This window comes from Helianthus annuus, chromosome 17, assembly GCF_002127325.2.
Source record: "Helianthus annuus cultivar XRQ/B chromosome 17, HanXRQr2.0-SUNRISE, whole genome shotgun sequence".
Taxonomy (NCBI): domain Eukaryota; kingdom Viridiplantae; phylum Streptophyta; class Magnoliopsida; order Asterales; family Asteraceae; genus Helianthus; species Helianthus annuus.
This window is the reverse complement of record NC_035449.2, coordinates 173401498-173473586: the sequence shown is the minus strand read 5'-3', so window position 1 is coordinate 173473586 and position 72089 is coordinate 173401498. Positions and strand designations below refer to the sequence as shown.

Here is a 72089-nt window from a genome sequence, read left to right as displayed (position 1 = left end):
ATTTCACCACCAAGTTCATATATTTACCAAGTCTTTCACAATTAACAAACAACCATGCACAATCACACAATACGATTCGTTGCATCAAAACGTATATAATTCCATAGCAATTAATTGTGCAAATAATCAACTAACAACACAAGAACGTGCAATAAATGCGAAATAGAAATCTTGGAAATTCGAGTTGTCACACAACCCTTAAGGCTTTTCAGTATAATGAAATTCGACACTTTATTCGGTTAATTGCTTGAACTAGATAACCACTTTATCTTGGATTGTGCAGGTGTTAAAACTACCAAAATGTATCTTTTAGGAGGTATGAGGGAATGCTAGAAGATGCTTGAGTTGTGAACGAAAATTAGAGTATTCTTGGAGACTTGGGAGTGAAGAACACTTATCTAATCATTGGTTTTATGTGCTTTGATCCTTATGAACAATAGAACTTTTGTTATGATGTTGCTTCGAGCCATGAGTGGATGAACAATAGAACTTTTGTTATGATGTTGCTTCGAGCCATGAGTGGCTAAACACTTGATGATTGTCCTAGATTGAAGGTTTAGTTGAGACATTCATGTTTGATTTCTCTAATTTCTAGAATAACAATCTTTATCGTTATGATTTGTTGTTATGGTGTGTGATTGTTTGTTAGTAACTTGTTAATCCTTATGTTGAACTAATTAGAAACCATACGTTCTTGGTGCCGTTGGCAATCGAGATATCATGGGTATAGTTAGGTTTGGGTAAGGGTTGATTGATCATCGGGTAACAACCTCACGTTCTAGGAATCTGAGTACTTAGTTCCCTTTCATCACTGCAAATAATCACACATGAGCTATGTCTATGTAGTTCTTTCTAGTGAAATGATAATATGAATATCGAAACAAACCGGAAATCTAGGATGGTCATGTGTCTCTAATTTGCTTACAACCAAACTTTTCTCTTGCAATTTATTTAGTTTAATTTAGTCTAAAACCAATTCACTCACATAAACTCGTTAATTTTATTTTTCTTGCAATTAGATTAATTTAGTTAAATTAGATAAACTTTCAAATAACGCATATTCCACAAACTCCCTGTGTTCGATACCCACTTGCCACTATCTATTTAGTAGTAATTGGATTATATTTGATTGTGACCACGACATCACGTCAATAAGCTAACCCAAACACCTTTTAACTTTTCAAAAAGTAAATAAGTCACTATAATAAGCTTAGCCAAACAGCCCCTAAAACATGTTTGTGGAAAAGAAATAACGGGTCCAAACATGTCATTTAATAATCAATTGTTTATGACCTAAGCTTGAAGACCATTGGGGTTATAGGTTACGAAATTGTTGGTTCAGTTCTGTTTGTGCATGAAGGAAAACGATAAACATACCTGTTATGGCAGACAGTGCGTTGGAGAATCCAGTGAGGGAAGACGACATGGAGTTCGACATCTTTGTCAAGGTGATCTGGTTCCTCCTTAGGGTGCTAACTGATGATGGGGACTTAGAAACCGAAAAGGGTATCGGTTAGGAGAGGAGGTAATTCGTGATGATGTTATGGCTAATGGGGTGTGTGTGATTGTGTAACTGAGTAACCCCTTAACCTCCACATAATTCTCCTTATATAAGCACCCAGGAGGAAACCTAATTAGTTAATAAGGGTAATATGGTCCATCAACAATTACCAACTAATTATTTAATAGGTTCTAATATATTTTGGTCTCTATAATGTAAATGATTATGATGGCTATAGATTAAATATTAATACGTAATATATTTAATCTTACATTCTCCCACTTAGCCGAGTAATCATTTTCTATGAGTATTAGATAAGCCTGATCAGGAGTTAACACTCATTTTAGCCTTAAACAAGTACTATAGCAGAAAAATACAGCCGTTGAATCATTATGTGACTCAGGACCCCCATTAATCATACTATAGCCTTAATTTAAAACCTAATCGTCATGATCAAAATACACGTAAGCCCTTTGTTTGACTTGTAACTTTATTTGTCTATATGCCATTATACCGGTTGAACATATTCTAACAGACATACAAAATCAAACTTGAGGAAATTTCATTAATCATAAAACATAAGCTAGTACAATATGCTCAAATAAGGTCTTTACTAAATCCCATATTCCGAACACGTTCTTCATAAACCTTAGGAGGGGGAGACCTTTAGTCATCGGATCCGCAAGCATATCCTTAGTACTAATATACTCGATACAAAGGTTATTTTCCTCAACTCGTTCACGTACAAATAGATATTTTGTATCGAGATATAAACCAGCTCCAGTCGAACTGTTACTGTTCGAGAAACTAACAGCAGCTGAATTATCATAGTAAAGCTTCAATGGTCTAGAAATGGAATTAACAATTTTGAGTCCAGTGACCAGGTTTCTAAGCAACATTCCATGACAGGTTGCGTTATAAACAGCAATGTACTCTGCCATCATTGTGGAAGTTGTGGTCAACTGTTGTTTATGACTCTTCCAAGAGATAGGGCCGCCTGCTAACATAAAGATATAGCCCGAAGTGGATTTCTTGTCATCTTTGCACTTGGAAAAGTCAGAATCAGAATAGCCCACCACTTCTAAATGATCACTTCTTCTATAAGTCAGTTTATAGTCTTTCGTCCCTTGCATATATCGAAGTACCTTCTTAGCTGCTTTCCAGTGATCTAAGCCAGGATTAGTCTGATAACGGCCTAGCATTCCAGCAATATAAGCGATATCTGGACGAGTACAGACTTGAGCATACATCAAGCTCCCAACTACTGACGCGTAAGGTATCTGGCTCATTTGCTCCTTCTCAACCGCTGTTGTCGGACACTGAAATGAACCGAAAACATCTCCCTTAACTACTGGAGCGACGGAGGGTTTGCACTGTTGCATGTTATATCGTGTAAGGACACGATATATGTAAGCCCTTTGGGACAATCCTAAGATCCCTTTGTGTCTATCTCGGTGAATTTCGATGCCAATGACGTAAGAAGCATCTCCGAGATCCTTCATGTCGAAGTTATGCGAGAGTAAACGCTTCGACTCATGCAACATGTCCAAACTATTACTTGCCAATAGAATATCATCTACGTAAAGGACAAGTATAGTAAAGTTACTCCCACTCATCTTGAGGTAGGTGCATTGATCCACTTGATTCTTCATAAAACCTTGCCTCTTCATGACTTCATCAAACTTGAGGTACCACTGACGTGATGCTTGTTTTAACCCGTAAATGGATTTCTTCAACTTACAGACTAGATGCTCCTGACCCTCAGGTTTAAAGCCTTCAGGTTACTTCATGTAAACATCTTCGTCCAAATCTCCTTTAAGGAAAGCGGTTTTAACGTCCATCTGATGCAGCTCTAAATCGAAATGAGCTACTAGGGCCATGACGATCCTTAATGAATCTTTACGAGAGACGGGTGAAAACATCTCTTGATATTCAATTCCCTCTTTCTGAGTGTAGCCCTTTGCAACCAATCTCGCTTTATAGCGTTCAACGTTCCCATTCGGATCTAGTTTTGTTTTGAACACCCATTTGCATCCTACGGGTTTGACTCCGTTGGGTAATTCTACCAAATCCCAAACGTCATTTTTCTTCATGGATTCAAGCTCATCAATCATTGCTTTATTCCATTCAGAAGACTGATCACTGCTAATGGCTTCATTGTAAGAGATAGGATCATTGAGCTTTCCGGGATCCATTTCAGTCAGGTAGGTAATATAATCATCCCAATTAGGAGGCCTTCTTTGCCTGGATGACCTCCTGAGTGGATTATCGGGTTCAACGTTGTCTTGGTTTTGAGCGTTTGATGTGCCTTCGTCATGAGGTATAATGGGTTCTAATTATGGAGGTGAATTTGGAGTTGGTGCAGTAGCTTCAGGTGCAATAATTGCATTAGGTACAAGAGGAGTAATCGGACTAATGGTAAGCGACGAGTCTCTCCCCCCCCCCCCCCGCGTCTTGTACTTCTTGCAGTTCTTCGTAAGGGTTGGTACTGCTCCCACTGACCTTGAAATCCTCCAGGAACGCGGCACGCTTGGTTTCAACAATACGGGTGACATGGGAAGGACAATATAAATGATAACCCTTAGAGTTCTCAGGGTACCCGATAAAGAAACAGGTAACTGTCTTAGGGTCAAGTTTCCTTAGGAAAGGATTGTAAAGTTTTGCTTCAGCAATGCAGCCCCATACTTTCATATATTTAAGACTCGGTTTCCTTCCTGTCCAAAGTTCACAAGGAGTTTTAGGGACAGACTTAGAAGGAACTCTATTGAGTATATGAACAGCTGCTCTTAACGCTTCAGTCCAGAGGAATAATGGTAAATTAGTGTTGGCTAACATATTGCGCACCATGTTCATAAGGGTACGGTTTCTTCTTTCAGCGACACCGTTCTACTGAGGTGTACCAGGCATGGTGTATTGGTTGACAATCCCCTGGCCCTTACAAAACTCATAAAATGGACCAGGAGCTTGACCCACATCAGTATGTCTTCCATAATATTCACCGCCTCTATCTGATCTCACAACTTTAATCTGACGATCTAATTGCTTTTCAACTTCAGCCTTATAATCTTTAAAAGTTGTTAGAGATTCAGATTTCTCCTTAATAAGATGCAAGTACATGTAACGAGAATAATCGTCAATAAAAGTGATAAATGAAGTATGTCCTGTTATGCCAGCGATTTGGTAGGGACCACTGATGTCAGTATGAATGAGTTCTAATAAATTAGAGCTCCTAGTGGCACCTTTCTTATTCGCTAATGTCATTTTACCTTTAAGACATTTGACACATGCTCCAAAATCAGAGAAATCGAGAGGAGGTAAGACTTCATCCTTTACGAGACGATTTAATCGTTCTCTTGAAATGTGGCCTAAACGTTGATGCCACAACATGATGAAGTCTCTAAGTCCCGTTTCTCTTCCATCTTTGTGAGTGATTCATTAATGTTATATGACAACAAAGATTTGGAAAAGTTATCTTCTAGTTCTAATCTATAGAGACCACCATCCAGAATACCAGTACCATAAAGAACAGAATCATAATGGAGTTTGCGATGACCATGGGAAACAATAAAACCGTCCATGTCTAACTTTGGTCCTGATACAAGGTTCCGAGTTACCTCAGGAACATATAAGGTATCATAAAGTTTAATACATAAACCAGTTTTCATAACTAATTGTAATGTTCCAATGGCCTTCACTTCTAATTCTCGATCATCCCTAACCTTCAGCGTTCTTTGGTTTCTTTCCAGCTTCCGGATTGAAAGGAATCCCTGAGTAGAATTGGTAACATGAACCATAAAACCAGAATCAAACCACCAAGAATTAGCAGGAACACTTAAATTATAGGACTCAAGTATCATAAAATAATCGTTACCTTTCTTAGCCAGCCACTCCTTAAAGTCAGGGCATTCCTTCCGCATGTGTCCTGTCTTTTTACAGAACTTGCAGCGGATACTGCCTAAGGAGTTCTTAGAGCTGGAAGGTGCACTTGTATTAGGATTAGGATTAGGCCTTTGGACTTTTGAAGCATCCTTCCTGTGATAATTGTTCTTCATTTTCTTAGAATTGGAGGCTGTGAAGTTTGCAACATCAGTATGGCGATCCATCCTCATACGCTCTTCCTCCTGTACACACATGGCGACCAGCTCACTCATCGTCCATTTTTCCTTCTGAGTGTTGTAGTTGATCTTGAATGCTTCAAAGGACGAAAGAAGCGAAGTGATGATAAAATGAACAAGGAATCCATCACTGATTTCCATTTCCAGCCCCTTCAGCTTATTGGCCATGTCATTCATCATCATGATGTGTTCGCGAATGCCGCTCCTCCCATCATACTTAGTTGTCACCAGCTTGAGAATAAGGGTACTAGCGTGTGCTTTAGACGTTCCCTTGAACTGCGCCTCCACAGAAGCCAAGTAGGTTTTAGCATCTTCAGAATCAGGAATAGCTCCCCTGATAGCATTACTTATGGACTGCTTCATAAACATGAGACACATGCGGTTACACCTAATCCACTTTTCATGAAGTATCTGCTCAGCAGCAGTACTCTGAGTGGTAAGGTCCGCTGGATTATTCTCCCTTAAAGCATAATCAAAATCCAGCAGCCCAAGCGTAAGCATGAGAGCATCCTTCTATGCAGCAAAGTTATCACTAGTCAAAGATGGAATCCCTTGATTGGGCGCTGATAGTGGAAATAAGATGAGCAAGTTATGATACTAAGGAAGAAGTCCTAATGTGATCTATGGGCACGTTAAACTAAGGCAGGCAAAATAATGACCATTTTACATTATGAAGCTGTGATATTGTCTATTACTAACATTAAAATAATAGACTTAGTTAAAAAATTCTACTTAAATAAAGACAAAACAGCTTTGGCCAGAAGTGTAATCATTTAAGCATATGTGCAAAGTGGTTGTAACAAATCAGCTTTGGCCAGAAATTGAAACAATCACTTTAGTTATGCACTTGCTAAGTATGTCATCTATGAAAGAATTAAATCAGCTTTGGCCAGATATTAAAACTTTCATGCTTATGATGCACACTTAACATAGCTTTCGTAATACTTGGATGATAAGTAGATGTATCAAGTCAGCTTTGGCCAGAAATGATATAACAAAAGCTCATTCAAGTTAAGCTATTCTGGTTTTGCAAAACATTATCTGATTCTGATTAATTAACTAAGTAAATTACAAAACCATTTATTTAATAGCAAACCACCCATTTATTTTTCGTCTTGTGCGATCAGTAAAGCCCAAGCAAACTTGTGCGATCAATAAGACCTTGTGCGATCCGTAAGGCCCAAGTAAACTTGTGCGATCCGCTATGCCTTGTGCGATCCATTATGCCTTGTGCGATCCATAAGGCCCAAATAAACTTGTGCGATCAGTAAGGCCCAAGTAAACTTGTGCGGTCAGTAAGGCCCAAGTAAACTTGTGCGATTATCTTATGCGATCAGATCATCTCTTATGTGATCTGATCTTGTGCGATTATCTTATGCGATCAGATCATCTCTTATGTGATCTTGTGCGATCCAGTTGTTGTTTATGGTTATAACAACTGAAAATCCGAAATTTATGAATTGTGATAGAGTTTCCTATTATAATATTGATCTATTTTTATCATAAAATTTCGAAAATCATAACTGTTTATCTTATTAACATATTTCGAAAATCCTTATTAGAAAAATAGATCAAAATCAGGAAAACATATAACAATTCAAATCATAATCCAAAACTTATAGGATATTTCGAATTTTAACTAAGAACATGATGAACCCTAAAAACATAAAACATAAATTCTGGAACCCGAAACCTGAATTTTAATAGTTTTTTCTATACAGATTTCGGTTAAAACATAACCCAGTTAAAATCGATTGAACATATGATTAATCTTTTTCCGAAAACCAAAGATTTCGAGTCCATCTTCATGACCCGAAAAACGGTTGTGATAGTTTTAAAGGTACAAAAAATCCGTTTTCCAAGTTTCAATCCCAGAATTATGGATACGAAAACAGAACTGACTAATCAACATATGCTCTGATACCACATGTTGGTTCAGTTCTGTTTGTGCACGAAGGAAAACGATAAACATACCTGTTATGGCAGACAGTGCGTTGGAGAATCCAGTGAGGGAAGACGACATGGAGTTCGACATCTTTGTCAAGGTGATCTGGTTCCTCCTTAGGGTGCTAACTGATGATGGGGACTTAGGAACCGAAAAGGGTATCGGTTAGGAGAGGAGGTAATTCGTGATGATGTTATGGCTAATGGGGTGTGTGTGATTGTGTAACTGAGTAACCCCTTAACCTCCACATAATTCTTCTTATATAAACACTCAGGAGGAAACCTAATTAGTTAATAAGGGTAATATGGTCCAGCAACAATTATCAACTAATTATTTAATAGGTTCTAATATATTTTGATCTCTATAATGTAAATGATTATGATGGCTATAGATTAACTATTAATACGTAATATATTTAATCTTACAGAAATAATATATACAAGGAATGTTTGGATTGATCATGCAAAGTACTTCACTTCTTTCTATATATGCTTTTGACACGAAGAATTTATTGGGTCTGCACACGTACATTAATGGTACAGAAAAGGATAAACAGGGGGTTCATGTGTTATTTTTATCCTTGATGTGGTGTCTATGTATTGCTTGAAATGAAAAGGTTTTTAATCAACAGCGGGTTTCGCTAAAGAAAACAATGGGAGATATCAAGACTTTGACTCTTTGGTGGCTGAATTGCAAGTCTAAGGAGAGGGATATGGAGTAGGTTTAGTTGTGAAATATTGATTGTTCTTTTTTGTTATGGTGTACTATGTCCATTTCTGTTGTTGGTGTAATGGTGTTGGGTTAGCTACCTACTACTTCCATTGTTGGTGACATGCTCATAGTTTTGTTTTAGTTCCGTATAGGTACTCGCCGCATCGCTGGTTAGCTACAGTGCTCATTCCCAGTGGCGGCTTTGATGGTGTGGGGGAGGATCTCTGCACAAGGTCCGTGAGGGTCACGCGATTTAAAAACATCCCATATTAATTTAGCCCACTTGGTATTAGGTTTATTGAGCACAATACTAATGTGATTATTATTTTTTAAATAATAATAAAACATTACGAAAGGGCATATTTTTTCAAGCTCGAACAGGGTACGTGAATTCGCGGAGACGCCTCTGCTCATTCCTCCCCTCTCCTGTGAGAAATTAATCTTTGACCTTAATTTCGCAAAAAAGCACGTACCAAACACACACATTAAACAGGGCTATGTTTCTTCATTCGAAAAACAACTTTACTTGTATACACCTACAGAGATTCACCGGAGAATTGGATTTTCTCCTACAGTTTGAGCTCCGATTTTGACAATAGAAGTCAACTTTCACAAAAGTTAAATTAACATACCACACATAATGGATAATGGATGAGAAAGTATCATTATTTTAATAAATAAAATATTCTCCAAGTTAAAAATCTATAATTAGGATGTTACTATCGGATCAACTGATATAGCTGATATAATCGGACCATAACTTCCTCTGACCGGAATTCCAGTAGTGCCTTTTCCAGCCCAGTAAAGTTGAATTTTGAGTGTGTTGTTCTTCACAATAACATGATAATTCTTTATAACTGCCCTACCAGTACCTCCAGCCTCTTTCACTATATCAAAATTCTTTAGTTTTAACTCCCCCTACAACAAAAGTTATCAGAAGATGTTAGTATTCCTTTTACAGTTGCATCAATTATTTTCGGATTAAAGGTACAAAAAGATAACCAACATTGGCTCAATTTCTATTTAGGTAACCACCTCATTTTTAGCAGAATAAACATTCAATGTTTTAAATTTGCTTCCTTAAGGTAACTAACTTCCAAGATTTCAATCTAATGTAATCGGTTAAGTTTCCATGACGACTTTTGTTTTGCAATATATGTCTTAACGTAATTAGATTAAGGGTGCTACATCCTTCTAACAAGATCATCACACTTGGCAAAATCAAACTTTAAGTAGTTTTTTACTGGCCTAAAATAACTCGTTTACCCTAAACAAATCCTGGCCAAAGTTAGTTGCATTCTCATGTTAACGGATCACAATATTCAAAAGTTGCATTACCTGCACATAAACATTGAATACACGCTTCCCGAGGCTGTTAAATGACTTGTCCTGGGTAAAAAGAATTTCTGCAAAGTGGAGCCTGACAGTGTAGTGCCCGTTCTTAAGACACAATCCATAATAAGTAAGAGAAATAGCAGACTTGCGTGCTGTTGTATATAATTCAGAACTAGATGTGGATATATCGTAGAGACTAGATGTGTTGGAAAGTATATAGATGTCAGAATCATGGTCATCATCTAAGAAGTTTCCTGTGCTGCTAAACGCCCAATTTCCAGCATTGTAATATGGCGACACGCCTTTTTTCTCTGTATCAGATTCGTATATAGTGTTGTTTATATTTACTTCTCTTCCCCCACAGTTGATGTGCAAAGAATTGATTTCTGATGCAAATGATGACATTTTTACTAATATATAAGATTTGGTTAATGTGTAATTGTATGTAATGATGTATAAACTTTACTAACTCTGTGCATCTGATTTAGTACACGGGAAATCTTTCCATAGACATGGATGAATATTCCTTCTACACAAGAAACACAATATTTATTTCTCTGTCATTGTGTTGTTTTAATTAATGCTTACACAACGCTCAATGGATGAATACTATTTCCATAGCCTGGTCCTAGGCCCATTTAAGCCCAAAAGTTCTATATCGGTCCTGATTTGTATATAACTAGTTAATGTTCCGCCCGCGATGCAGAGCGCTATGTCAAGTATTTATTCACCAATTAAAACAAAACACTATCATAGTTTTGTTAGAAAAAAAAATTAAAACGATGACAAAACTATAATTTTAAACTGGGGGGCAAAACAGTAATTTGTCATGACCAGTGAGTGAGCGCTAGCGAATAAAAATTACAGACACAACCAATTAAAACAAAGGTTTGCAAAAAAAAAAAAAAAAAAAAAAAACGATGGCAAGGCTGGAACTTTGAACCGAGAGAAATCGTAAGTTTGACAGGGGTAAAATCGTAATTTATCAAAAGCTACAACGATGGCAACATTCTAATTTTGAACTGGGGGCAAAATCGAAATTTTTACTGTGGGGGGGGGGGGGGGTAAAATCTTAATTTGTCAAAATCTACAACGTTGGCAAAAGTGTAATTTTGAACTGGGGTAAAAGTGTAATGTTGAACTGTGAGCAAAATCGTAATTCAAAAGTGGGGTAAAATTGTAATTTGTTCAGGACAATCGGAAAGTGCCAGACAGCTGTCTGGCATTATTCCCCTCCATTGGTTTTGTATATATATAATATAAAATGCTTAATATAACTAATTTGATTTTGAGGTGTTACAAAATATATATATGTTTATTTTTCATGTTAAAAGCTTTGTTTTTGGATTTAAAATACCTATTTTTAAAAATAAAAATGTATATCAATTATATTATATTTTTATAATTAGACAAATTATATATGCAAAATTAGTGACATGGGGAACCCGGCCCAAATCACTAAGTTTTTTCAAGTAATGATTTTGCAACACTTTAGAAGGGGGCCTAGGCCCCTTTAAGGCCCAAACTTAAATGCATCCCAACCCCCAATGTAAATGTTGTGACCTTAGAGTTAGGGTCATGTGTCTTACTGATTAGTTGATGATGAAGAATAGCTCTCTACCACATTTCTGAGTCACGTAGTGAAAAAATTGTTTACATTAAGCATATAAATGACAAATACAAAAAACCATACCCACATCTACAACTCCACAAGCCTACATAAAAAAACAACTTACATTTTCTCATGTTCACACGTTTTTGGACCAGAACTAGAATCCCAGGTAAAATGATTATAAGAAACATCCCTGTAAAGGCATATATATACTTATAAACACAACCCACCACTAAAGGTTTATTATACTATTATTATCAAGGTTTTATTGGTCAAGTATTTAGTTTATCTGTTTCCTAGTATAATTGTAGGCAGCTAACACTAAGTTATATGTCATATGAGGGTAAGATCAAAAGTGTAAGAAAGGTAAGAAAGAATCTCAGCCATTAGATCTAAATTAATTGAAAAAGGTAAACAAGTAATTTTATCATTAATTCAATTAATTAAAAACTTCCCATAACCGCCACCTTAATTATAGAAAGTATATAACATCATTCAGCAAGTATATAACACCATTCAGCAAGTATATAACACCATTCAGTAAGTATATAACACCATTCAGCAAGTATATAATACCATTCAGCAAGTATATAACACCATTCAACATTCAGCACGTATATAACATCATTCAGTAAGTATATAACACCATTCAGCAAGTATATAACACCATTTAGCAAGTATATAACACTATTCAGTAAGTATATAAACCATTTAGCAAGTATATAACACCATTCAGCATTCAGCAAGTGTATAACACCATTCAGTAAGTATATAACATCATTCAACAAGTATATAACACCATTCAGCATTCAGTAAGTATATAACACCATTTAACAAGTATATAACACCATTAAGCAAGTATATAACATCATTCAGTAAGTATATAAACCATTCAGCAAGTATATAACACCTTTCATTGACTAAACATCTGATCGAAACATATTTTTTTTCTCTATATAAGTATAGCAATATGGTACTCATATTAAGGATAAAAAAACGCTCGTTATTATGGTGTAATTTTTTTTAAAAAAAAGTTACGTATAAAAAGTTATTGACGTTTAAAAAAGACGGGGGAAAATTACATGTGCATTACCTAATTTCTAGTGGGTTTAAAAGACTATATTGCCCCTAGATATTTCAAATCAGTCCAATTAATGAAAATATTTTACAATTTGGTCCCCATTGATCTCAACCATTAAATTAAAAGATCTAATGTCCGAGATTCTTTCTTACCTTTCTCACACTTTAGGTCTTTTTTACAGGATTCTCTACTTGTCATATATGAATATGGTTATTATTTATTCTTTGAAATGCTAACTAGCAAACTTTTTAATCCTACTCCTGAACCTACACCTATGTCCACCATGGAACTTTAACCCTCAACCACATAGAGAGGAACACCTTAGAAACACGCCAATACCTCTAGGCTACAAGCCCTTTGGTGAACAAGGTTATATTGATCCCTTTTTCATTCCGCGTATATAATCACTTCAAATTTATGAAATCCGTTTTATATGACTTGATCATGTAAATCATGTAATGTAATGAACTGATAAGTAAAGGGAAATATATCCTACACGTTCTTGGTGCTTGAGAAGACCCATCCAGGCAAAGGTCCAGTAAGATTATTTTTTGTCAAATAACTATCAAATGTTGGTCATCCATAGAGAATTGATCACAGATATAAATTAGAAGACAAGGAAATATTGTGGAAGATGATTTACATACACGTAGTCTACATTTTCTAGTTGGGAAAAGGAAGATGGTATCTCGCCAGTCAAATTGTTGAAACTGAGGTCTCTACAAAACAAATAAAAGAAATATGTACCAAGAATAGGGGTGTTCAGAATTCGTTTCGAACTCGAAAAATTTGAAATTCGTTTAAATTTGATTCGATTATCAAGAATTCGTTTTGATTATAAGAATTCGAATTCGAATTCGATTCAATTCGAGTCAAGTAAATCGAATACGAATTTACAATTTCAAATTCGATTCGATTCGAAATTCGAATAAAAATTACACATTTTTATTTATTATTTTTATATATAATACATTTATAACTTCTATTAGGCTATACTACAAATAATTTTCAAAATTTATTCCAAGTATTAAAATTACCCATTACCAAACCAACTACATGGCCCATAACTAAAACCTAAGTAACAAATCTATCAATAGATTTCTAACCCTGAAAATATTAACTTGTAATGTGGAGTGGTTATTCCCGGCTTCTCGTTTTGAATTTTAGATTTATAATACTTTATTTGGAATTGTTTTAATATGATATCGTGCTTTATGCTTGCTTTAAAATTTATGTTTCATTTTGATAGTTTTTTACATGTTTTTAAAGAATCTAAATCAAATTGAATTTATTCGAATTCGAATTTTTAATCGAATACGAATTGAACACGAATTGGGTTTTTTATTCGAATACGAATTCGAATCGAATTTGGTAGATTTTAATCGAATCGAATACGAATTCAAGGAAACATAAAAATTATTCGGATAATTCGATTCAAATAATTCGAAAAATCGATATTCGATTCGACGAACACCCCTATCCAAGACGATGTAAACTTTAAAATTTACCAACTACCAAATATATCAAATGTGTCACAAGTGGAATAATTAGAATACAATATATTTGATAAACAATTGTGCTGCTAGTTTATAGTTTCTTTTTTTGACGGCCAGAGCGACTGGTTTCGAAGACACCAGTCTACACACACAACCCCCATGCCAGGCAGGAGCCCCACAACATGGGGAAAACTTCCCACCTCTGACGAGTTGGACTGGCTATCATTGGCGCAGTACAACTACTTTATAGTATATATGTTTTTAGTGTAAGTCGTCTTTAGGGGATGTTGGGCTGTGGACTTCTGGTTTCAAAATTTATAAAGTGATCATGAACAATCAGAATCATAGTAATAAAACGGGTTGTAGAAAATAATGTGTGGATGTTTTTTGTTGTATGACGTGGTAATTGATAATCAAATATCTGATTGTTATTGTTTCCATATTTAACTATTAAAATGATCAAAAAGGATTGTAAAAATAAGTAGAAATGATGTGTGCCAATTAGGTAGTGGTGGAGTGGTTGGGGAAATACTTGGTGTTCCTTGTGACCCAGGTTCAACTCCCACTCTCTCGATCTATTATTTTATGCAGCATCCAGGTGAAGGGCGAATACGTCTGGCGTCGGTTCGTATTGTATGTATTGTATGGGAGGCGTGGTTTTACTGATTATTCTACTGTCATGCCTTCGGGTGAGTGGAGGTCGGGTTTCCGTGCATCTGGGAGAGCCAAGGGCCTAGCGGCGGTCGAGTAGTCCACCTTGTCTACAGCGCCCGATGTCACGATGATTGACACGTCGTTACATGCCTTTAAAAAAAAGTAGAAATGATATGTAACTGGAAATCAAAGTTTTAAACTAGTTTTTAGTGATAAATAAGTAGTTGTTTTCCTTTTAGATAATCAAATTTATTGCATAATCTGTTGCCCAAACAATTAAAAAATTATTATTGCATATTTAAGTTGTAATAATTAAATAATTAGATTCAAATCTGGATTTTGGAAGCATGCCAGATCAATGGAGGAGCAGTGTCATAGTTCCCTTATATACGAACAAAGAGAACTCAGGTTTTGGTAAACCAGTTTAGTTTCAATCCGGGGCGGTTAACTACGGAAGCAAAACACATTCTAAGGAGATTAATGGAAAAATATAGGGAAAGGAAGTGAGAACTTCATATAGTTTTCATTGACCTTGAAAAGACATATGACAGTGTACCACACAGACTGATTAATGGAAAAATATAGGGAAAGGAAGTGAGAACTTCATATAGTTTTTATTGACCTTGAAAAGACATATGACAGTGTACCACACAGACTGATTTGGGATAGTTTGGAATGTAGAGAGGTACATGGGATTCTCGGAAATATATACACATAATTAAGGATATATATGTTAGGACTGAAACTAGTGTGCATGCACCTATAAGGAATACTAATTTCTTCTATGTGGAGGTAGGACTCCATCAAGGGTCTGCGTTGAGTCTGTTTCTTTTTGTGGTTGTCCTAGATGAGTTGTCAAAGTTGATTCAGCAGACAATTCCGTGGTGCTTGCTTTTTACGGGTGATACTGTTTTAGTGACAGAGAGTAAACAAAGCTTGAATGCAAGGTTAGAGGAGTGGTGTGCAACAATTTAGAGGGTAAGGGAAATGATGGGGAGATAGATAGTGGCGTAGCCTACCGCATTCAGGCTGGATGGTGTAGGTGGAGGGAGAGCAACTTCTGGGGTATTGTGCAACAATAGATTCCCAGCATAATAATTAATGGGGGGGATTTATAGGGTTGCAGTTAAACCTGCTATGTTATATGGTACAGATTATTGGGCCAATTAAGAAGATACAAGCGCGTAAGCTAAAGGTAGCAAAGATGAGGATGCGAAGGTGGATTGTGGGCACACTAGGTTGGATAGGATAAGAAATGAGGCTTTTAGGGAAAGTTTGAGATTGACTAGTTTTTCAGATAAGATAAGGGAAGAGATGTTGAGATGGTTTGGGCATGTAAGGAAGAGACAAGTGGCAACTACGGTTAGATCAGTAGAAACTCTCAATGTTGAGGGAAGGAGGAGTAGAGGCAGGTTGAAACCAACTTAGGAAGAGCGAGTTAGAAAAGATTTATTAGACTTACACCTCTCTGTGGACATGGGTGAGGATAGGAGTTTATGGAGACGTAGGATTAAGGATTTGTAGGGGGCTTTCTTATCTTAGAGGCTTTAGTTTTTGTAGTTCTTTTTTTTTTGGGTGTGATACTGTGATTTTAAGAATGTTTTTCTACTTTTTTTGCATAGATGTGTGCATATGTATACTGTTATGACTCTTATATCTTAATTCTCATAGGAAGCGGCCTCTCTAATTCTATCCCCTAGGATGGAGGTAAGACCCTCTCAAGACCCTACTAATAGTTTTATAGCTATAGGTGAGAATACCTGGGTAAGGTTATTGTTGTTAGTTTAGTTTTAAAACGCAGATCGAAACACCCCCTTGTAAATACCATAATAAAATTGTTGTATCATGCTTGCTAGTTGCATTCAACTTTTATGTTCTAGTTTCCGAAAGTAGAAAATTCTCAAAACCAATTTATTATTTACAAAAAGTAACTTAATGATAATCCATATGAGATGCAAGGAACATTTTGTGGTTCACTTACATAGTACTCAGATTTACCATATCCCTAAAGTAGTTGGGAATCGTCCCACGGATCAAACAATTCCGAAGTACCCTGCATAACTCAAGATGGTGGTAATAACTTGAGTACTGATTACTAAGAAGAGGGAATTGCCATACAAAGCCATAAGAAACTCACAGTATACTCAGGTGTGGCATTTTCTCTAGTGACGGGAAAGTAGAAGCTCCACCTTTCAAGTCACTGATTCTCCTATATCACAAAGATATATATAGTGAAAAATGAACTTTAATCACATTGTACATTCGGCCACCTTATTAGACCGCCTCATTAGATCAAATACCAAAAAAGACAAAAATAAATTAAGTGGAAAAAAGCTTACAGATCCTTTAGTTGAGTTAAGGCAGAGATGCTCAAAGGAAGGGGACCCTCAAAAGAACAACCTTGTATATGCCTGCATCATAAATATTAAACCAAACATTGCAATATATATGAGATAAATACGCCCTTAGCGAGTGACGGAAATTTCCAACTACATAAATAAAAAGGATGAGACAAGGTAATGTACTACACGCAGATTTCGATTTCAAGTAACCCTATAAAAATCCCTAAATTATAGAAACAACTAAATTTTAGGTAATATGGTGAGTTATATGGTTTTCACATGCCACAACAGCGATCAACATTTGGTACCGGGTACTGGTACCGTACCATGTATATTCGGTATCGATACTCATTTTTCCCGTTTTTTACGGGTATCGGTATTTACGGGTAAAACACTGGTAAATACCGGTACCATACCGGTATATTCGAATGTATATTCGGTACCGATACTCTTTTCCCCGTTTTTACCGGTATCAGTATTTACAGGTAAGATACCGGTACCATACCGGTATATTCGGTACCGCTACTGGTACCAATTTTCCCTACCGAACACGTACCATGCTCATTCCTACCACAACGTCACATAAAAAAAGTCAACATGGACAAAGTTACTGACGACATATCAGCTGTCAAGCAGATCGGATTACCAGTTACTTTAACATAAACTATGGAATTTTGGTTTTCTTGAGAAAAAAACTCTTGGAAGCTCAATAGTTAGAACAGAAATCCGCCAAAAATACATTACCTTTGTGTGTAATTTCCCTGATAAGTGACATGGTTCTTACTAGTACTATTACTCTATTACTATTACTCTTATCGCTATCTCTATTATTATCAGGGCCGGTCCTAGAATTTTTGGAGGCCCAAGCGAATTAAAAATTCGACTCCCTTTTTAATTTTTTTAGCTCATAATTTTGGTTTCTATCTGACATGAAATATATTAGGAAGAAACTTAAAAATCACTTAACCATTATATAAATTAGATAATTTCCTTAATCAAATAATGCTGGGATCTAATAAATAAATCAAATTAAGTTGGTCAAAATGTTTTAACCTAGCAAATAACAACTTACATCATATGTAAAAGAAATTAAAACATGCTACTTATTTTAAGTATACTATTGTTATTAGTTAGAAACGATTTTTTTAAATAAAGTTTTATATGGACGTATCATGTTAAAAATTTTGTGGACAAAATATTTTAGATTATTAAATTAAGTAAGGTGATTAAACAGATGCATTTATAAACCTTTATTAAAAAAGTGAGTGATGTGATTAATACTTTAAAAAATGGCTATCAGGTGAGATTCAAACCCAACCCTCTACAAAAATCAAATCTTGTTCTTACCACTAGACTAAAATTGTATTATAAACGTAAATATAATATTCTTTTTTTTATAAATATAGATTTATTTTTTTTTTTTTGGAGGCCCTGTTTTTTCGGAGGCTCTAAGCCGTCGCCTAGCCCAATTACACTAACAGGCCGACCCTAATTATTATTATTAGGGTTTATTAGTATACCCTAATAATAATATATTGCAGTACTTACAATCTCAAAATTTTTGTCCACTGGCTAATGAAGTTCGGTATCTTTCCAGTGAAATTGTTGTCACATATCCTCCTAAAATATAACAGAAGTTAGAAAAATGGTTAAAACTTTATAGATATGAGGTGATATACTGATGAGCATTCATAACCAAAGAACTAAATTTTGAGTGTGAGATTTTTAAAATATAAAGAGTATAAAAAATGGTTGTGAGTGGAGGAGAGATAAAATGTTACTGTTCATCTGTATATTTGGGGGACACTGTTCACCCACTATAATTTTTTAATATATATTGAAAGTGGTTGTGAGCGAAGGAGAGAGAAAAATGTAATGATAAAGGTATAAAAATATTATTTAATTGAAAAGGAGAGAGAAAAAGTATTTGTTTTTAGTACAAATATATTGATATAGGAGTTGTTTTTTTAGTGGAATGTATGTATAATTTTAGAGGGGCTGGATGTGAATGCTCTTACACTATCCTCATTCACAACCCAACTCAACCCAACCTTTAATAAAAAACTAATTTCTCTTTCTTGAATTTACACAACTCAACCTTTCATTCCCATTAACAACCCAACCCAAACCTACTTTTATTAAATATATATTTATTTTATATTAAAAATGTGTTTTTTAAACAAAATCTATTTTTAATAAAACTTATATCGGGATGTTTAGAAAATTATTTTAAGAAATACTATATATTTAGTTTTTCTTATAAGTTTAATCATAAAAAGTTATTTGAATAATTCAATTGATGAGGGAAATAGTAATTAATAAAAAATGATGCACCAATCAAGTTTGGACAAGTGGATGAAGTTGAGCATGGTTTTGGGTCATGACCTAGGTTGCTCCAACAACCTGGTTGTGGGTTTCAATTTCTTTTTTCTTTTTCAAATTTAATACAACGAATATTATTTTGGCAAGTGGCAACCAACCTAAACAAAGGTCACCAATAGAGATAGTGTTATACCACTCAAAAATATTATCTTTGAGTGGTTTTAAACCGCTCTGCCAGCTAAAAGGTTAAAGTAATGTATGGGGCAAAATAGTGAAAATGCACAATAGAAAATAAGCTCTACATATCACCTCTCTTTATGGATTATCATCCAAATTTACAACATTTACACTCACAAATTAGTCAAGTTGGTAAGTTTTGCAAGTGCAGCAGGCAGATGTCCAGTGAAATCATTTGAAGATAGATCACTGGGAATACAAAGTTTTACGTGAATATGTATTTATGAAAATTCGCAATGTTGATCTATTAATTTCTCTTGTCGGATTGTTATTTGTTAAGGTATATAAATAATTTCGTACAGCATGTCCAAATTCTTCAAGTTTGCAATCTCTTTGGGTATGGGTCCTGAAAAACGATTTGCTTCTATGTCCCTACAAAAAAAAAAAAAAAAAAAAAAGTTGAAGCATTTCACCATCAAATTTCAGTTCCATCATCTTAATAATTCTAATTTTTAGTGTTTTTTTGTAATATATAACTAAAAAATGGAGATGTGGCTCACAATTCTAGAAGTGTGGTCATTCTAGTGAGAGTTGTTGGAAACCGCCCAGACAATCGGTTTCCCATGAGTGAGCTACATATATACATAATGAGGAGTTAAGATGCATGTTATTAGAAACAAAAAAGAATTATGATTAATTATCCAATAAAATAGTTATTTTGCAGGCATAAAACGCCAAAGTTGATTGTTGAGATATAAGTGTTCCTACAGGTTGCTCAAACGCATAGTAGCCCATTCAGATGGTATAGTTCCCCTAAGATAATTAAATCTAAGATCCCTGCATTAGCAAAAAACTAAATATAAATATCGAAAAAATGCATTTATTAATGTTAGATCAAAAGCACAAAGATTTTTCTTACAATATCTGAAGGTGCTGTAGCTTGGTAAACTCCGTTGGAAGGGAAGTCGAGATATTCTGGGATGATATAGATCTGAATTGTAAATGAAAAAAAAAAACCTTCAAACTTTGATGGTTTAAAAATTCAAATTCTCTCTCCGTGGGATGATATAAGTCTGAACTGTAAAAGAAAAAAAGTTCAAATTTTGATTCTCTCTCCATGGGATCAGTGGCGGATCTAGAAAATCCGCCAAGCCGTAACGTTTTATAAATAAGCGGTAACGAAATCGAAAATACGTCAAATTTTTCCAAAATTTATACTAATTTTACACTACCGCCGGAGCGCCAAGCCGTAGCGGAGGTTGCCCCTACTTACACTGTATGTCCGCCACTGCATGGGATGATATAACTCATCATCATCATACTCAGTAAATTCCACAAATGGCAAACCTCTGGTAGGGATAGAGAGGCTGACCCACGTCTCGATAGTAGTTTTGCATCAAGCTTGAGACATAAGGCAAATAACACTCAGCAATTGAGACAAAAGTCGATTATATTAGAAGGATTATTATTATTATTATAAGCTAGATATTTTATGATATTAGATTAAGATGTAACATTAATAATATTATTAGTATTATAGATAGATAACATAAGTATGGGCGGTTAACAAAACCTGTCGTCATGTATATATACATTCTTGTATCGATTCTGGCAATTCACCAATTCGAATACGAACATCAAATATTCAATACACTCAAACCATAATCTGCAAATCTGATCTATTAAAGTGGTATCAAAGCCACATCGATCCAAAATTCGATAAACAAAAATTAGAAGTCCATCAGTTTATTCAATCAAAATGACAACAACAAATGGAGGAATTCAAACTCAAATCCCTAAACTATTGGGACAAACTTATTTCCACTGGCATATTCAGATGAAGGTGTTGTTGGAGTCTCAAGATCTATGGACAATTGTAGAAGAAGGATATAGAGAACCCGCTGCCGGAGCATCAGAGAGCGATCGAAACAATCACAAAGAAACTGTTAAGAAAGACAAGAAAGCACTGTATATCATGTTTCAAGAGGTCAATGATACAATATTTGAACGAAATGCAACAAGCAAAACATCAAAGGAAGCATGGGATATTCTGCATAAGGCTTACCGAGGAGAACACAGAGTCAAGACGGTAAAACTTCAAACTTTAAGATGTAAATTCGATGCATTAAGAATGAAAGATAGTGAAACAATAGAAGATTATGTTAATAGAACGACGGTGATAGTCAATCAATTACGATTAAATGAAGAAAATATTACTGATTGAGAAAATTCTTCGTAGTTTAACAAGAAAATATGAATCGGTAGTAGTAGCAGCGATAGAAGAATCCAAAGATCTGTCTGCCATATCCACTGAAGAATTACTCGGAATACTACAGTCTCATGAATTGAGACTTAAACAATACGATGATGCTCCAATAGAACAAGCATTCAAGTACAAAATACAAATCAGGATTGGTCAAGATCTTTCAGATCAGACAACACCGGTAGAGGAAGAAGTAGGGGAAGAGGTAGAAATTATGGACAAGTTCGATGCTATAATTGCCAAAGACTGGGGCATACGGCACGTTTCTGTCAGAAAATGATGATGATGATAAGAACAATAGTGTTTTAATGCATGAAGAAGATAACGATGAAGGAAATGATAAGACATTATTTATGATTTTCAATATGGAAGAACTCACCAAAGAGGATTGTTGGTATTTAGACAGTGGATGTAGCAATCACATGACCAGAAATAAGACATTATTTACTACCCTAAACGAGTCAGAAAGAAGGGAAGTTAGGACCGGTCACAATAAAAGACTCGAAGTGCTAGGAAACGGTGATGTAACAATCAAAGTGAGAGGTGTGGAGAAGAAGGTACCCAATGTCTTCTATGTAGAAGGTCTAAAATATAATCTTTTAAGTGTAGGACAACTCGTGCAAAAGGGTTATGAAGTAAACTTTCATAATCATGCATGTGTTATCAAAGATCTGACAGGGAAGTCCAAAGGAACAGTTAAGATGACCAATAATAAGATGTTTCCCTTGAACCTGAATTATGATGTTATTCCAAGAGTATGCAACATGATGACTCAAGAACCGTCAGTGTTATGGCACAGACGTTATGGACATATCAATTTTGAAACACTCCATAACATGGGAACAAAGGAGGTAGTGAAAGGATTGCGCAAAATAAGCTCCAAGCCTCCACAAAGTGTTTGCAAAGGTTGTTTGTTCGGAAAACATGCCGGGAAATCCTTTCCGAAACAAACCACGTGGCGTGCAAGCAAGCCCCTACAACTCGTACACTCAGACATATGTGGCCCAATGAGAACAATCTCTATTGGAGGTTGTAGATACTTCATTTGTAACACCCCAACCCAGAACGGGCTGGCATGTCACTATTACAGATATCAAAAACCAAAGAGTTTCAATAAACGATAGAAACCAAGAAACAAAAGTCTCGAATCCACCAGAAAACCTAAGTCTTATATTATTCAATTACTGAAAATAAATAAACACTGAAATTTCAAAAGCTCCTTAAACTTCATTTTCCTCTCACTCATCCCTGTTTCCCTTGATTACCTGAAAACACATAAGACCAACACCAAAAAGAAAATACGGTTGAGCCAAAAAGTTGCCCAGTAACGGATAAATCAACCGTAAAAGTAAGAAAGACATGCGGACAAAAACATGAACGGTACTGACGTTAAACAAGTCTAGATTTTGGCACTGAAACAGATACTTATGTAACTTGAATCCCAAAACTTATACTGAACAGATAACAGATACTGAACATAACCAGATGCATATAAACATATCATAACAGAGACAAGACATACGTGACAACATATAGCAATAAAACAAGTCACGTAATATAGAAGCACCCACGAGCCTAAACAGAGGCATGCATGGCCATAGTCCATGCGCCGAGATGGTGCGTGTAGGCGCACACACATTATTCCATCTCAACAGGAGTCAGGAGTCAGGAGTCAGAGCTAAGATCGATCTATTCGCCTCTAGGGGCGATGTGCTACACAAGAACAAACTAGAAACGCCGTGAACTTTAGTTACGCACCGTCACGATAAGTGCCATGTCGTTGACGCCCCAACGACAAGTCAGAAGCGCTCGGGTGACAGAGTACAAAGCCGTATCAGAAATAAAATGTATTTTGACATAAGTCTAAAAGGGAACATGCAATAATGAGCACAAAATCTAAGGTCTATTGCATGCTACAATAAGGACTAATCATATAACAATACGAACAGAAACATCCAACGAAAATATCCGTACTGCAAAGTAACGGATTGAATAAAATTATACTATGATGTAAAAGAAACAGAATCCGTACCTTTTAGCAAACAAAGCAAGACCAATTAATCAAGTTTCCCTCAACAGTCACAAGCGCCTACAGTTTATGGGCAACCTAACTTAGGTTTACGAAATCTTAAACTTCATTACATGTTTCATTAGCTTTCCGGCGACAACGATTTTGGAGTCTTATTTGTTATTTATTTAATATACCAAGCATCTAGAGTCATAAAAAAAATATAGTAAAAAAATGAGAGTGTTAAAAAACATATTTATAACCCATCTTCAGCCCACAACCTTCAAGTCGTTATTTCTAAATTTTGCAGTTTGACTTGTACACTTTCAAGAGATTGTATTATCAACTAGCAGTGGTTTAGAAACATATTTTCATGAATCCACATTTAATATTATGTATCAAGTAAATACATGGGCTGCAAAGGTTAGCTCTAAGTTATGTTGGGCTTAAAGAAAAAATAAAATCATAATATTTAGTTAAAATATAATATTTTATATTGATTCAGATTTAATCCACCAATTATTTTTATATATTGGTTCTTGGCTGTAGTATTTCATCATCAGCCTTTTAACAGTAGGCTATCACATCTAAAACCTTTATAAAAGAAAACAACGACTTGTTTTCCACTCAATTCCTTATATAAATGTTTAGTACATAATTCCTTTAATTAATTTAGAACTCAAGTTCAAAGGACCAACTCAGCAAAACCCAACCAACATGGTTATCTTTAGGTTGATAGTTTTAGTCACCGGAAGAGTCAAAACAAAACCAAAAATTCGTGTATATATATTAGAATCGGAAGAGGGTTCGATCAATTACCTTAAACACCAAACGGAATCAGACGGAGACTAATGGAGTAGCAACAACAGGTAGTCAAACGGAACAGAACTGAGATGAACGACAACGGTGATTCACGGTTTGCGTTCGGATCAAAAGAACAACTTCCATATCAGATTTTGCATCATAGCATGATGACTCGAAAGAAGCTAATAAGTTAATTACCGATACCTGGTCGGGAGTCGGAATGACTCGAACGGATTGCGAAACACACGAGATGGTCACGGGCGAACCGACGCTGGTTCAGCGGCTATCGGTGGTGCTACGGGTTGTGCGGCGGTGCGATCACGGCAGAGTGCGAGGACTGAATAGTGGTTGCTGTACGCCGCGGCGAGTCGTGGTCGTGTGGAAGCTTGTTGCAGATCGGAGGCTTCAGATGTCCGAGTTTACGGTTCCGAATGGACGTGCGACGATCGTGGCTAATGAAATTGAGGTTTCGTGGGCAATGAAAGAATCTGAATTGATATAAATTGTTGTCGATCGAAGAGTCATCCCAAGATATCGGTGAGTTAGTTTGAATGTGATAGTGTTTTCAATTCTAAAGGAAAATGTAGCCAAAGAGATAAGGAACAGATATTGCCGCAATGTGATGAATTTCAAAACATGCTTACTTATAATTAAATGTATATTTTATTTTCCAACTTTTTTTTTCTTTCTCATATACGTAACAAGGAAATCAAAAAGAAACATGCATAGCAATTTTTTTTTTTATAAACACTTCCAATTATTATTATTATTATTATTATTAATTTTTTTTTTGAATATTACAATTCTACCCTCCTAAAAAAAATTTTGCCCTCAAAATTGCTAAGTACGAAGACGAACCATTTCACATATAACGGACACGGAATAGACTTTACACATAGAAACTACTAAGACATCATACATACCAAGGCACGAAGTTTCTGAGACGACAAATAAACGAATAGTAAATCAAAACAAGTATCTCTAAAAGGAGCAAATACAACTAGAGGATACTCTAAAGCGGTAAACAAGGACTTCAAATACTTAGCTAATAATAGTGATACTACTAAATGTGTCGCATCAATATCAAAGAGCATATGTATCACGTTCACCAATTGCACATAACCGGAAAGTGTACCTAGGACATTAGCTGTGAGTGCGAAAAGTCAACCTCCCCTAGTAGTTTTGGTGTTCCCACCAGTATTAGCTCGCTGCTCAGGCCGAGTGCAGTCCCTAATCAAATGGTTTGCATCTCCACATCTGAAACAACGACCTTCAGCAAGGCGACATGCTCCACCATGACGTTTCCCACAATGAGTACAAGGAGGAATATAAGCACGGTTCTGATTCGGGTTTTGTTGATTTTGTGGTTGTGCTCCAGGGGCCTCGCTCTGTTGCGTCTGATTCTGTGCAGGCCTACGATTCTGATAACGGTTTCTTCCACTTCGCGACTTATTGTAATAATGCCTATCAGAACGGTCCTCACGGTCTTGGGACTGCTCATTGCCACCTTGATTATCGGAATTATCCTGGTCGTTCTCCCTAGAGCGTTTGCGATCCTTCTCACGTTGCTTCTTCTCATTATTCAAATTCTTGACGGCATCGACTACCTCAGTAATGTCAGTGAAACGAAGATTCAGGATGAACTTCCTATCTCGATCACATACAGCCCATTTGAAATTCTCAGTCTGCTGCTGTGGTGTACCTGCTGCCGGGCCCAGAAAATTTACCAAACGACTAAAACGAGCTTTGAACTCCATAATAGGCTCATCATCCCCCTGCCTGATAGAAGCATACTCTCTCAGATACTCACTCCTATCAGCGTCAGTGAAGTACTGCTGATAAAACAAAGTGCGAAATTCAGCCCAAGGAAGTGTTGCTGCATACTAATCTCCTCCACGAGCTTCTTTCAAGGTCTTCCTCCACCTATGAGCATCGTCCTCCAGTTTATAACTAGCAAGCCTAACTTTGAACACATCACCCACGCCCATCACTTCGAACAACTTCTCGATATGAGCAATCCAGTTTTCCGCATCAACTGGTGTAGCAGCGGTACTAAACGATTTTGGCTTTTCCTTTCTGAAGCGCTCAAGCCAATCAAGGATACTAACAGGAGCGTTATTGTTACCATTGTTGTTTCCCCCTGGTGGTTGTTGTACATTGTTGTTATTCTGCTGCAGCTGTTGTAGAAGGTTGGGAACTAAACCCGCAACAGCTGTATTGACAGCATTAGCAATCAGAGTTTCCAAAGGGACGTCGTTGTTGTTCACATTTCTTCGAGGAGGCATCTGAAAAGAGATCATGTGAAAAGAGGAAAGTTTCAAAGCATGCGGAAGATGACACAGACGGAATCCTAACCCGACGTCTACCCATTAACTCACATGTTTATTTTTTATTGTTTAAGTTTTCTACAAGAACGAGCCTGGGCTCTGATACCATAACTGTAACACCCCAACCCAGAACGGGCTGGCATGTCACTATTACAGATATCAAAAACCAAAGAGTTTCAATAAACGATAGAAACCAAGAAACAAAAGTCTCGAATCCACCAGAAATCCTAAGTCTTATATTATTCAATTACTGAAAATAAATAAACACTGAAATTTCAAAAACTCCTTAAACTTCATTTTCCTCTCACTCATCCCTGTTTCCCTTGATTACCTGAAAACACATAAGACCAACACCAAAAAGAAAATACGGCTGAGCCAAAAAGTTGCCCAGTAACGGATAAATCAACCGTAAAAGTAAGAAAGACATGCGGACAAAAACATGAACGGTACTGACGTTAAACAAGTCTAGATTTTGGCACTGAAACAGATACTTATATAACTTGAATCCCAAAACTTATACTGAACAGATAACAGATACTGAACATAACCAGATGCATATAAACATATAAACATATCATAACAGAGACAAGACATACGTGACAACATATAGCAATAAAACAAGTCACGTAATATAGAAGCACCCACGAGCCTGAACAGAGGCATGCATGGCCATAGTCCATGCGCCGAGATGGTGCGTGTAGGCGCACACACATTATTCCATCTCAACAGGAGTCAGGAGTCAGGAGTCAGAGCTAAGATCGATCTATTCGCCTCTAGGGGCCATGTGCTACACAAGCACAAACTAGAAACGCCGTGAACTTTAGTTACGCACCGTCACGATAAGTGCCATGTCGTTGACGCCCCAACGACAAGTCAGAAGCGCTCGGGTGAAAGAGTACAAAGCCGTATCAGAAATAAAATGTATTTTGACATAAGTCTAAAAGGGAACATGCAATAATGAGCACAAAATCTAAGGTCTATTGCATGCTACAATAAGGACTAATCATATAACAATACGAACAGAAACATCCAACGAAAATATCCGTACTGCAAAGTAACGGATTGAATAAAATTATACTATGATGTAAAAGAAACAGAATCCGTACCTTTTAGCAAACAAAGCAAGACCAATTAATCAAGTTTCCCTCAACAGTCACAAGCGCCTACAGTTTATGGGCAACCTAACTTAGGTTTACGAAATCTTAAACTTCATTACATGTTTCATTAGCTTTCCGGCGACAACGATTTTGGAGTCTTATTTGTTATTTATTTAATATACCAAGCATCTAAAGTCATAAAAAAAATATAGTAAAAAATGAGAGTGTTAAAAAACATATTTATAACCCATCTTCAGCCCACAACCTTCAAGTCGTTATTTCTAAATTTTGCAGTTTGACTTGTACACTTTCAAGAGATTGTATTATCAACTAGCAGTGGTTTAGAAACATATTTTCATGAATCCACATTTAATATTATGTATCAAGTAAATACATGGGCTGCAAAGGTTAGCTCTAAGTTATGTTGGGCTTAAAGAACAAGTAAAATCATAATATTTAGTTAAAATATAATATTTTATATTGATTCAGATTTAATCCACCAATTATTTTTATATATTGGTTCTTGGCTGTAGTATTTCATCATCAGCCTTTTAACAGTAGGCTATCACATTTAAAACCTTTATAAAAGAAAACAACGACTTGTTTTCCACTCAATTCCTTATATAAATGTTTAGTACATAATTCCTTTAATTAATTTAGAACTCAAGTTCAAAGGACCAACTGAGCAAAACCCAACCAACATGGTTATCTTTAGGTTGATAGTTTTAGTCACCGGAAGAGTCAAAACAAAACCAAAAATTCGTGTATATATATTAGAATCGGAAGAGGGTTCGATCAATTACCTTAAACACCAAACGGAATCAGACGGAGACTAATGGAGTAGCAACAACAGGTAGTCAAACGGAACAGAACTGAGATGAACGACAACGGTGATTCACGGTTTGCGTTCGGATCAAAAGAACAACTTCCATATTAGATTTTGCATCATAGCATGATGACTCGAAAGAAGCTAATAAGTTAATTACCGATACCTGGTCGGGAGTCGGAATGACTCGAACGGATTGCGAAACACACGAGATGGTCACGGGCGAACCGAGGCTGGTTCAGCGGCTATCGGTGGTGCTACGGGTTGTGCGGCGGTGCGATCACGGCAGAGTGCGAGGACTGAATAGTGGTTGCTGTACGCCGCGGCGAGTCGTGGTCGTGTGGAAGCTTGTTGCAGATCGGAGGCTTCAGATGTCCGAGTTTACGGTTCCGAATGGACGTGCGACGATCGTGGCTAATGAAATTGAGGTTTCGTGGGCAATGAAAGAATCTGAATTGATATAAATTGTTGTCGATCGAAGAGTCATCCCAAGATATCGGTGAGTTAGTTTGAATGTGATAGTGTTTTCAATTCTAAAGGAAAATGTAGCCAAAGAGATAAGGAACAGATATTGCCGCAATGTGATGAATTTCAAAACATGCTTACTTATAATTAAATGTATCTTTTATTTTCCAACTTTTTTTTCTTTCTCATATACGTAACAAGGAAATCAAAAAGAAACATGCATAGCAATTTTTTTTTTTTTATAAACACTTCCAATTATTATTATTATTATTATTAATTTTTTTTTGAATATTACATCATTACTTTCATAGATGATTTTTCAAGAAAGACTTGGGTTTATTTCTTAAAGTTAAAATCAGATGCCTTAATCTACTTCAAGACGTTCAAAAGCTTTGCAGAAAATCAAGGTGATTATAAGATAAAAGGATTACGTACTGATAGAGGAGGAAAATATTGCAGTCATGAATTTCAAAATTTCCTCAAAGACAATAACTCACTACAAGTTACACCCCACAACAAAACGGGATGGCCGAACGGAAAAACGGGACACTCATGGAGCTTAGTAGAAGTATGTTAAATATGAAACGAATGTCTCACACTTACTAGGCTGAATGGGTGGCATGTGCCACATATCTCTTGAATCAGGCCACAACTAAAGGAATACAACACGTGACACCACAAGAAGCATGGAGCGGAAGGAAACCCGATGTATCACATCTAAGGATATTTGGTAGTGTGGCATATGCTCATGTACCAAAACAGCATCGAGGCAAATTGGATGACAAGACAGAGAAAACCATAATGATGGGTTACATTGAGCATAGTAAAGCATACAAACTTCATAATCCACTAACAAATAAAATCATTATTAGTCGAGATGTCCATTTTGATGAGAGTCAAGACTGGGAAGGTTCTCAAAGAAATGAAAAAGACTCAAGTTTACGTCTAAACTATCCAGACGATGAAGATTCTGGTAGAAATGCAACTTAAACAAGTAACATGTCTAATGCCGAAGGTAGTCAGCAAACAGATAATGAAGATGCTGCAAATCTGAATGAGCCGTATGAAGAACAGGTTAGTAATAGTCAAGCAGGAAGTCAGATTAACAACCAAGAGGAGGAAGACTCATCATCAACCTCATCAGAAAATGAGGTGTTGCAGACTAGAGATATCGCTGATGTATACGAAGAAACACAGCCGCTTACAAAAGAACAAGTGGATGAGTTATACAATGCTCAACTCGTGACGGAGGATGCAGCAAATTTCGTCTTGTATGTTAATGCAGACCCAACGTCATACGGAGAGGCTCATAAAGAAAATAAATGGAGAGAAGCTATAGATAGGGAAATGGAATCAATACATCGAAATGAAACCTGGGAAGTAGTAGATCCACCCAATAATCAAAGACCTATAGGTGTGAAATGGATTTTCAAGACAAAATATGATGAAAATGGAAATGTGAGCAAGTACAAAGCACGATTAGTGTCAAAGGGTTACAATAAAAAATATGGCATTGATTATCTCCATGTGTTTGCACCGGTAATCTGATTTGACACAGTCAGATTGATCTCAGCCTTAGCCGCTCGCAATAACTGGTATTTACATCAAATGGATGTAAAAATGGATTTTTTGAATGGTAACCTGAATGAGCAAGTTTACACTGAACAACCAGAAGGATACGTTAAACCCGGAGAAGAACATAAGGTATGCCATCTCAAAAAGGCCTTGTATGGTCTAAAACAAGCCCCAAGGGCGGTATAGCAGAATATATGAATTTTTTAGATCAAACGGTTTTAGAAAGTGTGTTTATGAACAAACCTTGTTCATAAAAACCACAAAGAATTCAAAGATGATGGTGTGCCTTTATGTAGATGATCTTATCATAGCAAGTGACTCATTAGACATGATAAATCAACTGAAGACATCATTGAAACATGAGTTCGAAATGACAGACTTAGGAACTTTGCATTACTTCCTAGGTATGGAGGTTAAGTATGAAGATGGAAACATTCTAGTGTCTCAACAGAGATATGCAAAAGGTTTACTCAAGAGGTTCAAGATGGATGATGTATTGCAAAATACATCAGTATTCGCGTCGGTTTTAGTCGTTAGTTAGTTAGTTTTAGTGTCGGTTTAGCTTAGAATGTACATATTATTGATTTATTTGTGTTTCCAGGTCTTTACAGCCAAAAGGAGCGAAAACGAGCAGAAATCTGGAATGGCGGAAGGCTGGCACGGAAACCGAGGAAGTCGGGAGCTGAAACGAAGAAAAATTGCAGTTCTGGAGCTCCCAGGCGGGCCGCGTAGACTTAACAGTCAACTTCACGCGCCCCGCGTTGACTTAAAGAAGAATCAGAGAAATAACATCCTCTCGCGCCCCGCGTTAACTTAACCAGAAACTCTAGGCGGGCTGCGAGAGATTTGTAAAGCGAATCAGAATTTTAAACCCTAGGCGACCCGCGTAAGCTCAAGCCATTTCTTCACGCGGGCCGCCTGGACATGCTGTGTCGGCAGAAAATCGCGAAGTGCATGGATTTTTAGGGTTTTTGGCTTTATAACAAGAGATACGCGTACACAGCCGGATATGGACGAACTAGAGCAACTTTGGGCAAGAATTGGCTGCTGATTGAAGGCTGTGGACGTGCTTGAAGCATCTTGGAAGCTTGGAATCATTGGGATAGCGTTTTTGAGCATTCGGGAGTGAAGATTCGGGTTCTACATACCTTTTTCTTTCGTTCTTTGTTTGTTTAGACTTTGTTACCAATGAATTCAGTTGATACAATGTTTTTGACTTTGTTTTCGTTGATGTTTTCCGGCTAAAACCATAAACTACCTAGGTGATGACTATGGCATGACAAAGTTTGGATTTTTACTTGATTATTGATGTGGTTGTGGACTTTTCTTGTATTGTAAACACTATGATAGTTTGTCTTGGTGCGTATGTGTGCTTGTGATTACTTATTTATTGGTTATTTGTTCCATTCGATTCTTGGTGACGGTCTTTATCACGGAATAGAGTCGAATTAGGGTTCTTGACTTAGGTGAGTGTCTATATCACATAATAGGTCATTAATTCTTTAGGGTGAAAAGTGCACTAGTAACCTTAGGAACAATATTCGGTAATTAATTAAAATCAAGTGTGCTGCTAGACTCGTCGCGGAAAGGCTCGAGGATATCGATAGGTCTCGGAGTAGTTATAAGGAATTAACCACCCATTGTCTATCAAGCCAAGATTAAACCCATAGTTGCTTTAGACGTTCGCGCGGCAAAGTAGAGCGTCTTACATAAGCACTTTCAAGAAACTAGAGGACGGACAAGAAATCTAGAAAACCGGTGAGCGTAACATCCTAGGTAGAGCCATAAGAATCGCCTCGAGAGTGTTTGAGGGGCTTAGTGGTATCTTAATAGGTTTAGCATTAGAAGATCCCGGTTTCACACCACATCATTATCATTTAGGAATCCATTCTGAGTTTAGCCTGCGTCTAGCCTAGGTAGTCTTCATTCTCACTGATCAGACCCTTTGCTTGAGTTCGTGTCTAGCTTGCTAGTATTATTATTTTATTTAGGATTTTTAGAACCCCCCCCCAAATTAATAAACAATTTAGTATGTCGTGTCAGTCTGAGTCTAGATAGAGTCGTAGCATAGTCAGTAGAGTCTCGTGGGTTCGATACTCGGACTTACTTTAGCTTTACTACATCGATCGGTTCACTTGCCGGTTGTGTGTTTTAGGGTTTAGGTCGAGTCTTAGTTTTATAAATTTAAAGCTTAGAGAGTCTAGAATTAGGGTAATTTAGTTAGTTTTATTTGACCCATTTTCAGCACATCAAGTTTTTGGCGCCGTTGCCGGGGACTCTTGGCGATTGCGCTGATTACTTTGTTTGGACTTACTTGACATATCACGTGCTAATTGTTTATTTGTTTGAGTCGTAGGTGTCTAAGTAATTTAGTGTCTTTTATAGTTAGTCGAGTCGGTTAGTAGAGTCTTCTTACTTGTTTGTTTTCGGTTTTTGCAGTGGATGCCCCATACGCGCTCGCAGGGACCGCCGCCGTTGCCTTTTGCACTCAGGTCTTCCTTCTCGTCATCTACGTCTGAGGTACGTGCTTCTAGCTCTACTTCATTTTCTCAGTCCACCCCAGTTTTCGATTTTACACCCAAGTCTTCACCCCACAATTCCCCGCCACCTACCCGTCCACCTAGTCCACCACCCGTAGTTCACATGGCCCGTAGGACAGTTTACGACCAGGCCACCACCGGCTTCGCCAGTGGTAATTCCCCCATCATCCTACCCGAGATCCCGAACGACCGCTCTTGGCAGATTCCATCATACATCATGACCGCCATCACCAATTCCTGCCAGTTCCATGGTCGCGACGACGAGGATGCCCCCGCCCATATCAATCGCATCACTCGTCTCTGCAGCACCTTCTCCATCGAGGGTGTCAATCTTGATGCCAGGTATCTTCAGGTCTTCCCGTTCTCACTTGCTGGACGCGCAGCCGTCTGGTTTGATTCCCAGCCTGCTGGCACTTTCACTACTTGGGCAGGCCTTCGCGATGCATTCTTAGCCAAGTATTTCCCGCCAGCCAAGGCGTCTCGCCTTCGTGACCAGATCCACTCATTTCGTATGGAGCCAGATGAGCCATATCATTTGGCTTGGGAGCGTTTTCAGACCCTTATTACCCGTTGTTCTCAGCATGGTCTATCTGATTGGGCGTTAGTGGAGAAGTTCTACAATGGACTTACTCCAGAGATTAGGGCTCGTTTCGATACCTCAGCAGGAGGTCAGCTTATGGGAAAGAAGACAGTGGCGGAGTGTAATGATTTGTTTGAGAGTTTTGCCCACTCCGATATGGACTACAGCACTACCAGCAGGACTTCCATTCCTGTGCGTACCACCTCGGCCGGTCGAGGGGTAAACCAAGTTGGCTTGGATTCATCGGTAGCTGCTGCAGTCGAGAGAGCGAAAGAGGAGATTAGGCAGGAGATGAGGCAGGAGTTGAGTGAGATAAAGAAGAAAGTCGATAGATGTGAGGTTTGTCGAGGAGGGCACGACACCATAGATTGCCCCACGCTCACTCTTGAGCAAGTAGAGTACATAGCCGGTCAGCCTAGGGGTCCCACGAATCCGTTCAATAATTCTAGTTCCAACTGGCGCGGTAGTGGTAATTCGAGTGGGTATCGTTCGTCTGGAAATCCTCCTGGATTTTCATCTGGTCAGTATCAGAGTAGAGGGCCCGGTATTTACACGCAGTCTAATTCAGGGCAGTTTAGTGGGTCGGGGTCTAGTGGTCAGTTTTCGAGTAGGGGACCGCCTCAGGAGAGTCAAGGTGCTGGGAAAGCTCCTGAGGTTAGCACGAGTAGGTTAGAGGAGATGTTTGCTCAGATGATGACGCGGAGCGATGCATTCATGAAAAATCAGGAGCAGATTAACAAGAATAACGACCTTCAGTTCAAGAATCAGCAGGCCGCCCTCCTCGATCTTCAGAGGACAGTAGGCGGAATTGCCCAGCAGTTACAGGAGCACCCACCGGGTCAGTTTTCGGGAAACACTTTCCCGAATCCCGCGAATCAGTCAGCGAAGGCGATTACGACCCGTAGTGGGAAGAGTTTAGGAGAGGTAGTGAGAGAGAGAGAGAGGTTGAAGAAGTAGAAGAGGAGGTTGATGAGGAGATCGAGATGGAGGCTCCAGGCAAGGTGCACACGAGGCTAGCCCCAGCAAGTACCGCACAAGCCGAGGAGTCGCCAGTAGAGCAGAGAGTGGAGAGGCAGCCGACGAGAGGTCGGCCGGCACCGGTGATTGATCATTCTCGCCTTCCATTTCCCGCCCGTGCCAGGCAGCAGAAATATGCTCAGGAGTACGGGAAATTCCTTGAGATGTTTACTCAGTTGAAGATCAATCTTCCGTTCATCGAGGCGCTTCAGGCTATGCCTAAGTACGCGAAATTCCTTAAGGATCTTTTGAAGCGTAAGGAGAGAATCGGTGAGCTTTCGAATATTCCATTGACAGGGGGTTGTTCCGCGGTAGTCTTGAATAAGCTACCAGAGAAGTTAACCGACCCTGGCACATTCACGATTCCGTGTTTCTTTGGGGGAGCCGCTACTCCTTCTCACGCCTTAGCCGATTTAGGGGCCAGCATCAATCTGATGCCATTCTCGCTGTATGAGCGTCTTGGTCTAGGAGAGCTTACACCCACGCGCATGTCATTGTCCTTGGCTGACCGATCAGTCAAGTATCCTCGTGGGGTAGTAGAGAATTTGTTGGTGAAAGTCGATAGGTTTGTGTTCCCGGTAGACTTCGTTGTGCTTGATATGGAGGCCGATGAGAGAGTTCCTATTATTCTTGGCCGTCCATTCCTTCGAACCGCAAAGGCGATCATCGACGTCTTTGACGGTAAGATTTCTCTTCGTGCGGGTGACGAGATTGTCACATTCGAGATCGATAGAGCGATGCAGCATCCTAGTTGTGGAGATGATGTTAGTGGGCCGTGTCATTCCGTCTATTTTCTCAATTCATTCATATCTTGTGTCGACACGTGCTTTGAGTACATTAGTGGAGCCGATCTGGTAGGTGAGGGAGTTGTTGACGAGCATTCTGAGGATGAGGTAGAGGAGGTAGAGGAGGAGCAGTTAGATGAGAGCGATGAGGTTAGTGCTGAGCCATTAGGGCTAGATGCGATTAGTGATGAGAGTACTCCGGTAGAGATTCCACCGCCCTTAGAACTTAAGGTTCTCCCATCCCATCTCGAGTACGCGTTTCTAGGAGAGAAGCCGAGTATGCCTGTCATCATTTCTTCGAATTTGACAGAGGAGGAGAAGTCGAGGTTGATTGAGGTGCTTAGAGAGCACAGTGATGCGATTGCATGGAGGCTATCCGATATCAAGGGCATCAGCCCTACCTTTTGCACGCATCGCATTCTGATGGAGGACGTTTTCAAGCCTGTAGTGCAGCCACAGCGTCGGTTGAATTCGAATATGCAGGAGGTAGTGAAGAAGGAGGTGATGAAGTTGTTAGCGTCTGGGTTGATCTATCCCATTTCTGATTCAGCTTGGGTGAGTCCTACGCAGGTTGTCCCGAAGAAAGGGGGGATGACGGTTGTTCTGAATTCGAAAAATGAGCTTATTCCGTCTCGTACTGTTACGGGTTGGCGTGTGTGCATTGACTATCGAAAGTTAAATGACGCCACTCGTAAAGATCATTTTCCGCTCCCATTCATTGATCAGATGCTTGAGCGTCTCGCGGGTCAGCAGTTCTGTTGCTTTCTCGACGGGTTTTCGGGTTATTTCCAGATTCCTATTGCACCAGAGGATCAGGAGAAAACCACTTTTACATGTCCATATGGCACATACGCGTACCGACGCATGCCGTTTGGATTATGTAACGCTCCTGCTACATTTCAGCGTTGTATGATCGCGATCTTTCAGGATATGGTCGAGAGTTCGATGGAGGTTTTTATGGATGATTTCTCAGTGTATGGTAGTTCTTTCGATCAGTGTTTAGCGAATCTTGAGAGGATGTTGAAGAGATGCGTGGAGACGAAGTTGATGCTGAACTGGGAGAAGTGTCACTTCATGGTGACTGAGGGGATTGTGCTAGGGCACAAGATTTCGCGAGCAGGTATTGAGGTTGATAGAGCGAAGATAGATACGATTAGCCAGCTTCCTCCGCCGACTAGTGTGAAGTCGGTTCGTAGTTTTCTCGGTCATGCGGGATTTTATAGGCGCTTTATTATGGATTTTTCCAAAATCACTCGCCCCATGACGCGACTGTTAGAGAAGGACGTTCCTTTCGTCCTTGACGAGGAGTGCCTTCGAGCGTTTGAGTTTCTGAAGGAGAGGTTAGTGAGTGCACCGATCCTCGTGTCGCCTGATTGGAGCTTACCATTCGAGCTGATGTGCGATGCGAGTGACTACGCAGTGGGTGCGGTGCTAGGGCAGAGACGGGAGAAGCATTTTCACCCGATTTACTACGCGAGTAAAACGCTGAAAGATGCTCAGGAGAATTACACCACCATGGAGAAGGAGTTGTTGGCGGTGGTGTTCGCGTTCGATAAATTCCGATCATATCTCGTTCTTTTGAAAACCGTCGTGTTCACTGATCATTCTGCTCTGCGTCACTTGTTTCAGAAGAAGGACGCAAAACCGCGTCTTATACGATGGATTCTGCTTCTTTCCGAGTTCGACATTGAAATTAAGGATAAGAAGGGGGCAGAGAATGTGGCGGCGGACCACTTGTCCCGCTTAGAGGATCCGAAGCGTGAGGAGATTCGTGAGGAGGCGATAGGAGACAGATTCCCTCACGAGTCTATTGATGCTGTCACGGCAGGAGCTGTAGACCTCCCGTGGTTTAGCGATATCGCCAATTATTTGGCCGACGGGTTTGTGATGGAGAGTTTGAGTCTGCAGGAGAAGCGCAAGTTGACGAGGGACGCTAGGAAATACATTTGGGACGATCCCTATCTCTTCAGGATAGGCGGTGATCGAGTCTTGAGGAGGTGCGTGAGTAGAGAAGAAGGTTCGGGGATCCTGAGGCACGTGCACGAGGGATTGACTGGAGGACACCATGGCGCGCATGCGACCGCGCAGAAGGTGTTTGATTGTGGTTTTTATTGGCCGACGGTGATAGATGATGCGGCCGAGTTTGTGAGGAAGTGTGACCGGTGTCAGCGAACCGGCAACATCTCATCCAAGGATGAGATGCCCCAGAATCCCATTCAGGTGTTGGAAGTCTTTGACGTTTGGGGCATCGATTTCATGGGACCATTTCCATCTTCGAGTGGAAATCGGTACATCCTCGTTGCGATTGACTACGTTTCGAAGTGGGTGGAAGCTCAAGCTTCGCCCACGAATGACGCACGAGTGGTGGTGAGATTCTTGAAGAAGTTGTTTACGCGATTTGGTACGCCTAGAGCCATTATTAGCGATCGCGTCACGCATTTTTGCAATGCGGTTATGGAGAAGGCGTTGGAGAGATATGGGGTTACGCACCGCTTGTCCACCGCGTATCACCCACAAACGAGCGGTCAAGTGGAGAACGCAAATCGAGGAGTGAAGCGAATTTTAGAGAAGACGGTAGGGAAGAGTAGGCAAGATTGGTCCGATAAGTTGGACGATGCGTTGTGGGCTTTCCGAACCGCCACAAGACGCCCTTAGGTACGACACCGTTTATGATCGTCTACGGGAAAGCGTGCCACTTACCGGTCGAGTTAGAGCATCGGGCTCTTTGGGCGCTCAAAACGGTGAATTTAGATTTGACCGAGGCCGCTAGGAGACGATTTTTCCAAATCCATGAGTTAGAGGCACTTCGTGACGCCGCGTATGATCGTTCTTGGAGTATCAAGGAGAAGTCGAAAGCGTTGCATGATAGGAAGTTGCGAAAGTTGAAGGAGTTTAAAGCGGGTGCTATTATTCAATTCGAGGTTGAAATTGATCGCCGGGAAGTTGAAGTCGAGGTGGTCCGGGCCGTACGTCGTGAAGGAGGTTTTCCCGTACGGTACCGTCGAGTTGTTTGATGAGGAGAGTTCGCATGTGTGGAAGGTAAACGGGCATAGGTTGAAACACTACATAGGAGGTCCCATCGATATCGCCGAAGAGGAAACCGTTCCTCTTTCGGACCCGCCTAGCACCGCCACGTAGGTTCTTGAGTGAAAACTCAAGTGTAGAGTTTGTATATTGCGTCGTTGTCCGTGTCGTGTCTTTAGTTTAGTTTTTGTGAATTTTTACGTCATTTTTGTCGTTTTGTGTGTTTTGCGTCGTGTGTGTGTCGTGAGTATTTTTGCAGGTTTCATCGCCTTTACGGAGCCGAGATCGATCACCGAACAGCTGTGCAGGTACGTTTAACGCTGAAACCACATAAATAAATGCAGGGGGTAAAATGGGGATTAATAAAAATGAATTTTTGCTGAAACCTGCTGCTGCTGTTAACCAAACAGCAGTTCTGTGATGTCCATGCGGCCCGCGTAGGGTTCTTCCCTGTTTCACGCGGCCCGCCTGGACTTAGAAAGATTTTCAGAATAAACATTCACTCGCGGCCCGCCTTCACTTACCATTACATTTTACGCGAGCCGCCTGATGGTTAAAGAGTTTTAAAAAAATAATACAGCTTAAGCGGCCCGCTTCATATTAGCTTGCTACTTCACGCGGGCCGCGTTAACAGGTCAGTCGGTGTCACCCACAAAAACCCCCAAATGCTGTTCATTTGAAACCCTAAACACTTTTTCATCTCCTCCGGCGATTTCCACTCCCATAACCACCTCCCTTCATCACCGAATACCACCTCCACCACCGCCGTACAACACCACCGTTTCACCACCACCATACGCCATTTCCACCACTTTCACTCACCACCACTTTTCACCGCATCCACTTACCATTACACCCACTGTCCACCACTGCCGCTGAACACCACCATCATCCCGTCCACTGTAACCACCGTCAATCGCCACCTCATTGCCAACCACCAGACCACCGTTGAGACCACTGTTGGCACCCCCCAGCATACTTCTGTTCACTCGGTTCGGCTACAAGGTATGATTTCTGCATTATGTTTATGTGTCGAGTCAGTGGTTTGTCTAATGTTTTGTTTCTTTGTGTTTATGAGTCGAGTTCAGTTTAGGGCAGTGTCGGGTCAGTAAGCTTAGAGTTTGGGTCAGGTCTTGTGTAAGTATCATTTCGTCAGTCTTGTACGTAATTATGGTTCGGGTCAGCCAGTGTCGGTATGTTTAGGTCACTGAGTCCGCAGGTGGTTACATCGAGTCCCTATGTTCTGTGTTGTTGAATATTTGCCAGGGTGCGGGCGGTTTGGGTTGGTTTGTTTGTATTGGTTGATTTGTTTTGAGCGGCGTGCGAACGGGATGTGACATTGGGAAATCAAGGGGGGTGGTTTTGTCCGCGAAAATTTTTGGGCGTTTGTTTTTGGATATGATGAACTTCAAGTGTGGGGAGGTATGGCGCGCTCTGTTCACATAAAGATTCCATTTTTCACAAAAGTTGCGCGCATTCGCTTCCGTTGCTTCCGTACTTGGATTGTTTTGATTTCTCGGCACTTAGGATTGCTCGAGGGCGAGCAAGGTGCCGGGAGGGGGTAAAAGTGTAAATTCTTGTAAAATGAGTCATAAGTGTCGTTTTTAGGGTTATGTGCGTCATTTTTGCGTCGTTTAGGGTCTGTTAGTGTGTTTCGAGTTATAGTTGCGTCGTGTTAGTGTCGTGTCATGCGCGTACTATTGCATCGCTCGATCTTAGGCCGCGTCGCCCGTACTCAATCTCCATTCGGGCGAGGTTGGCCTAGTTTCGGGTCGTTTTTGTGATATGCACTTATATCGAACGACGGCCACGAATGAAATGCTATACGGCCGTCGCCCGATTGTACATTATTATAATAGTATTTTATTATATATAGAAAAAAAAATTAAAAAACAGAAAAATTCCAAAAAAAATCAAAAAATTCAAAAAGACCAAAAATAGCTTGTGATTACTAACGGTTCACCTGTTTTGCATGTTTATTTGATCTTTTGTGAACAGGATGTCAGGTGAAGGATCATCTTCGGGTGTCAAGCGCAAGAGGCGCACTACTCGTGCCCAGACAGCTGCACAGGAGCAGCCGGATGCTCCGGTGCTTCGAGAGATTAGATATAGGGATGCTGGGGTCCCACACGGGCAGAGTGAGAGGCTGGTTGAGAGCCCGTTGTTGCGTTTTGAGGTGGGGTCGTATGAGTTTATGAAATTCGAGGCAATTAAGAAGGTGAAGTTGTTAGAAAGTAAGAGGATTGACTGGGATTTGGTTAGGAAGTTGGGACAGGTCGAGAGAGTTCAGGAGCTTTTAGGGGATAAGTTTAGGTGGGCGGTGGAGTGTGAGTTGCCGCAGTATCTTGAGTTGACTATGGAGTTTCACTCCACATTCATTTATAGGCACCCAGGGGGGTTCGATCAGCCGGATGTGGTTTCGTTTGCGTTGGGCAAACATGTTTACAATATGAGTCTGATTCAGTTTGCAGAGGCGACAGGGTTGTATTCGGCTGAGGAGGTTGGGTCAGACGAGTTTAGAGGTTTATTGAGGCAGGTTGTGAGAGAGCCGGCAGAGGCGTGTGTGCTGAAGGAGGATTTGGCACGGTTCTGGCGCACCATTGCTATTTCACCATATTCTAGCAATTTGGTGGCGTCAGACATTAGGGATCCGGTTTACAGGTTCGTGCACAAGATTTTATGTTCTACTCTGATAGGAAAGCATGAGGGAGACAAGGTAAACCAGCACAGTTTGTTTTGCTTGATGTGCATGGTTGAGAGGCGGCCGGCCAACCTAGCTAGTATTTTGGCATGGTCCTTAGCGAGGCCAAAGAAGGGGGGTGGTACGGCCAGATTGTATGGTGGGTCGTATATCACTATGTTGGCAGCCAATTTGGGTGTGTTTGCTGAGTTTCCGGCAGAGAGGATGACTGAGGGACCCGCTCCATCTCTCGTGGAGTTGAGGAGTTTACAGCTAGCTAGGATCGTCACGTTTATCGAGCCGCTAGCATGGACAGAGATTCTGCCAGCACCACCGTCTCCGGATCCGACTGCCGAGGAGGCAGCGACCACCACGATTCCGGAGCGGTACCAGGTGCCACTTCAGCGACATCAGCTCCCAGCACGGGAGTATCCTTTCAGGCAGCCGCGGCCAGAGCCGCTTACTTTAGAGGGTTTGTACGATCGGGTGGAGCAGGTTAGGCATGAGATGCAGCTGGGTTTTCAGGGTTTGTATGATTATTTCCATATACAGCTACCACCGATATTGCAGCCACAGCAGGGGGGTCCCGCTGGTGGAGAAGAGGAGCCTGCTGGTGGAGAGCAGGGCTCAGCAGGAGATGCATGAGGATGAGCAGCAGTGCTTACAGCAGTTATATCTTTTGTTTTATTTTTTTATGCTGTTTTTGATCCTCGTTAGTCGGTTTGTATTGATATGATATATTTGGTTGGTCGGGTTTTTGGGTTGGATGATATTTGTTGATGATACTTTGATGTATATATTATTTTGGGTTTGGTATGTTTGATTGTTAGGTTGTTTTGCCGCTTCCGTTCGCGTGTCCGAGTTAGTACAGTTTGCTGAGCGCGTTTTGGATTGGAGGGCATGTGTGGTATCGACTGGCATACTGACAGTCTCACATATGATTCAGCTAAGTCGTTCCACTTGTATACTTGTATATTGGTATATTTATTTATTTATTTATTTTTGTTTTTAGGTTTTTAGGAGTCCGGTTTCCATCCTTGCATTAGGGACAATGCAACATTCAAGTGTGGGGATGGGAACTTGTAGTTAGTGAGTCTTGAGTCGGAAAATTGAGAAAAATACAAAAAAAATGAAAAATTGAAAATTCCAAAAAAAAAATTGAAAAAATCAGAAAATGTCTTTTGAAAATAGAAGTTTGCAAACTAAAAAACGGAAAATGATAGAAAAGTCGGGTTTTTGTTCGGGTGCAAATAATAATAATATGAGAATAAAATAATCAGGTTTGTGTCTAGTTTGGGATGTGCGGGTAGGCTCTGTTCGGTTTTGAGTTTCCTTTGATCTTAATATACCTAATTGTCGGTCTACTAGTGGGTTCTCATCTAGGAAAAGTGGGGAAGTCGAAACCGCCAAAAATAACATAAGGGGCACCGTTATAAGTTAAAACCGTTAGAGTTTGCGATCAGAAAAAAAATAGAATAAAAGTGAGCTAGAAACTGAATGAAAGTAGCCACTTCTATGTAGTCTTGATTGGGGATAGCGACTCTACAATCGGATTACCGCTAGGGTGTGTGAAATCGACCGTGCAAAGCAATGAAAAGAAAAATAATAAAAAGTACCGAATCTAAGTAGTCTGTGGTTGGGGATAGCGACTCTACAGCCGGATTGCCTCTTGGTTTGGGAAAGCATCGTCTAGTCTCACGAGCGAGAAAAAAAAAAGAGAAAAAGAAAAAAATTTTGATTGTAAACTATATTGGTTTTGATATAAGGCGGTTGGGAATTGGTTTTTAATCGTTCTCTTGGTCCTATAAGTTTGAGGTGGGATTAGATGTACTTGCGATTTCTAGTGTGAGACCCTAGGTAGATTGACCCATATTCGGACTTAAATTGCATGATAAGGGCTCGAAACCGGGTTGGGTTTAAGAGGATCGAAATATTCGCAATCGTAGCTAACACATGTCTCGATTTAATAAATAAACATACGTTTTTGGCCCGAATGATTGTCTTGACTATGATTCCGTTTGCATTATTCTTTTTCGAGGACGAAAAAAAGATAAGTGTGGGGATATTTGATGTATTGCAAAATACATCGGTATTCGCGTCGGTTTTAGTCGTTAGTTAGTTAGTTAGTTTTAGTGTCGGTTTAGTTTAGAATGTACATACTATTGATTTATTTGTGTTTCCAGGTCTTTACAGCCAAAAGGAGCGAAAACGAGCAGAAATCTGGAATGGCGGAAGGCTGGCACGGAAACCGAGGAAGTCGGGAGCTGAAACGAAGAAAAATTGCAGTTCTGGAGCTCCCAGGCGGGCCGCGTAGACTTAACAGTCAACTTCACGCGCCCCGCGTTGACTTAAAGAAGAATCAGAGAAATAACATCCTCTCGCGCCCCGCGTTAACTTAACCAGAAACTCTAGGCGGGCCGCGAGAGATTTGTAAAGCGAATCAGAATTTTAAACCCTAGGCGACCCGCGTAAGCTCAAGCCATTTCTTCACGCGGGCCGCCTGGACATGCTGTGTCGGCAAAAAATCGCGAAGTGCATGGATTTTTAGGGTTTTTGGCTTTATAACAAGAGATACGCGTACACAGCCGGATATGGACGAACTAGAGCAACTTTGGGCAAGAATTGGCTGCTGATTGAAGCGTGTGGACGTGCTTGAAGCATCTTGGAAGCTTGGAATCATTGGGATAGCGTTTTTGAGCATTCGGGAGTGAAGATTCGGGTTCTACATACCTTTTTCTTTCGTTCTTTGTTTGTTTAGACTTTGTTACCAATGAATTCAGTTGATACAATGTTTTTTACTTTGTTTTCGATGATGTTTTCCGGCTAAAACCATAAACTACCTAGGTGATGACTATGGCATGACAAAGTTTGGATTTTTACTTGATTATTGATGTGGTTGTGGACTTTTCTTGTATTGTAAACACTATGATAGTTTGTCTTGGTGCGTATGTGTGCTTGTGATTACTTATTTATTGGTTATTTGTTCCATTCGATTCTTGGTGACGGTCTTTATCACGGAATAGAGTCGAATTAGGGTTCTTGACTTAGGTGAGTGTCTATATCACATAATAGGTCATTAATTCTTTAGGGTGAAAAGTGCACTAGTAACCTTAGGAACAATATTCGGTAATTAATTAAAATCAAGTGTGCTGCTAGACTCGTCGCGGAAAGGCTCGAGGATATCGATAGGTCTCGGAGTAGTTATAAGGAATTAACCACCCATTGTCTATCAAGGCAAGATTAAACCCATAGTTGCTTTAGACGTTCGCGCGGCAAAGTAGAGCGTCTTACATAAGCACTTTCAAGAAACTAGAGGACGAACAAGAAATCTTGAAAACCGGTGAGCGTAACATCCTAGGTAGAGCTATAAGAATCGCCTCGAGAGTGTTTGAGGGGCTTAGTGGTATCTTAATAGGTTTAGCATTAGAAGATCCCGGTTTCACACCACATCATTATCATTTAGGAATCCATTCTGAGTTTAGCCTGCGTCTAGCCTAGGTAGTCTTCATTCTCACTGATCAGACCCTTTGCTTGAGTTCGTGTCTAGCTTGCTAGTATTATTATTTTATTAGGATTTTTAGAAACCCCCCCCCCCCAAATTAATAAACAATTTAGTATGTCGTGTCAGTCCGAGTCTAGATAGAGTCGTAGCGTAGTCAGTAGAGTCTCGTGGGTTCGATACTCGGACTTACTTTAGCTTTACTACATCGATCGGTTCACTTGCCGGTTGTGTGTTTTAGGGTTTAGGTCGAGTCTTAGTTTTATAAATTTAAAGCTTAGAGAGTCTAGAATTAGGGTAATTTAGTTAGTTTTATTTGACCCATTTTCAGCACATCAATGGAAAACTGCAACACAATCTCAACACCAATGGAATATGGTCAACGACTAACCAAGAATGATCCCGAAGAAGAAGTGAACCACAACATGTACAGAATTCTTGTAGGAAGCCTGATGTATCTTACAAATACTCGCCCAGACATTATGTTCGCAGTGAGTAAAGTCAGCCGATTCATGGAAAGACCAAGAAGAAGTCACTGGGAAGCCAGTAAAAGGATTTTGAAATACATAAAAAGAACGATAAATCATGGAATAACTTACTCCAAAGGAAGTAAAGGAAAATTAGTGGGATATAGTGATAGCGATTATGCAGGGAATATTGATGATAGTAAAAGCACATCCGACTATATTTTCAACCTAGGGTCTGGAGCAATCGTTTGGCAATCGAAGAAACAAAAGGTGGTTGCATTATCATCAACCGAAGCAGAATATATAGCTCTGTCAATGGCTGGATGTCAAGCACTTTAGTTGAAGGGAATACTTAATGAACTTCACATGAATATGGACTGCCCTCCAACTATTTATTGTGACAAGTCAACAATATGCCTGGCCAAAGATCCAGTTTATCATGGGAAAGGTAAACACATTAGGGTTAAGTATCATTTTATTCGAGATCTAATAAAGAATGATGATGTAGAAGTTAGGTTCTATTCAACAAAGGAATAAATTGCGGATATCCTTACCAAAGCATTGCAGCTAAGAGAGACTTCAAGCGGATTAAAGAACTCCTACACGTCAATCCAATCTAGCTTACGGGGGGGAATATTAGAAGGATTATTATTATTATTATTAAAAGCTAGATATTATATGATATTAGATTAAGATGTAACATTAATAATACTATAGTATTATAGATAGATAACATAAGTGTGGGCGGTTAACAAAACCTGCCGTCATGTATATATACATTCTTGTATCGATTCTGGCAATTCACCAATTCGAATACGAACATCAAATATTCAATACACTCAAACCCTAATCTGCAAATCTGATCTATTAGATTAGTGCATGTACCCCTTGTCTTTCGGTTAACAACGCCATCAAATTATGCATGATTAACCATCACTCTCGTTTTAACATTATTTTCACGAAATTAGTAAAATAACGTTAAAATTAGGGCACTTTCACTTTTTCCACTTTTTCCACTGAAGGCCCACACATATATACATTATATGCGCATATCACAAGCGGGCTACATGCGATGATATAAGTCTGAATTGTAAAAAAAAAAAAAAAAAAAACTTCAAATTTTGATTCTCTCTCCATGGGAAAGTGTTCACATTAAAATACATACTAAGCCTTACTTAGGTCATCCGTAGTCATAAAACTCCTTTGTGGGCGTTATGCGACACGTGTCGTGTCACGTCACACAGGGGCTTTATGGGGCGTTATGTCACTAGAGCCCGTAGTCATAAAGCCCCTACCTTATCATTAGTACCATGTCAAATCAGTCTGACATACGCTGCGTAGAGACCTATACGCTGCGTATACTGCAAACCCTATACGCTGCGTAGAGGTCTCTACGCAGCGTATGTCAGACTGATTTGACAATGATACGATATTGTCCAGGCACGTGAATAAAGCGATATGGGGAGTAGAGATCAATACGCTGCCTATTTGAGTAAATTTCAAAGTCTATTTAGCTCAGCTTTCTTTTCATCATTCGAACAAGCCACACTTATTTCTTCTTCTTCTGTGTTTCATAGTCTTCTTCAGTAGAGAATTTACACCCCAAACCAAAATCATTTGTTCTGTTTTTTGTTCAATCTTGTTAAAATGTCATCATTTTGGAACGATAATTATTTTGGTAATCGCTATTCTAACGACACATGGGGATCAAATGCTGCCAATGAGGAGGAGGAGGTTGTGTCTGAAGTCCCTGTTGATCAAAAACCACAGTTGCCAGACTTGAACAGGACTCCCACTCCACCTGTTGATGAACCAAATTACCCGGCACATCAAGTGTATCAAGATTACGGATACGGGTATGAATCTCCGTACGTGCAGCAAAGTGGATACGGTGCTGAGAATGCACCTGTTGATGTACCATATTACATGACGCAGCAATCGTATTCGGGTTACGGGGTATACGGGGATGAAGGTGGATACGGAAGTTACAGTGGATACGGCGGTGAAGGTGGATACGGGGGTGAAGATGGTTGCAGTGGATACGGGGGTGAGGGTGGATACATTGGATACGATAGATATGGGGGTGAAGGTGGTTACAGTGGATACGGGGGCTACGGTGGATGCAGTGGATACGATAGATCTGGGGGTGAAGGTGGATACGGTGGATACGGTGCATACGAAGAAGATGGTGGATATGGTTATGAGCCCCGTAACACATCACTTTATGAACCATCTACCCCGGGCAATCCATTTCAAGTAAATGAGGTATCACATTATTATTATTGTTTTTGTTGTTAAAAATAATATAATTATAATAATAATTATTATTATTATTATTGTTAAAATACTATAATTATAGTTATAATTATTATTATTGTTGTTGTTGTTAAAAATAATATAATTATAATAATTATTATTATTATTGTTAAAAATATTATTATTATTATTATTATTATTATTAAAAATTTTATTCTTTTTATAATAATAATCTAGTTAGTCTAGTTAAAACAAATAATTATAAGATTTAGTAAATAAACAAGTTAAGAAAGTTAAGTTAATAAACTATTTATTTTTCTTTTCTAAATAATTAAATTAATAAAAAAAAATTCTTAAATAAATTAGTATTGTAACTAAATAAAGGAATCATGAAATTGATTTTTAGTTAAAATGGTTAGTTTAAAGCTAACTTAGGTGGTGTTTGTTTTTTCAGATGCAAAAGGTCTGCAGTCTGCGGACCACATCTGCAAACGTCTGCACGAGAAGATGTGGACCAAATGTCTGCGGAGTGGAATAAAAAGAGTGTTTGATTATCACCTCTTTACCCCACGTCTGCAAACCTTTTTCCCCCTAAAATCAGTAACCAAATGAAGTGTGTAACTGAATAATTTCAATTCCATGAACAATTTTTCTGAATTCACCAATCAATCTACAACCTTTAATTAATACGAAATCAATAAGCTAAACAAATAGATTGATAAATCAGCAATTGCATAAGCTAAGCTACATATACAGACATACGATTTCAGAAGTCAAGTTCAACAAAGACCAATTATAACTGTTAAAAGCATTAGGTTTGACCAATTATAACCTCTCTAAGATCGGAGCTTATCAACAAGTGACGGCGGCGGCGGATTTTCTTGGAAGCCGGAGGAGCAGCTATCCACAAATCAAAGATTGCAGAATTCAATTTCAACAAAGACAAGCCGGAGGAGAAGCAATCCACAAAATCAAAGATTGTAGAATTTACGGCGGATTTTCTCGGTGGTGGCTGTGGAGGTTGGGCTGGTGTCGGCGGTGGCTGTGGCTGTGGTTGTGGAGGTGGAGGAGGTGAGGGAGATGTGGAGGTGGCACCGGTGGCTGTGAAAGTGAGGGAGATGTGGAGGTGGCGGTTGGGAGGAGGAAGGGGTGGAGCTAGGGTTTGTGAAAGTGAGGAAGGGAGGATCTGTGTTTAGAAGAGGAGGAGAAGAGATTAGAAGACTTGAGTCCATGTCTGCACCAAAAAGAGGTTACGCAGACCTTTTTTAATGAAAGGTCTTCGAGAAAACAAACACACTGCAGACTTAAACGTCTACGCGTGATCTGCATGGGGCAGACATAAGAGGCTCTGAAGAGCTTTTAACAAAAAACAAACACCCCCTTAGTTAGTTAAATCATAGTTATATCCTAACTAGGTTAGCATTTAATACAAGGGACCACTAACTGAGTTAGAGAACTCAGTTAGTCCAGTTAAGTGCCAAAAACAGAAAAGGGGGGGTTACACTTTGGTCCCTGAAGTTTTAAACTTTACAAAAATAGTCCCTGAAGTTTCAAAAATTGACAAAAAAGTCCTTGAAGTTTCGAAATTTTACAAAATAGTCCCTGAAGTTTCGAAAATTGACAAAAATGGTCCCTGAAGTTTCGAAAATTGACACAAATGGTCCCTGAAGTTTCGAAAATTGACACAAATGGTCCCTGAAGTTTCAAAAATTGACACAAATGGTCCCTGTACTGTTCAGTTAATTATGCTAACTGAGTTATTGTTTAACGAAGAAATCTTTATATGAAAGTTAACCTTGTTAAACCATTCTGTTAAAATAGTTTCTGACCATATTAGTACCTGAAGTATGAGTTTCAATAATGACCATATATGAAAGTATTATTATTATTATTATTATTATTATTATTATTATTATTATTATTATTATTATTATTATTATTATTATTATTATTATTATTAACGTAACTTTTTTTAGCGTTTCATGTCTCTAACTGATTTGAAGAATTGGGTACAAGAAACGGGAAAGGAGTATGGTTACGTAATTGTTACCCGCCGATCAAAAAATATTGGCGGTACTACTGGGATGGTATGGCTTGTGTGCGACCGTAGTGGTGAACACCGTAGTAAAGCAACAGTTAGGAAAGCTGGTAGCAAAAAAATCGGCTCCCATTTTCATTACTCGCCATCCGGGACGTGACGAATGACACGTGGGAGTTGAAAGTGGACTGTGCGAACCATAACCACGAACCTACGACGAGTCTGTTGGGCCACGCTTTTGTGCGAAGATTTACTAAAGCCGAATACAAGCTCGTGGAGCAGCTAACTGCTCAAAACATGGAGCCACGTATCATATTTCAAACCCTAAGAAAGCAGTTCCCCGACAGCCTGCACGTTCAGAAAGACGTGCAAAATGCAGTACAAAAAATTAGAGAGACAATAATGGACGGAAAGAATCCTATTCAGGCACTGGAAAGCCTGCTGCATGACCGCCGATTCATTTACGACACCCGACAGGATCCCAAAACAGATGTCGTAACAGAGATTTTCTTTGTTCATCCTTATTCAATCACTATGTGGCGTGCATTCCCGCACGTGATGTTGATCGACGCGACCTACAAAACAAACCTCTACAACATGCCATTTGTCCAGGTTGTGGGTATGACATCGACTGGGAAGTCTTTTTGTATCGCACATGCCGTTATTTGTAAGGAACGAAGGGGTAACTACGTGTGGGTGCTTGAGCGGATCAAGTCAATATTGCATGAATGTATGATGCCGCGTGTGATAGTCACGGATAGGGAGCTTGCCCTAATTAACGCGTGTTCTAAAGTATTCCCGAACGCAACCAGGCTTCTATGCCACTTTCACATCCAACAAAATATAGCTAGAAAGTGCAAAAAAGGGTTCGATAAAGAAGATTGGGGGAAATTTATGTCGTACTGGCGGACATTGTGCGAATCTTCATCAGAGCCCATGTACAAGTACAACTTGGAGAAAATGTATAACCGACTCGTGGTTGTCAACCGAGAAAGTAAGTGTTCCTTCAACAAACGACTCACCCAATCTATTATATTTTACACACGCTTTTACATTTCATTATTTTATTTTTGCAGGTGTCTATGATTACGTCTACGAAAACTGGCTCAAAGACTATAAAGAAATGTTCGTTTATGCGTGGACCGATAAGTGTCGCAACTTTGGTCAGCGCACCACCAACAGAGTTGAGAGCCAGCACGCAAATTTAAAAAGATACATTACGTGCGGGAGTTCATTGGAGCGAATAGCAAGATGCATCATTGATATAGTTGAAACTCAGTACGGTGAAATACAAAAAAGTTTCACTGAGAGCATCGAAAAAACGATGAACCACCACAGACACCGAATGTTGGACAACGACGGGCTTAGTTTCGACGCTCGTTAGGCCTGTACGCGCCTTACGGACGACGTCGACTAAAAAATATTTTTTTTATTATTTAGTCGACGTCGTCCGTAAGGCGCGTACGGGCCTATCGAGCGTCGAAACTAAGCCCGTCGTTAATAAAATATTTTAACGACGGGCTTAGTTTCGACGCTCGTTAGGCCCGTACGCGCCTTACGGACGACGTCGACTAAATAATAAAAAAATATTATTTAACGTCGATCTTAGTCGATGTCGCCTGATTATTATTTACTGACTGGTTTCCTTTTGTGCAGGTATTTACACAAAAAGATTTCCACTTCGATCACTGCTCGAAACAAAAGCCGGGAGTGGTGCACCAGTGGCGATTTATTTTTCTTATATTGCCTCTTATACAAGAGGCTGTGCGCTCTCGCCTACGGGTTAGCGCAATACTTCGCCTCCGCGCATCATCGACAGGAGCGCGGACAGTTATTCGGCGGAGCCTATGTGACTAGGATAGCCCTTTCGTTGGGCTATCATCCGCAGACTGACCGCGACAATGTAGGCCCGCCGGCACAGCCGAAGCGGATGGGGAAGAACGTTATATCCGGAATGCACGTTACCAAAGACTTCCCATAGGGGAAGCAGTTTAAGAACAAGGACGGCACGCAATATAAGCTTCAACAGCTGCCAGCGGAGTTCCCTTTGTATTATCCCCCACGCGATCCGGAGCAGCCGGAGCCGTATGAGCCGGGCGTCGTCATTCCGCAGCCACCAGCGCCGCGTGGACCACCAGGGGCGCCTCAGTTCCCACGCCATGTTTGGCCCGGTGCTGACCCATCATATCAGCGGCAGCTTCGGTTATCTGAAAGAAACAATTATCTGTTGGAGTGGGTGGCTGCGGCGCTGCAGCAGCAGCGACAGCATGACGGGTTACCTCCACTACCCTTCATTACGGATGCGGAATGGGATCAGGAGCAGGAGCAGCAGCAGGAGCAGGAGCAGCAGCAGGAGCAGCAGTAGTATTTTATCATTTTGTTATGTATGCACAAACTTTTATTTGTATATATCAAACTCTTGTATATATCGTTTTGTTATGTATGCACAAACTTTTATATTGTGGTGTACATTTAAAATTATGGCAGCTTATATAACATGTTTTGCTGTATCGATAAAGTTCTGGAATATAACAGGTTATTTAACAGGTTCTGGAATATAACAGGTTCTGTGTGCATTTTAAGTTCAGAAGGTTATATAAGCTGCGTATTGACCTATACGCAGCATATATAAGGTTACATATACGCTGCGTATAGACCTATACGCAGCGTATATAAAGTGTCCATATACGCTGCGTATAGGTCAATACGCAGCGTATAAGTTAATACTACATATAAGAATTAAGTTTCATATTCTAACAGCTCCGAGACGGAGGATAAACTGGATAAGTCGTTGTGGTTCTAAACGATAGGTCACGAGTTTGATCCATGCAAAGGGCCGATTCTTTAAAGAAGACCCCCTTTTATACACATTTTATATATATTTACACTTTGGTCCCTGAAGTTTCTATTTTTACACAAATGGTCCCTGAAGTTTCATGAATTTACAACAATGGTCCCTGAAGTTTGGTAAATTTACAAAAATGGTCCCTGAAGTTTGATAAATTGACAAAAATGGTCCCTGAAGTTTCAAAAATTGACACAAATGGTCCCTGAAGTTTCAAAATTTGACACAAATGGTCCCTGAAGTTTCAAAAATTGACACAAATGGTCCTTGTACTGTTCAGTTAATTATGTTAACTGAGTTATTGTTTAAAGAAGAAATCTTTATATGAAAGTTAACCTTGTTAAACCATTCTGTTAAAATAGTTTCAATAATGACCATATTAGTCCCTGAAGTATGAGTTTCATAAAATGATCAAATATTAACGTAACTTTTTTTTAGCGTTTCATGTCTCTAACTAATTTGAAGAATTGAGTACAAGAAACGGAAAAGAAGTATGGTTACGTAATTGTTACCCGCTACGTAGCGTATATAAAACTGATGCAAATTTGGGGTCATTTTGGTAGGTTTGAAGTGTCAAATTTTTGCCAGGTTTGTATACGCTGCGTATTGGTCAATACGCAGCGTATACAAACCTGGTAAAATTTTGACACTTCAAACCTACCAAAATGACCCCAAATTTGCATCAGTTTTATCTACGCTGCGTATTGACCAATACGCAGCGTATATGAACATTGTTTTCTGTGCAATGATTGGTTATCAGACACTGAGATCTAGGGTTTATCTACGCTGCGTATTGGTCAATACGCAGCGTATTAGGTTAACCCTATATGCTGCGTATTGACCAATACGCAGCGTAGATAAACCCTAATTTTGCTAGGGTTTGGTGTGCCAATAGGCACTTTAGTGTGTCAATAGGCACACTCAAAAAAAACCAAACATCACGCCCCACTACAGGGGGTCTTAGCAATCATAGTACGATTTTATTCAAGAATTACCAAGTGGGATGGTGATTTTAGGTAGCTTAATGTAATCAATATCATCAATATAAGTAATATGCAAGAACCATGTTCATGAGCAGCATGCAAGAAACCAACCTACATGTATTGCTTCCTCATTTTCAGGGCTTGATCTTCTAGCTAAATTAGTATAGAAACCAAATCTAGTTAAGACTTACTTTTTGATGGTTCAGGATGACTAATAAAAAGAGAATCAATGTAAATCACTAAAATCTGGAGCTGAATAAAAACATTTTGTTTAAAAAAAAATGAGATCTTGGCAGAATATATGAAGCAGAAAGTATAATTAATAATATCAAATATAAAATATAAACTAGGTTAAAATCCGGTGTAATACACTAGTTGAATAAAACTATGCATATCATCTGGCTAATACATATAGTCGTCAAGATATCTTTAAGAACTGAACTTTTACGTGATATTTATAAATTTTGTTAAGTTAAAATAAAGTTTATTTAAAAAAATCATAATTTGTTTAATATCAGATTCACTTGTTTATGAATATAATAACTACCAATGGGGTAGTAGTCCATTAGTAAAGTCAAAGCCTTTAAACACCTTGGAAGAGGGAGGTTTTGAGTTCAAGTCCCACACGCGACAGAAATAAAAGCAATTTGCCGTTCAAAAAAAGGAAATGAATATACTAACTACCAATGGTTAAATGATAATTAGAAAAGAGAAGTGGGAAAACCATAAAGTAAATGACCTATAACGGTGATAATTGTCCCCAACATTTTTTTTTAAATTATATAGTATAGATAGGTCAATATAAGGCTAGCCCATTTGTTAAAAGCATTTTGTCTTTTAGACTATATACGGAGTGGGGAGCATGAAAGAGTGGCGTTATTTGACATGTGCCTGTCACGTCAGCACGCGTCAGAAAAGTGGCGTAAAGGAAAAAAGAGATGAGTGAAAGCGGCGTGGTTAGTGGTGTTTTTATAAAACCAAAGATAAAATAAAAAAAACAATAACCAATCAAAACCCACTGACCAATGAAAAGCCTCCACATCATTAAACCTAGTGGAGAATCCCCCGCCCTCACCACAACGCCGTCTTCCACGCCATGTCCGGGGTGGTGTTCCCGGCGTGAAAGAGCCTCCACGCCAGGAGAGGTCGAAGTTCAAACCACACAAGGGAGTAGTTTGGATTTATTAGTGTAAAGCAGAGTATTTGTGATCGTTTACAAGTTTTCTGAGAAGTAGGGTAAGGTCAACGATGAAATCAAAGGATTATTCAGATTAATTATGTCTTTTTATATTTCTAAAATCCCAAATGCAGATTCAATGGATTTCCTTAAAATATTAAGAACATGACTTCGTCTTCCCCAAATCACATTCTGCTAGCAAACTACCAAAATAAGATCGGAATACGTACATTTGAGTAACACGACAGGTGGTATTACTTTCAAAAGAGCAATCGCAGACAACAAAGAGTTGCCATCTTCCTGGACTGCACGGATCCTTGTCAAAGTCCCATTCATTCTTGTCCTCTAGCCCCAACTTTCCCCAAATTTGTTTCAGTACCTTCACTGCATCAGTTCACACACACAGCAATCACCGTTAATCCTTCTTTCGTTCCTCAATGGTGCAAACCAAGTAATCAGTGAAAATAGAAAACGAACACGTACCTTCTTGCGTATCTAGCTTTGCTGATTGTGTGAATGAAAACTGTGAGTATAAAATTAAGGAAATTGAGAAATATAAGAGCGTCTTCATGATGCTGTTTGCTGGATGATCGAGTTGAGTACATACGGTTGTTCATCTTATAGCTGCTGATAGAGAAATCAATTGTGGCGGTGGAGATAGAGATTAGGGTTGGTTTGGAGGCATGAAGCAGCTCATGTGGTGACTAAATTCCATTGTTGAAAAACAAATGATCGTCCTTTTTCTCCATAGGGTGTTTCGGAAAAGAGGATATCATCACATATGGGTTTGTTTGACTTCGGGAAAGACGATATACAACTACTCTATTTGACTTTTTTTTTCATCTCAACTAGTATTAAGAACCCCGCGTTGCGGCGGGGGCGAGCATTAATGCCACACTACTGTCAGCGACCACCAACACTGAAGTTGCGGTGTTAATGCGAAAAAAATTAAACCGAAATGTAAAACACATAATAAAATAACTAAGTTGATCTAGGACTCACGCGTTACGATGAACCCGCGTCTTTTTTTTTCCGTTTGACAGGTTCATCGTAATCTTTATATAATATATATCAATACCACTATACAAACCATAATGCATACATTACAACAACCATTGCATCAATATGTTCCAAATTATATTTATACAAGATTTTGGCTAAATTTATTAAATTATTATAAATAATAATAATTTACAAATAAAACAACACAACTTTGAATAGATTAAACCGATTGAATATGGTAAGATAATAAAACCATTATTTGATTAGGGTACAACTACTTAAGCACAATTTACAGCCATACATGCATACAAAACAGATTGAATTTGGTAAGGTAATGAAGTTATTATTTGATTAAGATACAACCACTTAAGCACAACTTACAACCAATATTTGTTTAAGGTACAACCATTTAAGCACAACTTACAACCAAACACTTAAGCACAACTTACAACAAATATTTGCTTAAGATACAACTATTTAAGCTCAACTTACAACCAAGTATGCATACAAATGTTTCAATTAAATAGTATATAAATTTATAGTGTATAAAACCAATTTTTTTTAAAAAAAAAAATCCCCAAGCTCTTAGTACAACAACTATATGCCAAAAGGTGTTTCTTATTTGTAATGTATATTTTTTTTTTTGAAAAACCCCCTAAGCTCTTAGTACAACAACTATATGCCAAAATGTGTTCCTAATTTATAATGTATAATATTGTTTATCAAAAACTAGGTTTGATACCCGTATATTACATACTGTTTAAATAATGTTTAAATAATAGAGTGGTAATTTTCTTTAAATTGTAAAAAGTAATAAGACACTATAATATCAATCATAAAACACACCTTAAACCCACAAAAAACAGAGTGAAGATTGCTATAAATAGAAAACATAGCATGCTAACTAACATAAAACATCATAATGTTTGTCATTTCATAATTACACCACACGGTGTGGAGGGGCTTGAAGAATGAGCGTTATTCAACATGTGACGCATATTTTTTATTATATTTTTATTTAATAATTATATATTATCTATTAATTTTTATACAAAAATAGCTTATTACTAATATAATAATTATCAGTAATAAAAACACTTACGAAATTAAATAATAAAAAAAAAGATTGCATTACTCAAAAAAATCGATTACATAATTTAAACTTAAAAAACGAAACATAAAAACATAATCTAAAATAACTGAGACTAGGTATGATATTTATCCATTATTTCTTTTTTTTAGTTTCGTGTACGTTTCCCGCTCTTTGCCTTCAAAAGAATTTGTAAAACTCATTTTATAGCCCTAAAGGGCAAAACCGGCAATTACCGAGTCAAGCTTAGAACTCTAAGTTATGCTCAGCCTAAAAATAAATAAAAATCTCCAGAAATCCCAAAATATTATATTACATCAGTGGGTAAAGAGTTTGGTATCAAAAATTGGGTTTAGATAGGCTATATGCTAATCATACGGTTTATTTACCAAAAAGCTTCTTAATTACGCTAATGAGCATAACTCCTAATCTAGACCTCAAACTGATGTGAAATTTTATGGACATGCTTATAAATCAGTAATAAAGGTTTTGGTCCTTTCACATCTTCAAAAATCTTGTTTTAACATTAAAGGGTATTATGGTCACATTTAGGCATTATGGAAACATGCGATGGTATTTAATTCTAAAGAACCAAGTAGTATAAATTTGGAAGGTTATACTAACATATAACATGGTCACAAGGGACCCTAAGGCATAAATAAACTTAAACTAATTCGGGTCAGAACTGAAAGTCAATGCAAAGGTCAAACTTTGCAACTTTCGGTTGTGAACCGAGCCTATACTTAGAATTGTCGGGTTGAACATGCTTAGACATGTTCAACTAATATTTACCAAGTCATTAAAGTGACAAAACTGATTTTATAGCTTTTATATTACTAGTTATGAATTTTATTTAAAAACAAACCCGTTTGACTTTTATTTTAATTAGTTTGACCCGACAATTAACTATGCAAACGTGGTAATTAGGAGGTGCCCTTTAGAGGGTTAATTACCTACCGAATTACGGTCACGTAGCCATGTTCGACGCGAACAATGGCTCAACCGTTTAAAAGTCAAAGTGTTTATCGATAACGCTTAAAGACTTTTCGGTTTAAAACGCATAATTAAACTAAGCATGAAGGAATCACTTACAAAAGTCCAAAGGACTGAAAGAGGTTCTCAAGAAGCTTAAGAGCCTCAAAGAATGCAGAGAAATCAGAAATGAGAAGAGGTGCAAGTGAAACCCAAAGATTAGAGGGGTATATATAGGTTTTCGAGAGCCGTTAGGATCGTTCATCGATAAACGTGTTTGATCTTGGCCTTACAAGTGTGCCCCCTGTTTTAGGAAACCATGGGTGCACAAAAACCAGCCCCTAGAATCAGGAATTGAGAGACAAAAGGCAAAACCACAGCTGGTTTTCAAAAACTGGTGCTGGGCATTGGTGTACGGACCGTAAGGTCCTGTATAGGGTCACTAAGGACCTTGCTTGCACATGGGAACTTTCATAAATTGACAGTTTGGCCCCTGCACTCCCAAATGTCATTTCTTACACGTTTAAGGTCCGTTAAACCATTTTTAAGGCTCTAAAATGATGCCTAAGAATAGGGAACATGAAACATGCTCAAAATTATGCCAGATGTCGGTTCGTTTGGTCGTACGGTCCCGTTGTTCGGCTAATTACGACGAAACACGGACGGATGCTAAAAACGATCCAAATTACGCGACGAATGGAATTTTATCAAGCCAAACACTAAAATAAAAATATTTTAGTGCTTACATAAATTTTTGGGTGTCCGGGGATAATCAGAATGCAAGATATGCGCGAAAATGCAAACTTGTGCACTTTTTGACACTTTTAGTCCCTGCATGACATAAAAGTTTATTTTTGCGCACCAAACACCTCTAAGCCTATATCTAAGCTATATAAAGGTTAAATAGAGTATGTTAAACTCATGGTCACATTCTAGAAGGTCCGACACCTTACGAATTGACATACCTTTGCAGTTTGACGCTTTTAACCCCTTGTATACGAATATTGTCATAACTTTCTCATACTTTATCGACACCTTGTGAAATTTTTATCACACATTATTGTGAGTATAATTTATCATTTCAAATCTTAGGTTTGCTAAAGAATCACTCAGAGGTATACTTTAAACATGTTGACATATTTAGCCCCTGTAGTTTGTAATTACTCACTTTCTTTCACAATTAGCTTCGTATGATGCATGATTTATTCGTTTAAGGGTATAAACATCATGTAGGGTTATTGAAACATATATCTATTCATTGTTGACATTTTGAATCCTTTTACGCCCATAGATTTCTTGTTTGTCAACTTTAGTCCTTCTAAATCAATCCTTTACACGTTTTAAGTCCATGACACGTGTCGATATAATATCAGACATGAATTTTCGAGGTGTTACACGAAAACCATTAGAATTCGAGGTGGGAGACAAAGTTTTGCTAAAAGTCTCACCTTGGAAGGGCGTAGTGCGATTCAGAAAACGTGGGAAGCTGAATCCCCGATACATCGGACTATTGAAGATCTTAGAAAGAATTGGTACCGTGGCGTATAAGTTGGAATTACCGGAAGAACTTAATGGAGTACATGGGATACGTTTCATGTATCCAACCTCAAGAAGAGTCCAACACAAGAAAACATTATCATCCCTGCGGATGAAGTGCATATTGACGACACCCTCTGATTTACAGAACAACCCGTTGAGGTTACCGATTGGAAAGTCAACAAGACCAGAAGGAGCAGGGTCAAACTTGTCAAAGTACGTTGGAACTCTAAGCACGGACCCGAGTACACGTGGGAACGTGAAGACAAGTTCAAAGAAAAGTATCCTCACATGTTCAAGAAGACTCCTGCCAGAGCTAGTTCGGCCTGAATTTCGGGACGAAATTCTTTTAACAGGGGGAGACTGTGACAACTGGCACCAAACCGGTAATTTCCGTACACTTTAATTATTATTTAATGACTGCAATTATGTGCTTAAATGTCAACATTGTCTGATTACATACTATACTTGTGAATTCATGCATGTTTTATATTACAAGAAGTACTTTATGCATTCATGAACAAGCTTTGCGTCAGAAACACTAGTAAAGTCACCGGTAAGACACAATATGCCAACAACTCTGCAGAAAGCAGTCAGACAGTAGAATTGGAGCCTAGGTGTAGGTCCCATGACAAGAATACATTAAAACCCAAGAGTACAAACAAGGGTTTACATATATACCATCCGGAAGCTAAAATACGCACTAAAAAGCACCCGAAACGCACTTTAAGTGCAGAATTTTATTAAATTCAGCTATGATCAGCATTATAACACTGAAATATTGTGCAGAAATTACAATTTACCACCCAGAATACATCCCTAAGTGTCGGGAATTGAAAGGGTACAAAAGGGGTACATAAAAGACACTAAACGGTGCAATCTAGCACTTTAACGAACCGGTAATTAACCGAACAAGCGGACACAACCTGGAACATCAAAATATTAATAGAAGCATTGTTTTTTTTTTCTTGGCTAGTCATGATCCCCGAACACCCTAACACCCACTAGAATATCTAGTAACTAACCAACTTAATTATATACTTGGATTGGAACTAAGAACTAACTAATTGGTTAGACATTACAATTAGACCCCCCTCCCCCTAGCTAAAATAATCGGCCCACATGCCTATTAGTGGGATTTGTTTGATTTATTTATTAAGATATGTTATGTACTCTAAAGACATAAGATCCATTGGTTAAACATATGTTGGGGGATATAAGAACAATACACTAGACTATTATCCATCATAATCTCCAACACTTCTCAACACTTCTTCTTCTTCTCTCCCTCCCTACCTTCGGCCGAAACCCAAGCACCACCATCATCATTTTCCGATCAAGCTCCATCATTTCCAAGTTCATCTAGAGGTGCTAGAAGGTGATTCATGAAGCTTGGTGTTCACGGATCTTGAAGGACCTTGTTCATTTGCTTTTAACCACCAAATCTTCATCCTTGTTCTTCCCTAGCTTCAAGCTAGTAGTAAGCATCATGAACACCCTTATTTGCTTCTATTTGTAGTGGTTAAAAGACGTTTTATGATGAAAATCTTATGAACACTAAAGAACATGAACTTGAAACTTAAACATAAAGTTTACATAAGATGATACATGGATGAAATGATGTTGTTTAGTGTGTGTATGTTACTTGCTTGTTGATTTCTTGGGTAGATGATGACATGAAGCTTGCTAGATGAGGTTTAAACACTTAATCTAGCAAGTAGGAGGATGATTATGTGACAAACTAGAATAATCATCTTCTTGTCTAGTCATGAACTTGATAAATAAATGATTTCTTGAAAAACAATAACAAAGTAAGCTAGTAAATTTATAGATCTGAGATGCATGAGTAGTTTTTCAAAAGAACCAAGCTAAAAATACAAGTTTTACTAAATCTTGGTTCTTAGACAAATAAACCTTATTTTTGGTGGTTAATAAAGTAAAGATACACATGTGTAACAAGAAACATACAAATAGTAGTATTTTTAGAAAATATGGTCACAAGTTGTAAAGAACTAAATTCTTTAAAAATGAAGCTTTAAAAGAAACAAACACACTTTAAAGAGTAACAAGACTTACTAAATACCCTAGTAAGTTACTACACATTTTTGTAAATTCTTAGGTTCATGAAATAGAGAAATTAGTGCATGTTGTTGATAATTGTGTTGAAATTGAATGATGATGATTTTTAAAAGAAAATAAACACATGTTTTGAAAACATGGGAAACCCTCCATTTCTTGGGGAAACTCTGTAAAAATTTTTATAAATTTTGACACTTATAAAAAATATAAGTTTTTAGAAACTTATTCCCTAAAAATGTATACCAAGGTATTTACCAAGGTTTCCCTAATTTTTGAGTTAAGAAACGATGATTTCGTCAAGGTTAAAAATTTGGCATTAAGTATATATATTTTTGAGAAAAATATATATATTATTTGATCACCAAACTTTGTGCTAAGCGTATGTAGTATGTAGTATACGTGCTAGTGTATTAGGACTTGAAAATACACTAAATACTCATGAGAAGTAAAAACACAAAAATACACATACAACATACAGGATGCATAATTCGGGTGTAAAATACAAGATACTTATATTAATTTTTGAGAAAATAATATAAGTAAGATACATAGTTAAAAATATAAAATATTTTTAACACAACAATACAAATACAAAGATAGTGACTTGTGCTTGTACGATACAAGTCTAGTGACTGACGATAATAAAACACGTTTAGGTCACGGCGCACTATAAGCAAATCCGGTGAAGTTTACGACGCAAGGAACGCAAAGTTGTGAGTTCATGCTCCCCCTTTTCTTTTAACGGTTTTTAGTTTTATAACTTCGGGGGTGAAATACATGTTACAATGTTATTAAATGGTATGATGGTACGAGAAATGATACATGATACGAGAAATCGTGCCACGAATAGGGTTCCATAAGCACCATTAGTCAACAATATACCTAGACCGCAGAACAAAAGGTTAGATCTAACGGGTGTCAGGCAGCCACACTCTTGGTGAGAACGAGTACCAAGTAGTGCTTTTGTGTCTCATAATATGCCAACTAGAAAAATGCCTAAGGTTTGGTTTCTTCCTATGTCGTGTCACATGTTAATGGCCTTGCAACCTATTAACAACTTAATACATACATGAATACTTGATTTATACATGAATACTTGATTTACACAAAATACATACCATGTTTTTCATATAAAGTATACAAACGTTCAATTCAAGAACTGCATGAATTCACACCAACATATTGTTGACGTTTTTCCAAAACTCACATGTATTTCAGGTAACTAAAGATGGATGTGCGCACGGTCCTACTCATGCTTGTGGATGTCGTCTATGTTATGTTTAAATAAAGTTGTAAACTTTTAAGACAATGTTTTATGTTATCTCGTGATGTAAACGCTAACTTATGTTTTCAAATTTTCAAAATGTTTGGTATTTGAAGTTATTTTTACAAGCATGTAGTATGTTTACCTTTCGTATGCGAGGAGAACCTTTTATGATCACACCTCGTGCTTCCACCGCAGAAAGGGGTGTGACAAAGATAGAACAGGAGCATCACAAAGTTTCTGTTTCAGCGTTTGAAACGCTTCTTCTTGCTTGGGTCCCCACTCAAAAGGCTTATTCTTCTGAGTCAAAGCAGTGAGTGGAACCGCGATCTTTGAGAAGTTTGAAATGAATCGACGATAATAACCAGCAAGACCAAGAAAAGATCGAATCTCTGTAGGCGTCTGTGTATTCCAATCCTTAATAGCAACAATTTTAGAGGGATCCACATGAATACCCTGCTTGTTGACTATATGACCCAGAAACTGAACTTCTTTAAGCCAAAATTCACATTTGGAGAATTTAGCAAAAAGTTGTTCCTTCTTCAGAAGTTCCAAAGTCAAACGAAGGTGTTGCTTGTGACCGGCATGAGACTTTGAATAAATGAGAATATCGTCGATGAACACAATAATGAACTTGTCTAAATAAGGTTTACAGACCCTATTCATTAAGTCCATAAAGATAGCTGTAGCATTTGTCAGACCAAAAGGCATGACATTGAACTCATAATGCCCATATCTTATGCGGAAAGCAGTTTTGGGAATATCTTCTTCGAGAACACGAAGTTGATGATACCCAGAACGCAGATCGATCTTGGAAAAGCATGAAGCACCTTGCAGCTGGTCGAATAGATCATCAATTCGAGGTGGGGGATATCGATTCTTGATGGTAAGCTTGTTAAGCTCACGATAATCGATACACATTAGAAAAGATCAATCTTTCTTTTTCACAAAGAGGACAGGAGCTCCCCAGGGTGAATGACTCGGACGGATGAATCCTTTATCAGATAACTCTTGAAGCTGTTTTAATAATTCTTGCATCTCCGAAGGTGCAAGACGCTAAGGTGCTTTTGCAATAGGGTTGGCATTGGGTACGAGGTCAATCTGAAACTCGACTTGACGAACTGGAGGCAAACCAGGCAATTCATTAGGAAACACCTCTGGATAATCCCGAACAATCAGAATATCCTGAATACTCTTACTCTTGTCTTTCTCCTCGGTGACATGTGCTAGAAAAGAAACATATCGTTTTCTCAAATAGCTTTGGGCTTTTGTACACGACATAAGCTTCAATCCACATGAAGGTTTCTCGCCACGAACTTCCAAAACATCGCCAGAAGACAAAGGAATACGAACAATCTTATCGAAACAAACCACCTCAACATGATGTTTGGTTAACCAATCCATCCCAACGATAATGTCGAAGCTCCCAAGTTGCATCGGTGTGAGGTCAATAGGAAAAAGATGGTTATCAAGGTTCAACTGACAATCACGAATAACAGAATCGAGTACAAGAGGTTTACCAGAAGCAACTTCAACAGATAAGGGTTTCCTCAGTTTAGTTCTAGGTATCGCAAGCACAGGCTCAAAAGACAATGAAACAAAACTTCTATCGGCACCAGAATAAAAAAGAATAGATGCAGGTCGATTGTTAACAAGAAACGTACCATTGACAACAAAGGTATCATTGACAACGAGGTTGTCAGCTCGAGGAGTGTTGTAACAGAATTATTGTTTCACAACCATGGATACAAAAAGAGTTTTGTTTTATTGATAATATTAAACATTAACATTGTCTAAACACATAACAAACAAATTACATATCGACTATCACTATTATTATGTCACTAAGGCCTTGTCCAGATCCTATGTGACGCATGCATCCTAGAAATCAATCAAGCAACAACACCTGAAACATATGTAAAAACAAAGTCAGCAAAGAAATGTTGGCGAGTACATAGGTTTTATAAGAGTATTGGAATCATGGCTTCGTTTACATTTTGCAGTACTTAATTAGACTACAAGAGTCAAAATACAAATCTCTTTTTGAAAAGTGTATTGCAACATAATTAACCAACTCAAATCAAGTGGGTTATAATTTATAAAACCTCGTAGCCATTATTCTTAACCCAAAAGCATTTGTTTTAGAAAACCAATTTACAAAACTTCTTGTATTAACTCGTTAATAAAACTCGTATGGTTTATATCTTTTAGAAAACATCGTTGGGTGACATTGTTTCAAAATCGTTTACCCAAGTGAAATAAATAACGCCACAGTATGTAATATGTTGAAAACACTTATATATAGGAAGTACCAGCGGCGTATCCACCATGCTTTCATCACATTACACCTGTCCCGTTATCTAAACACTAACCAAAAACCAATCGTTTATCCAATTCGTTTATCTTGTTCAAATCATTTCCAAATCATTAACTCGTTAAAATCGCTTAAATCATCCTCGTTTTAAATTCTGAAAACTATCTTTGGTCGTCTTGCTAATAACATTCAAACCTTTGTGACTCGACTATCTCGCTTCTCACTTCTTGCATTAACAAACCACCAAAGTGTAAGTTAACTAACATCAGATTCAGTCGTTACCCACAACCCCCACACATAACCATAGGTGTAGTATGATATCGGGATTTGTCAGATCCTACGGTACCATAACCTAATACTGGTCGGCTTGATCAACGCTAATGAATGTCATTTGTTATGTAACTACAACCAACAAGTTTGTTCACTTTATTGAAATCGTTATTAGTTTAGTATAAACCATCTTAATTGTTTTTAAAATCATCGTTTAAACCTTGAAATCATTTTTGTACATATGAAACATACCAAAACAATTGAAAACAGTAAAATAGGGGAACTATGTACTCACTTGAAATGCAAAGTATCCTCAATCAATAGAACTTCAATCAAACTCAAGTAAACCAGAGAAATCAAGCAGCACCTAGTAATCGAACCACTAGTCAAACAATAGACACCTAAATCGGATGATCGGATAGAATGAAGTCTTGTAAATCAAATGAGTGTTGGAACTCATGTGATATGGTTTAACAAAGCCTACATCCTAAATTGAAACCTAACCTAAGTGCTTTCGACCCATTGCGACCCATTAAGGTAGCTTACGCTACTTTAACGCGTCGTGCGCGCAAATGCGCGTTCGAGACGTCTAACTAGTCCTATGACAAGTATTACGTGCCCATACATGTTTAAATATGTTTCATAATCAGTTACGTGACAAAAATTTTTGTTACATATGCTTATTTATCAGTTATGTAAGAAAAAGGCATTTTGGTCATTTACCAAGGGCATATAAACTACCTATCATGCGACTAATTAAACCTAAGTGACCATAAGGTATAACCTCGAAAGGTTATTCCCTATGCAACTATGGTCACTAAGCATGTTTGGTCGGATCCTAATGATCGAACAAATGGGTCGTGTTCGAAAGTCTAAGCGGGTGTTTAGTCCGCTTGACTTACGACTCTACATAAGCACTAATCTAGAAAGTGATGAGCTAAACATGCTAAAACATGTTTAGTTAAGTTAGAAAACAGATTTTGGTATCAAAACAAACGGTTTTGATACCTATAAGTAGTATGGTTACAAAATACGCAAAAATACGCATTTTGGCCGAAACTACGACTCGTCACTAATCCTAGATAACGTGGTAATCAGTAGGTATAGTCACTAGGGACTAAAACCATCGTGATTATGCTCACGTTATGAAGTTCAAACGAACGTCGCATTGACCATAAACTGGTTAATGCATAAAGTCAAACATAGTTTGAATTTTAAACTAAAAAAGAATGAAAAGAATGAAGGAATACTTACAAAGGGTCTCCGCAAGCTTTGATCCGATTTACCCTCAGGTTTGAAGAGTATACTTCAACTTAGAGGGCCAAAATCAGATCAATGTGGATTTTGCAAGTGAATGGTGGGGGGTATTTATAGGAAATTTAGAACCGTTAGGATCTTTTATCGGGAAACGAGCTTCGATCTAGGCCGTACAAGTGGGCACACGGTATTTGAATACAAGGGGCACTTAAAAACCATCAAAATGTGCCCATAGAATGATCAAAACCATGTCCAAAGGCCCGAATACCAGCTGCTGTTTTAAAATCACAATTTGCTGAGCTGGGTGTCCCAGGCGGCCCGCGTAAAAGACATAGCAGTCTTACGCGGACCGTGTGGGCTAAGTTTCCAGAAATTGCAAAATGCTCTCTGCACTTCAGCATCTTGCAGTTCGGCTCATTTTTGACACGTTTAAGCCCCGTTAACCTCATTTCAAGGCTCTAAAATGAAGTTAAAGTATAGGGAACTCAAAACATGCTCAAAAATATATCGGATGTCGGTTCCTTTGGTCGTACGATCGCGTTGTTCGCTTAATTACGACGGAAGTCGTAACGAACGCAAAAACGATCCAAATTAAGCGACGAATGGAATTTTTTTATACCAAAAACTAAATTAAAATATTTTAATGCTTACATAAGTTTTTGGATGTCCGGATCTATTCAGAACGTAAGATTTGCGCGAAAATGCAAACTTATGCACTTTTTGACGCTTTTAGTCCCTATTGATCAATAAAGTTTATTTTAGCATACCGAATCCCTCAAAGCCTATTTCAAAGCTATGTAAAGGATATTTAGGGTACGTTTAACTTATGATCAAGTTCCGGAATGTTCGTTACTATACAAATCGGTATAGTTTTGCAGTTTGACACAAATAGTCCCTGCGATCGAACAAACTTGATTTCAACACACCAAACCATCCAAAACTTATTTTTAAGTTATGTGGAGGTTATTTAAAGTATGTTAAGCCTATGTCACTATTCCGGAGTGTTTATCGCATTAAACTGACTGCGTTTACGCACCAGTTTGCGTATAACCTTCCTGAAAGCGATTTAAAGCTTGAAATTGGAATTGAATTAAATTGAAAAATCCTCAAACATAAATACACATATAATAACACCAAAACACATATAATAACACCAAAACACATATAATAACACCAAACCACATTTTTTTATTGATAATCAACATTGTTTTACATTGTACAACGATTATAGAACACAGTTGTCACAGGCGTCTTAACCCGTGTTGGGTTCTTTAATAATCATGAACTATGAACTTATGTTTAAACCATTTTATCTATGCTTCCACTCTTTACTTAAACTGTCTTGGACTTAGAAACTTTGGACCTAAACTTTAAATTGTCCCTAATCGTATTGGTTTGATGAAACTAAATTCACTATTATCTTAACTGTTCAATATATGAAATGATAAAATTTGATGAAAAAGTTGTTAGTTGGTAAAGAACGTTGTTTTTGCAAAAAAAAAAATATCAAATTAAACAGCCCCAAGTTATACTTGTTATCTATAATGACATGAACCGTATGATTTAAAATATGTTGTGCTGGAAAAGAAATAAAGAGTCAAAACATGTCATTTAATAATCAATTGTTTATGACCTAAGCCTGAAGACCATTGGGGTTATAGTTTACGAAATAATATATACGAGGGATGTTTGGATTGATCATGCAAAGTACTTCACTTCCTTCTATATATGCTTTTGACACCAATAATTTATTGGGTCTGCACACGTACATTAATGGTACAGAAAAGGATAAACAGGGGGTTCATGCGTTACTTTTATCCTTGGTGTGGTGTCTATGTATTGCTCGAAACGAAAAGGTTTTTAATCAACAACCGGTTTCGCTACAGAAAACAATGGGAGATATCAAGACTTTGACTCTTTGGTGGCTGAATTACAAGTCTAAGGAGAGGGCCCTTAAATATGGAGTAGGTTTAGTTTGTGAAATATTGGATGGTTGATTGTTCTTTTTAGTTATGGTTGACTGTGTCCATTTCTGTTGTTGGTGTAATGGTGTTGGGTTAGCTACCTACTACTTCCATTGTTCCTTGGTGACATGCTCATAGTTCTCTATTAATTCTGTATAGGTACTCGCCGCATCGCTGGTCAGCTGCAGTGCTCATTACCAGTGGCGGCTTTGATGGTGTGGGGGATGATCTCTGCACAAGGTCCGTGATTTCGAGGGTAACGCGATTTAAAAAATTCTGATATGAATTTAGCCCAATTGGCATTAGGTTTATTGAACCCAATACTAATTTGATTATTATTTTTTAAATAATAATAAAACATTACGGAAGGGCATATTTTTTCAAGCTCAAACAGGGTACGCGAATTGTCGGAGACGCCTCTACTCATTCCTCCCCTCCATCAGTTCGTCTCCAACGTCAACTCCTGTGTGTGGTAAGCTTTTTATTTATGTGTGTGTGTATTTCCATAAGCTAATTTATCCTGTGTTTATTGACGCATCATGTAATGAATTTGACGCGCCTTTTATGTATCAGCATATTCATTTAATATAGGTATTTAATTCTTGTTTCTTATTGTTAATTGTGTGATTTTAGATGTGATTTTCAATATGAATTTGCGCAACTATGAGGAATGGTACCTGTGGATTACTTTAATACTATTTAGTAGCATATATATTAAAGAGTAAAATGCAATTTGCTTACCTGTGGTATGTCCCAAACATCAACTTGAGCCCCTAAATTTTTTTTTTGCATTTTGAGCCCCTGTGGTATTAATTTCATAACAGTATGAGTCTCTGCCGTCAGTCTTCTGTCAGTTTGACTATTTGCCAGTTGTGAAAAGTCCATAATACCCCCCACCCTTTAATATCTACACTTAAATGTTCACCAGTTTCATTATCATCATCAACAGTCTCGACAAATTTCTCCCAACTCCCAATATCATCATCATCAACAGCTCTCCCAACTCCTAAGATCATCATCATCATCATCTTCATCGAAGAGATCAACAGATCATCTTCATCACCTTCATCGAACATCAAACAGATCAACTTCATCGAACAGATCAGGTTCATCTTCATCCTCATATTGGTCATTCGATATGTTTATGTGTTTATATTGTGAAAAAACAGAGGGTTGATTCTGGGTTTGATTTTGGGTTGATTTTAGGTTACATTCGATGAAAAACAGAGGGTGAAAAATAGATTTTGGGTTTGATTTTGGGTTGATTTTGGGTTTGATTTTGGGTTTGATTTTGAATGTGTTTATATTGTGAAAAAACAGAGGGTTGATTCTGGGTTTGATTCTGGGTTGATTTTGGGTTACATTCGATGAAAAACAGAGAGTGAAAAACAGATTTTGGGTTGATTCTGGGTTTGAATTTGGGTTGATTCTGGGTTTGATTTTGGGTTTGATTTTGAATGTGTTTATATTGTGAAAAACAGAGGGTTGATTTTTGGTGAAAAACAGAGGGTTTGATTCGATGATTTGGTTTTGATTTGATGATTTGAATGTGTTATTTGGGGGTTTGAATGTGTATTAGTTTTGATTCTTGTGGGTTTAGGGTTTACGGTATCAAAACAGAGAGGGTTTCAATGTGGGTTTGAATGTGTTTTGGTTTTTTATTCTTGTGGGTTTTGATTCTTGTGGATTTAGGGTTTAGGGTTTCCTCATTTGAATGTGTTTTGGTTTTGATGCTGGTTTGAATGTTTTTGTTGTATCGAATCAGTTTCGGATTGAATGTGTTCCTCGTTAGAATGTGTTTTGGTTTTGATTCTGGTTTGAATGTTTTTGTTGTATCGGATCAGTTTTGGATTGAATGTGTTTTGTTGTACAGAATGGCTGTGGACGTAAAGATACTACGCAAAACACCAACTACGAAGGCGAGAACACTTGACAACCTCCTAGAAGATGGCGCGGTGCACATAAGGAAGTGATTGATATGAATGAATACAACCCCAGTGGCAGATACGTAATTAGCGAGCTCTGGAATTACATATCTGCCACTGGGGTTATATTCATTCATATTATATTCATTCATATGAATGAATATAACCCCAGTGGCAGATATGTAATTAGCGAGCTCTGGAATTTCATATCTACCACTTGGGTTATATTCATTCATATCTGCTACATTCCGAAGTGCACCCGTCAGTAAAGATCCACGATTGTTTGTGGATCTTTGACGTTTTGTCTCTGTATTGTATGTTTCGATCTTTTGTTATCGAGTCTGTAAGTTACGGTCTTTTGTTATCGAGAATTTTATTATGAATGAATATAACCCAATTGCTTGTGGATCTTTGATATACATAGGATACATTTAATTATTATATTGCATTTATTTAAAAAGAGTTAATTATTAGATTGCATTTTTTAAAAAAATAAAAGAGTTAATTTAATTTGAATTATTAGATTTCTTAAGAAAAAAGCAAAAAATGAATTTAGGGGCTCAGGTTGATATTTCACTCATACCATAGGGACGCAAAGTGTTATTAATATATGTCAAAAGACGGCCTTACCCCTGCCTCAAACAGTCAAACTGACGGCAGGGACTCAAAGTGTTATGAATTTATAAGGTCAGGGGCTCAAACATCCAAAAATTTAATTTAGGGGCTCAGGGTGATGTTTAGGACATACCACGGGGACGCAAATTGCATTTTTCTCTATATTAAAACTTCTAAAACTACCCGTGTTTAATAAAATGTGTATGTAAAATTTCTAAAAACTACCCGTGTAAAACACGGGTTTTACATCTTGTTTGTGGGTTGAGATCCTGTACAAACAGTGCTAATTATAAGAACCGTAAGAACATATCTGAACCATTGTTAATTTAAATCAAGGGTTGATATTGATTATAAATAAAACTCTTATAATTAAAAATTACTACTAACAAATTAGGGGTAATTTTGTAAAATTGCTAGTCATTTGACCATTTTCTATTAAATACAAATTCCACCAAGGTTTTTTAAACTATAATAACTTTTATATACTTCATTATTTTTTTTAAAATATATACCATAAAATCAAGTATTTTTTTATCTTTAATATGAGTACCATATTGCTATACCTTTTTGTATTTATAAAAGTGTTTTTTAAAAAAAGTTAACAAAAGGTGTTTTATATTTGTGCTAATAAGGTGCTGATTATGTGTTAATTACAAAATAATACAAACAAACACCAAAAGTAGATATAATCAGCACATCTGGTGTGCTGATAATGGAGAACGATTGAAGATGTTGTGCTAATGTCGTTTATGTTGATAATGGAGAACGATTCGAGGACGATGTGCTGATAATGAAGAACGATTAATGATGTTGTGCTAATTATATAGTGTTGTGCTGATTATATTTTTTGTAATTATTTTTAATTAGTTATAAATAAATATGGTCAAAAAGTCTAAATTACCCCTAAACTAATTTTTTATTGATGGACACTTGTCAATTATGTATTGGTTCTTATGGTTCTTACAAACTTAAGTGTTTGTATTTGATCCCATTCCTCTTGTTTGTTAAGAACTACAAGTTTCGCAATTGAACCTTAGACTTTGACACATTCAGTTCTAATTGTGATTATAATCAAATTCAAAATTAATTAAATATGATGTTTCTAGGTTGTGAATGCTTAAACATCATAAATTCCTAGAAATCAAGTGTCTGGTTAAAAGACTCCATTTAGAAGTTTCTAAAATTGAAAAGAAGAGAGCAAGGGGTCACCAAATGGTTCTCATTTCCAGGAAAATGCTACAACTAAACTTTACC

General features: G+C 38.1%; 1 protein-coding gene across 1 annotated transcript; it reads right to left on the bottom strand.

The window, feature by feature from the left end:
• Nucleotides 1-19399: 19399 nt before the first annotated feature.
• LOC110922419 (probable LRR receptor-like serine/threonine-protein kinase At1g07650) lies at nucleotides 19400-55319 on the bottom strand. The gene is made up of 6 exons (XM_035986484.1): nucleotides 55031-55319; nucleotides 54778-54931; nucleotides 20211-20282; nucleotides 20060-20128; nucleotides 19852-19923; nucleotides 19400-19723 (listed from the first exon to the last, which is right to left on the bottom strand). Exons 1-6 carry the CDS (start codon nucleotides 55116-55118, stop codon nucleotides 19627-19629), a joined length of 552 nt encoding a protein of 183 aa, XP_035842377.1. The 5' UTR covers nucleotides 55119-55319; the 3' UTR covers nucleotides 19400-19626.
• Between the last annotated feature and the right edge of the window lie 16770 nt (nucleotides 55320-72089).

What these genes read in the sequence shown, in the direction of transcription:
- LOC110922419 (XM_035986484.1), bottom strand. Translation starts at nt 55,118, where the DNA reads ATGAAGACGCTCTTATATTTCTCAATTTCCTTAATTTTATACTCACAG. An exon ending in ACCTGTCGTGTTACTCAAAT is followed by an intron (nt 20,283 to 54,777) that starts GTACGTATTCCG and finishes TTTACAATTCAG; the next exon opens with ATCTATATCATCCCAGAATA. An exon ending in ATGACCACACTTCTAGAATT is followed by an intron (nt 19,724 to 19,851) that starts GTGAGCCACATC and finishes TTTTTTTTGTAG; the next exon opens with GGACATAGAAGCAAATCGTT.